Source organism: Somniosus microcephalus, unplaced genomic scaffold, assembly GCF_052327205.1.
Source record: "Somniosus microcephalus isolate GS21.2 unplaced genomic scaffold, FLI_Smic_1.0 unresolved_chr1, whole genome shotgun sequence".
Taxonomy (NCBI): Eukaryota; Metazoa; Chordata; class Chondrichthyes; order Squaliformes; family Somniosidae; genus Somniosus; species Somniosus microcephalus.
In genome coordinates this window covers 135,582,201-135,652,586 of record NW_028225179.1, presented here as the reverse complement: position 1 = coordinate 135,652,586, position 70,386 = coordinate 135,582,201, and the positions used below count along the sequence as shown (strand labels likewise).

Genomic DNA, 70,386 nt, shown 5'->3' with positions numbered 1-70,386 from the left:
TTCCATCACACAACTTGCTTGTGCCTTGTAGATGGTAGAAAGGCTTTGGGGAGTCAGGAGGTGAGACACTTACCGCAGAATACCTAGCCTCTGACCTGCACTTGTTGCCACAGTATTTATGTGGCTGGTTCAGTTAAGTTTCCGGTCAATGGTGACCCCGAGGATGTTGATAGTGGGGGATTCAGCGATGGTAATGCCATTGAATGTCAAGGGGCTGTGGTTAGACTCTCGCTTGTTGCAGATAATCATTGCCTGGCACTTCTGTGGTGCAAATCTTTCCTGTCACTTATCAGCCCAAGTCTGAACATCGTCCAGGTCTTGTTGCATGCGGGCTTTGGACTGCTTCATTATCTGAGGAGTTGTGAATGGCACTGAACACTGTGCAGTCATTAGCGAACATCCCCACTTCTGACCTTATGTTTGAGGGTAGGTCATTGATGAAGCAGCTGAAGATGGTTGGGTCTAGGACACTGCATGAGGAACTCCTGCAGTGATGTCCTGGGGCTGTGATGATTGACCTTCAACCACCACAACTATCATCCTTTATGTTAGGTATGACTCCAGCCAGTGGAGAGTTTTCCCACCGATTCCCATTGACTTCAGTTTTACTCGGGTTCCTTCATGTCACACTTTGTCAAATGCTGCCTTGATGTCAAGGGCAGTCACTCTCACTTCTCCTCTGGAAATCAGTTCCTTTTTCCATGTTTGGACCAAGGCTGTAATGAGGTCGGGAGCCAAGTGGTCTTGGCGGAACCCAAACTGGGCATCAGTGAGCAGGTTATTGCTGAGTAAATGCCGCTTGATAGCATTGTCGATGACACCTTCCATCACTTTGCTGATGATTGAGAGTAGACTGATGGGGCGGTAATTGGCCAGATTGGATTTGTCCTGCTTTTTGTGGACAGGACATACCTGGGCAGCTTTCCACATTGTCGGATAGATGCCAGTGTTGTAGCTGTACTTGAACAGCTAGGCTAGAGGAGAAGCTAGTTCTCGAGCACAAGTCTTCAGCACTATAGCCAGGATGTTGTCGGGTCCCATAGCCTTTGCTATAACCAGTGCGCTCAGCCATTTCTTGATATCATGTGGAGTGAATCGAATTGGCTGTAGACTGGCTTCTGTGATGGCGGGGACCTCAGGAGGAGGCCGATATGGATCATCCACTCAGTACTTCAGGCTGAAGATGATTGCAAATGCTTCAGCCTTGTCTTTTGCACTCACGTGCTGGGCTCCACCGTCATTGAGGATGGGGATATTCATGGAGCCTCCTCCTCCCATTAGTTGTTTAATGGTCCACCACCATTCACGACTGGATGTGGCAGGACTGCAGAGCTTTGATCTGATCTGTTGATTGTGGGATCGCTTAGCTCTGTCTATAGCATGCTGCTTCCACTTATTAGCATGCATGTAGTCCTATGTTGCAGCATCCCCAGGTTGGCACCTCATTTTTAGGTATGCCTGGTGCTGCTCCTGGCATGCTCTTCTACACTCCTTATTGAATCATGGTTGGTCCCCCAGCTTGATGGTAATGTTACAGTGAGTGATAAGCTGGGCCTTGAGGTTATAGATTGTGGTGGAATACAATTCTGCTGCTGCTGATGGCCCACAGCACCTCATGGATGCCCAGATTTGAGCTGCTAGATCTGTTTTTGAATCTATCCCATTTAGCACGATGGTTGTGCCACACAAAAGTGAAGACAGGACTTTGTCTCCAGAATGACTGTTTGTGTCATCAGCAATTTTAGAAATTCTACTCGGTATTCCAATATCCAGGTCATTTATATATATCAAAAAAAGCAGTGGCCCCAGCACTGACCCTTGGGAAACACCAATGTCTACCACCCTCCAGTCTGAAGAAACAGCCATTTACCACAACTCACTGTTTTCTGTCCTTAAGCCAATTCCTTATACAAGCTGCCACTGATCCACCTATTCCATGAGCCTCAATTTTGTTAACCAGCCTTCTACATGGTACTTTGTCAAATGCCTTCCAAAAATCCATGTCGACAACATCCAAGATGATTGGAGACCAGGCTCTGCTACAACGGCCTAGCACACACACACACACACACACACACACACACAAACATACTCCTACTGTCCTCCCCCCTCCTTCACTCAGGTCCTCTCTGCCTGGGTTTCGTAGGATGCATTGTGGTCCTCCCGACCTCGCTGTTGGCCTGTGCCGCACCTTCCCTGGGCCCCGACCCTGCTGCTGCTCCACACTGCGCCACTCCTGGGCCTTGACCTCACTGCTGCGCTCGACCTCGCTCCTGGGTCCTGGCCTTGGACATGAATGATGTTGTCTCTCACAGGATCAAATTAGCACTGATATTCTCGCGATCCCTGGCCCCGAACTCCACTCGCGATCCACTAGTAACTAGATCAATAGTCTAGTGGAGAAGCGTAGTCTTGACGGCAGAGAGATCTGGGAATTTGGGAGCTAAGCTTAAATGAAGGGCCAGTGCTCACTGAGAACAAAGAACAGGCATGGTCTGGAGATGGGCAGTGGGCTCAGGTAACTTTAACCTTGCAGCTTGAACCTGCAGTTAGAGATAAAATGCACCCACTCTTAGAGCCAGGGGAACTTAAACAGCAGAAGAGAGGAGACAGGGGGAGAGAGAGCAAAGGATGGCAACGGATGGCCAAGGATGGCAAAGGAGCTCCCTAGGGAGCTGCCAGAGTGATCCTGACCAACAGTTCCACCACAGACCCAATTCATAGGAACCAGCGTCAAACAAGGCTGTATCACCGCACCAACGCGCTTCTCGACCTTCCTTGCTGCAATGCTCCATCTCACCCTCAGTAAGCTCCCCACTGGAGTGGAGCTAATTTACAGAACAAACGGGAAACTGTTCAACCTCCATCGCCGCCAGTCCAGATCCAAGGTCGTCCCATCCTCTGTCTTCGAATTACAGTATGCAGAGGTTGAACTCCAAACCATCGTCAACACCTTTACCGAAGCGTACGAGAGCATGGGCCTTACTCTCAACATCCGTAAGACAAAGGTCCTCTACCAACCTGGCCCCGCCACACAGTACTGTATCCCCAATTATCAAAATCCACAACAAGGCCTTGGACAATGTGGACCACTTTCCATACCTCGGCAGCCTATGGTCAACAAGGGCAGACATCGACGATGAAGTCCAACACCGCCTTCAGTGTGCCAGTGCAGCCTTCGGTTGCCTGAGGAAGAGAGTGTTTGAAGACCAGGACCTCAAACCCGGCACTAAGGTCATGGTCTACAGAGCAGCAGTGATACCCGCCCTGCTTTATGCCTCAGAGACATGCACCAATGTCAGTGTTCTTGCTCAGGCCAACATCCCCAGCATCAAAGCTTTGACCACGCTCGATCAACTCCGATGGACGGGTCATATTGTTCGCATGCCCGATACGAGACTCCCAAAACAAGCGCTCTACTTGGAGCTCCGGCACGTCAAGAGAACCCCAGGTGGGCAGAGGAAACGCTTCAAGGACACCCTCAAAGCCTCCTTGACAAAGTGTAACATCCCCACCGACACCTGTGAATCCCTGGCCCAAGACCGCACAAAGTGGAGGAGAAGCATCCGGGAAGGCGCTGAACACCTCGAGTCTCTTCGCCGGGAGCAAGCAGAAGCCAAGCGCAGACAGCGCAAGGAGCGCACGTCAACCCAAGCACCCCACCCACCCGCCCCTTCAAACACCGTCTGCCCCACCTGTGACAGAGACTGTAGCTCCCGCATTGGACTCATCAGTCACCTGCAAACTCAATTTGAATGTGGAAGCCAGTCATCCTCGGTTCCGAGGGACTGCCTAAGAAGAAGAAGACAACATCTATTGCATTCCCTTCATCAATCCTCCCTGTTACTTCATCAAAAAATTCAATTAAATTAATCAAACACGGTCTTCCTTTTAGAAATCCGTGTTGGCTCTTATTAATTAGCTTAAACCTCTCCAAGTGTCTATTAATATTTTCCATGAGTATTGTTTCTAAAACTTTACCAACCACTGATGTTAAACTGATTGGTCTGTAGTTACTAGAACTGTCCTTACACCCTTTCTTGAACAATGGTGTCACAGTTGCCACTTTCCAATCCTCAGGCATCTCCCCAGCATCTAGGGAAGATTGGGAAATTATGGCAAGCCCTTCCGCTATCTCCTCCCCTAATTCGCTTAGCAACCTGGGATGCAGGCCATCTGGACCAGGTGACTTATCCACTCTAAGCATACCCAGCCTTTCTAGTACATCCTGTCTAACAATTTTCGCCCCTTCCATTGCTTCTACCTTTTCCACTTCTACCAATATTTTGTCAGCATCCACCTCCTTAGTAAACACCGATACAAAGTACTCATTGAGTATTCGAGCCTTTCCCTGTACCTCTGAGCAAAAATCACCTTCTTTGTCCCTGATAGGCTCCACCCAACCTATTACTACCCGCTTACTGTTTACATGCCGGTAGAAGATTTTTGTGTTCCCTTTTATGTTAACCGTCATTCTACTCTCGTTCTCTCTTTGCCAATCTTATTTTCATCTTCACAGCCCCTCTCAATTTATTGTATTTGGTCTGGTTCTCCCTATAAGAATTCACCTGACATGCATCATACACCATCTTTTTCTGTTTCATCATCTTCTCTATCTCCCTCATCATCTCAGGAGCCTTGCTTTGGTTCCCTTACCCTTCCCTCTAGTTGGAAAGTACCTAGCCTGTACTTAGAACATCTCCTCCTTAAAGGTCACCCATTGTTCCGTTACAGTTTTTCCTGTCAGTTCCATTTTACCCTGGCTAGATCCTTTTGCATCTCATTGAAGTTAGCCCTATTCCAATTTAGAAGTTCCACTCTAGATTGTTCCTTGCTCCTCTCCATTGCTAATCTAAATCTTATGATACGATGATCACTCGTACCCAAGTGTTCTCCCTCAGACACTAGGTCGACCAGGTCCACCTCATTCCTCAACACCAGATCCAGCAATGCCTCCTTCCTAGTTGGGCCGAGAACATATTGGTCAAAGAAATTCTCCTGAACACATTTCAGAAATTCCTCCCCCTCCTTTCCCTTGACCCTAGCATTATCCCAATCGATATTTGGGTAATTAAAGACCCTCAATATAACCACACTAAAGCTCTTGCATATCTCTGCGATTTCCCTGCAGATTTGCTCCTCTACCTCCCTCTGACTATTTGGAGGCCTATAGAATACCCCCAATAGCGTGATCATACCCTTTTTGCTCCTGAACCCTAACCAAATGGATTCTGTCCTCTCTGGGTAAAGATAATCAAAGACGATTATTTTAGTCTTTGGTTAAAGAAAAATAGACATAATTATGAACTTTGTTTGCAAGTAAAACTAGAAACAAAACTTCCCACATAGAAGTGAGATTGGTACAGGTTCATCAAGTACTGTGTCCAACTCTGGGCATGAAAGGGTTAAAAAAGAGCTAAAATTAGGGGATTAAGGAACAGAGGCCTAGAATTTCAGTATAGCCAGTTTTGGGGCGCTAACGTTAGCGCCCGCCCGAAGTTAGCGCCCGCCCCAAAGTTGCGCCCCCTTGCCGGAAATTCAGTGGCTTCGCCCTAAGAGGTTGGTGGAGCGCTAAAAGAGGCGTTCCACTACTATCTTTAGGCGCTAAGCCAGCGGTGCAGAGGGATAGCGCCAAGGCGGGGCGCAGCGCGGGTGCGGTCATTTTTTGATTGACAGCAGACCCCGTGGCGCCGACCAGCTCTTAAAGGGGGAAGGGACGATTTGGTCTGCTGCCACGCCCTGCACACTGCAGCTTTGCAAATAGGCCTCAACACTGCTGCTCAGCCCCAGGGAGTCATGGCAATGCCAGAGAAGGCCCGTGAGCGTGCCCTGCGCTTCTCAGAGCGTGATCTGGAAATAATGGTGACAGCTCTGGAGAAGAGGCGCAGGATCTTGTTCCCAGAGACTGGGAGGAATCCGAACCACCAAGAATACACCAGAGCCTGGAAGCAGATCGCCAACAGGGTGACGTTCACCGGCGATGCCCCCAGGACCCACAAACAATGTCGGAAAAAATACAACGACCTGACCAGGATTGTCAGGGTGAGTACCCTTTCCAGTCTCCTCCTCATTCTTGCATGTACACCTGACATGATGGGCAAAGGGAGCTGAAAGTCCTAATGGCCAGCCCTCAGCCAGCAGCTTTGAGACAGTCATGAGCATCAATTGCCCATTCTGCACTCTACACTCTGACCAAGCTATTCCACCAGGGAGGCAGTGCACAGTACATCAGGGCTACACTCTGGCCAAGCTATTCCACCATGGGAGGCAGTGCACAGTACATCAGGGCTACACTCTGGCCAAGCTATTCCACCATGGGAGGCAGTGCACAGTACATCAGGGCTACACTCTGGCCAAGCTATTCCACCATGGGAGACAGTGCACAGTACATCAGGGCTACACTCTGGCCAAGCTATTCCACCATGGGAGGCAGTGCACACTACATCAGGGCTACACTCCGTACTTACAGCCCGTCCTTTCTCTTGCAGGCTAAAGTTGCCTATAATCGCCAGGCCCGTGCCAGGTCCAGGGGAGGCCGCGCCAAGCTGCAGAAGCTCACTCGCCTGGAGGAGCGCGTGTGTGGGCTCATGGGAGCCCGGCTGATCGTGCCCACAATGTGCGGGGTAGCCGACCCTCCACTGCCCGGCAATGGTAAGGACCTCGCCTTTTGGCCCTCTCGCATCGCACTTGCGCATCCGAGCTACCTCCTTTGCCACTGTCCCACCAATGCGCTGAATGCCACCAGTCCTAACTCCCTCGCTGACGCGGTCTCCTCACTCTGAAGCTACTCTTGTGCATTCCTGCTTTCAGCTGGTGACGACCAGGACCCTGAAGCTGCCAGTGACAGCCCCTCTGAGCAGGAGGAGGAGGAGGAGGAGGAGGAGGAGCAAGAGCAAGCCGGACCATCAGGGGAACACTCAGGTCCCGCAGGAGAGGACGAAATGATTGACACCTCCTCACTGGACGAGTGCCTGGACCAACTGTCGCAGGGGATTGCAGCTTCTGGGACCAGTGGCGTCCAGCCACCCAGGAGCCCTGCGCATGGGCCGCGGCCTTCCCCCCAAAGAGGGGAAGGATCAGAGGGGAGTGCAGTTGATCGGGACACTCACCGCCACCAACGTGGCAAGGTTCCCCTAGTTCGGTCCCCTGCTCCCCAGCGGGAGAGTCCCGACTCCAGTCTGGACACCTTCACCTCGGAGGAGGCGCGGAAGCTGGACAAGATGGCCGAGGATTCGGACCGGCGCCACATGGAGCTCATGCGCGTGGTGGGGCATCGCTGGCGACCAGTGTGCGCGAGTTCGGGGCATCAACTGCCGCGAGTGGCCGCATGCTCACTGATGCTGTCAAGTCCCTGGCGGGTGTGATGCGGGCGCGCACCAGGACAACAGGGGCACTCACTGCTGCCACACGCGCTGTCTCAGGCAGGCATCGCCAGGGCAGCCGCCGCGCTGGATCATCCCAGCGAGCCGCCCCTCGGCTGATTGTTGCGGATCCTGCAGTGCGGGCCCGGCCGAGTGCCAGCGCGCCACAGCACCAGCCAGCGCATCCCAGACGCCAGCTTGCCCACATTGCGCCATCCGTCGCCGCCACTCCCCCACTGGGGCGTCAAGGGCAAGCGGCTGGAGCTGATGTTGGCCAGGCTCAGGTGCGCCACTCAGCAGCCGGCCCCTCGAGGCCCAAAGGCCGTGTAGGCCGCCCCCCAGCGGCATCTGGCGGAAGGACATCTGAGCCTCAGGCGCCTTCCCCCAGCCTCGCAGCAGCCACTGGGCAGAGCTTGCGAAGGAGCAGCAGGCCAGGCAGGGGAGGCAAAAGGCTGGACAAGGTCTCGCCCTCGCGGGCCACTCAGTAGAGGGTGTGGCCTGCTTTCGTTTTATATGGCGGTGGCCATCTTTCTTTTGCCCATGGTTGTTTGGTTCGTGGGCTTATTTTTTGCGTTAAGGCTGAGGTTGAGGCCAGGTTTGTACAAATGTGGAGTTACTCCTCCCCAGTTTGTGGGAGTGAGTCATTTGTAGGGCTTTTTGTGGGGCCCGTTGATTGTTTCTGGGGATTCATGTGGGAAAGGGTTTTCATTTTTGTGTAATAAATAATTATCTTTATTCATACCGTCTCCATGGTTGTTCTTGTTAGTGTTTGTTGGCTTTGCCGGCTGAGGGCTTGCGGAGCGGCTGCATTCATCTTCCCTCATGGCCACAAGGCATTCCCTGACAGGGGGCTTAGAAGTAACGTGTAATAAGGTGGCGTCGCGCGGCCCTTGGCCCTGGTCGCTCCCTCCTGGGAACGTACACCTGCTCCTCCTCCTCCTCCTCCTCCTCCTCCTGCTCCTCCTCCTGAGGTGCTGCTCCAACGTCAGGTGGCAGTGCCTGAGTCCTGCGGATAGCCAGGTTGTGTAGCATGCAGCAAACTACCACAAATTGGGAGACCCGGTCCGGCGAATACTGCAGAGCTCCTCCGGAGCGATCAAGGCAGCGGAACCGCTGCTTGAGGACCCCAATAGTTTGCTCGATGATGTTGCGGGTGGTTTGATGGCTCTCATTGTATGCCTCTTCAGCAGCGGTCCTGGGCGCGTGGAGCGGGGTCATGAGCCAGGTACACAAAGGATAGCCTTTGTCCCCGAGTAGCCATCCTCTTGGGGGAGGCTGTGCCTCGAACATGTCATGCACAGTACTCTGCCGCAGGATAAACGCATCGTGGCTGCTGCCTGGGAAGCTGGCATTGACAGCCATGATGCGCTGCTTGTGGTCACACACCAGCTGCACATTCAGAGAATGGTAGCCCTTCCTGTTGTGAAACTGCTCGCCATGCTCCAGAGGGGCCCGCAAAGCCACATGCGTACAGTCAATGGCGCCCTGCACCAAGGGGAAGTCCTCCAGTCTTGAAAATCCCAATGCGCGCTGATGCTGGCTCTCCAGGGCCATGGGGAAGGAGATGAATTGGCTTCTCCTTCTGAACAGTGCTTTGGTCACCTGGCAGATGCAGCGATGCGCGCCGTACTGGGAGATGTTCGCTATGTCCCCAGCAGCGGATTGGAAGGAGCCAGTGGCATAGAAGTTCAATGCCACCGTCACCTTCACTTCCACCGACAGAGACATCCTGCACCTGAGCTTTGGACGCAGATCTCTGCGAAGCAGGTGGCAGATCTCTGCAACCAACTCCTTTCGGAATCGGAGCCTTCTAACACATCGCGCGTCAGTCATGCTGAGGTAGGAGCGCTGCTGGCGGTATAGCCTGACTGGGTAAGGCCTACGTGGCCGACGCCTGTAGTCCCCTCTGCCTCTAGCCAGGGCTGCCCCTCTCACAATGCGTCTGCGAGCCCTACGGACATGGCGCTGCAACTCCGCGTTGGCACCCCATGCAACCCCCATCAAATCCTGGCAAACAGTCAAATTTCCAAAAGGCCACTTGCAGCGCTCTGGCCTGAGTCCAAAAATACCTGAGCTGTTGCTGCTTGAAACCAGTTAGCTATCCTCCTTGTGTGTCCAGAAATGCGTTGCACAAGAGTGTTTGCTGCAAAATGGCTGGGCTTTATACTGGAGGGTACGTCCCCTTTAATTTGCGCCCCCCGGGGCCCGCGCTGGTTGTGTTGCGTTCCTTTTTACAGACGCTCCGGCTGCCAGCCGCACAATGGGGCGGTCCGACTGAAGTTTGGAATCGGGGCGGCCAAAGGGCGTTGCACGAGGATGTGACGTCATTTTCTGCGCGCGCATCCGGGCGGGCGCTAAACTTTGCGCCGGCGCTAAGGGTCAACTTAATTTGGGGCGAGGCGCAAACTGCGCTGCACCCGGGCGCTACACGCATAGCGCCCGAAATTCACTTCTCTTAAGGCGCTAACTGCTGGCGCAAGCAACTGAAATTCTAGGCCAGAGTATTTATCCAACCATATAAGGAATTGGTATGAACAATGTCCAGAAGGAAAGTCTGGTGAAGTCGTGGCCAAAGTGCACAAACCGTGAATCACTAACTGAGGAATGTATTGAGAGATAATGTATGGGGGTCACAAGACCAATGCACATAGGTCACAAGAATTTGCACCTGAAGCCAACTGTATGATGAAAGAAATGTATACATGTAATGCACCTAATTGCAAACAGTAGCCACGACTCAGAACAAAACCTGTATATAAGGCAGGAGATTTTCAATGATCGTGGAGCATTCATCCCAGCATGATTGTCTCCCCTGTCGGCTTGTAAATAAAGTTGCTTTACTGAACGAACCTCCGGACTCTGAGTGATTGATTGGGAATAAGGCAGACATTGACCCTTTATATCAGAGGGTCCATCTCAGGGAGAAGAAGCTCTCCCGGTTACCCTTACAACTTGGCATAGTCGGCAGGATCTACCGGACGGGCTGAGTAGAGACATTGTCTCCTTGTATCGAAGCACAGGGCTGGAGATCCAATGAATCTAGTTGGAGTCCGGATACGTAAGTAAAGCAACTTGGCTGCATGCTAGGACATTGTAGAAATGAAAATGTCTGAATAAGTTGAGGAGCTCGGGTTATATAGGATTGGATATAGGGAGAATCCAATCTAGGTGGAGTTAAAACCGCATAAGCAGGGAAAGGTCCCTGAAGGTCCAGGGGAGTCCCGGAGGTAACAGGTCCGGTGGAGTGCCGGAGGTAACAGGTCTGGGGGAGTCCCGGAGGTAACATGTCCAGGGGAGTCCCAGAGGTAACAAATGAGGGGGAAACTAGCAAATCCACCCTAAAAGGATGGTGAACAAAAAGGACGCCAAAAGATTTAAACACCCGTACTAGTTTGTACGTGATAGTATCGGATAACGGAAATTCCGATAGGGACGGGGTAAAAAGACCCCGGGGAAGTGAGAAAACCTCATGGAAATTCCTGAGCAGCTAGAAAATGGCTGGGAAAGAAATCACCGGACAAACAGGACGGCGTAATGTAATTTGCCATATGAAATTGTGCGTGATAAGTATGAGAAAGTTACGGAACAGATGGTTAAAAAAAGGGATATGATGACAAGGTAATAAAAAGAATGGGAAAGGAAGGTGGGATCCTGAATGGGTTCCCGACCGATAGAAAGAATGGTGGAGTAAGGAGAGAAAGAATAAGGAGGAGATAAACTGTAGTGGTTCTTTGTCAGGGCCACCTGAAAAATGTATAAGATTGGGGCCACATGGGAGAGGGAAAAAGAGGAGTTAGTGGAACACTTAAAAAAGGTAGGCGGCAAGTGTGCCGCTGTAATGAAGACAAGGTCAGTGCATAGTGAAAGGAATGATAGTGAGGAGATTGATTGGGATGATTCAGAAAGAGAAACCTAAAGTTTTACTGAAACGGAAGTTATTAACATCTGTGCTGAAACAAATAAAACACGATTGCTGAGTGAAAGGAACCTTAAAAAATGCTGGGATCTCAGTTTGTGTGAAAGTGTGTGATTAAAGTGTGAAAGTTTTCCTGACTATGGATTTTTAAAAGTTACAGTATTCTGTTTGTCTGAAAGTCTGTCCGTTAAATAAACTGTGTCTGCAGTGTGTTTTAACTCCAACCACTCTTTTGTACAGAGAGCTAAAAGCTGTTTAACCCTTTGAAGACTTGTCTTGAAGGATGGACAAGCGTGTGTTGTTTTAAGTTTGTTAATTGTTAATTTTACAAAAGACAAGCTTCAGCCTTGAAGTCACAGTTGCCAATGTGCCTGGAAGAAAATGAATTTGAATGTTTACAAGGAACCGACGGGTATGCGATGGAAGCACTCCACCCAGGTGAAACCATTTAACACGAAGGGGGAGATATTCAGTTGTTTGCGCCACCCGTTAGTGCCTTAAGAGGGTGATAAGTGGGGCATGAGGCGGCTAGCGCCTGGGTGCGGCGAGACCTGCGCCTCTCGTGAAATTGAGCGGACATTTAGCGGCGGCGCAAAACTGCAACGCCCGCTCAGCTGCGCGCACATCTCCTGACGTCATTTCATGGTGCAACGCTCCTGGGGCGCCCCGAACTGGAAATTCAGTGGCGCCCCCCTCCTTTCCGCCTGGTGCTCCCAGCGACCGGTTGGCCGGAACGGTTCCAAGTTGCTGTGGGGCTGGGCGGGCGCTATTTAAAGGGGGCTCTTCCTGGCTTCTTTGTGGTAGCCATTTTTGGACCACTCCTGTGTGAGAGAGAGAGAGATTTGCAGGGAGACAAGGGGAGAGAGCTTTCTGCATTGAGTCAGCGCTCGCAGAGGTACTTCTGGCTTCGGCCCAGAACTTTGTAGTTGGTTTGCTTTTTCACTGGCATAACCTTGAGTGGCCACATACTATGGGGGCTGCAATGGGTGGAAACGTTGGGCTTCTCCATTACATTGAGAGGGCTCAGAGACGCTGAGAGAGAGTGCCAATCATGGCCAGATGGAGGAGGGCCAACAGGCATCAGCACACGAGACCTTACCGTCCGAGTGTTTTCCGCCAACAGTTCTCATACCTCAACATGTCTGAGGAGCAGTGTTTTCGGAGGCTGCGATTCAGCAGGGAGGTTGTCACTGAGCTCTGCCACCTGCTTCAGCCAGATCTGCAGCATCAACTGAGGAGCAGGACGTCTCTGTTGGTGGCAGTGAAGGTGACAGTGGCTCTCAACTTCTATGCCACTGGCTCCTTCCAATCTGCTACTCGGGAAATTGCCAATATCTCCCAGTGTGCGGTGCATTGCTGCATCCATCAAGTCACGAATGCCCTCTTTAAAAGGAGACGTCAGTACACCTCCTTCCCCATGACCCTGGACAAGCAGCAAGAGTGCGCAATGGGATTTGCAAGAATAGCGGGCTTCCCCATGGTCCAGGGCGCCATTGACTGCATGCATGTGGCTTTGCGGGCGCCGCAAGAGAATGCCGAGGATTACCGCAACCGGAAGGGGTTCCATTCGTTGAACGTCCAGTTGGTGTGTGACCACAGACAGCTGATACTCGCTGTCAATGCCCGCTTTCCAGGCAGCAGCCACGACGCCTTCATCCTGCGCCAGACTTCTGTGGCAGACCTTTTCGAAGCCCCGGTTAAAATCACTAAGGAGATGGGACTCGGTAAGATAATGGGACATAAGGCGAATAAATCCCCTGGACCTGATGGCTTACATCCTAGGGTCTTGAGCGAAGTAGTGGTTGGGATTGCGGATGCATTGGTGGTAATTTACCAAAACTCCCTGGATTCAGGAAAGGTCCCAGCAGATTGGAAAACTGCTAATGTAAAGCCCTTATTTAAAAAGGGAGGTAGACAAGAGCTGGAAACTATAGACCAGTTAGTCTAACATCTGTGGTTGGTAAAATGTTGGAGTCCATTATAAAGGAAGCAGTAACAGGACATTTGGATAAGCATAATTTAATCGGACAGTGTCAGCATGGTTTTATGAAGGGGAAGTCATGTTTGACAAATTTGCTCGAATTCTTTGAGGACGTAACAAACAGGATGGATAATGGGGAACCAGTGGATGTGGTGTATTTGGACTTCCAAAAGGCATTTGACAAGGTGCCACACAAAAGATTACTGCACAAGATAAAAAAATCACAGGATTGGGGGTAATCACAGAATCACAGAAACCCCACAGTGCAGATAGAGGCCATTTCAGCCCATCGAGCCTGCACCGACACATATCCCACCCGATCCCCGTAACCCCTACACCAACACATATCCCACCCTATCCCCGTAACCCCACGTATTTAATCCCCCTGACACTAAGGGTCAATTTATCATAGCCAATCAACCTAACCCGCACATCTTTGGACTGGTAATATACTGGCATGGGTGGAAGATTGGCTATCTAACAGAAAACAGAGAGTTGGGATAAATGGTTAATTCTCGGGTTGGCAATCAGTAACTAGTGGTGTTCCGCAGGGGTCGGTGCTGGGACCCCAACTCTTTACAATCTATATTAACGATTTGGAGGAGGGGACCAAGTGCAACATATCCAAGTTTGCTGATGATACAAAGATGGGAGGGAAAGCAGTGAGTGAGGAGGACATAAAAAACCTGCAAAAAGACATAGACAGTCTAAGTGAGTGGGCAGAAATTTGGCAGATGGAATATAATGTTGGAATGTGTGAGGTTATGCACTTTTGCAGAAAAAATCAAAGAGCAAGTTATTAACTAAATGGAGAGAAACTGCAAAGTGCTATAGTACAAAGGGATCTGGGGGTCCTGGTGCATGAAACATAGAAGGTTAGTATGCAGGTACAGCAGGTGATCAGGAAGGCCAACGGAATCTTGGCTTTTATTGCAAGGGGGTTGGAGTATAAAAGCAGGGAAGTCTTGCTTCAGTTATACAGGGTGCTGGTGAGGCCACACCTCGAATATTGCGTCCAGTTTTGGTTTCCATATTTAAGAAAAGATAGACTTGCTCTCGAGGCAGTTCAGAGAAGGTTCACTTGGTTGATTCCAGAGATGAGAGGGTTGACTTATGAGGAAAGGTTGTGTAGGTTGGGCCTCTACTCATTGGAATTTAGAAGAATGAGAGGCGATCTTATCGAAACATATAAGATTGTGAGGGGGCTTGATCGGGTGGGTGCAGGGAGGATGTTTCCACTGATAGGTGAGACTAGAACTGGGGGCATAATCTTAGAATAAGGGGCTGCCGTTTCAAAACTGAGATGAGGAGAAACTTCTTCACTCAGAGGGTAGTAAATCTATGGAATTTGCTACCTCAGAGAGCTGTGGAAGCTGCGACATTAAATAAATTTAAAACAGAGATAGACAGTTTCCTAGCTGATAAGTGAATTAGGGGTTATGGGGAGCAGGCAGGGAAGTGGACGTGAGTCTAGGTTCGGATCAGCCATGATACTATTGAATGGCGGCGCAGGCCCGAGGGGCCGTACGGCCTACTCCTGCTCCTACTTCTTATGTTCTTATGTTCACCCAGGAGGCTGGCTTCTCGGGGACAAGGGCTATCCTCTGTGCACCTGGCTGATGACCCCGCTCCGAGCGCCCAGCACCCCTGCTGAAGAACGATACAATGAGAGCCATCAAGCGACCAGGAACATCATTGAGCACACAATCGGTGTGCTCAAACAATGGTTCCGCTCTCTGGACCATTCCGGGTCGCTCTTCAGTACTCACCTGAGCGAGTCTCCCATTTCGTTGTAATGTGTTGCATGCTGCATAACCTGGCAATCCTCAGGACTCAGCCACTGCCACCAGACATTGGAGCACCAGCAGAGGAGGAGGAGGAGGAGGAGGAGGAGGAGGGAGGCACAAAACGCAAGGGCCATCCGTCAGTGTTTTATTGCAAGTCGGTTCTAGGCCCCCTCTGAGGGAATGGCTTGTGCCATTGAAAGAACATGAATGGAACCATTCTGCAACCCCTAAGCCGGTCAAGGCAACAAATAGTTCAAAGAGCAAACATGCACATTATGAATAAAGATACTTCTGTATTTAACAAACTGTGTGCCCTTCCCGCATGACAAAGTAATAGAGAGAAGCCCCCCAAAAAACAGTCAGACACATAACTGGCTCTCACAACCTGGAGAAAATGAACAAAAGAGTAACCAAAAAATGACCACGATCCTCGGCCTTCAATAAAAAAATTAACATCATTTTGCCACACCTCCTACTTTTTGCCCTTCAAGGGTGATCTGCTTCGCTTGCGAGATTGGCCCCTTCCCACCCTGCAGCTCTTCCACAATGGGACCCCAGTGGCTGCAGCAGGGCTGGGGGAAGGCTGCTGAGTGTCAGAAACTGAGTCGGCAGAGGCCCTTGAGGTATGGTCTGGACGAGCTCTGGGCCTGGAGGGCCCGGCTGCTGACTGCTCCAACTCTGCATGGGTGGCAGCAGTCTGTCCTACAGGTGGTGGCAGCTGCAGTGGAGAACTGACAGTGTTGGCCGCAGGAATGCTGCCATCCTGACAGAGGACAGCTACTCCCTGGTCGGACGACACACTTGCACTCCTACGGGGCAGCACTGCAGCATGCGGAGCAATCTGCTGAAGCACAGACTGCTGGCCTGCTGCGGTGTGGCGAGGGCCCCGGCGATTCATGCCCGATCCAGCGAGGGTGGCAGCAGTCAGTGCTCGTGTGGCCTCAATCTGCGTCTGCATCAGACCAGCCATTGATTGCATTGCACCACTAAGCACTTGCGTGGAAGCCGCCTGTGCTGCCTGTGCTGCGGCAAAGTCCTGCAGACTCCTTGCCTGTGCTGCACCGAAGTCCTGCAGACTCCTTGCCAGTGCTGCGCCAAAGTCCTGGACACTCCTTGCAAGTGACTCAATGGATTTGGGCATCCTTGCCACTGCAGCCATGAGCTCAGTGTGCCTGTGCTCCGCCTGGGCGCTCATTTCAGTGAGGAGCTGCACCTCTTCTGCGCTCACTGTAGCAGGACTCGAGGCCAGACTCTCCCTCCGGGGAGAAGGCCGCCGAGTTTCCCGACCGCCCCCCATGTAGCCGCAGCCCACTGGGCCCCGGGGCTTTACCCTCCTCAGACCATTCCCCCCTGCTCCCCTCCAGAGAAGAAGAGTCCCCATTATGGCCATGGGCTGCCTCGGCTGAGGGTGGCACTGATGGTCAGGCTTCCTCTTCCTCCTCGCCTTCAGAGTCCCTCACAGTGGCAGCTTGAGGGCCCGCCTCCTCACCTGGTGAATCAGCATCTGAAAGCAGGGATGTACAAGAGTTGCTTTAACGTGAGGACAGGGTGGCAGCGAGGGAGGCATGAGTGCTGCAATGCACTGTATTGGTTCGATAGTGGCAAAGGATGCTGGTGTGAGGCACAAGTGGAATGAGAGAGGTCAAAAAGGTGATGACCTTACCATTGCTGTCCAGAATGTGGTCGGCATCTCCAGTGGCAACGGGGCCAATCATCCGGCCTGCCATAATCCGCTGGACTCGCTGCTCCAGATCGCTCAGGTCTTGAAGGTGAGGCCGGCCTCCCCCGGTCCGTTGCTGCTGCCTCCTGTTATGGGCCAGCTTGCCATGCAAGAGAAAGGACGGGCTTTGAGTACAGTGTGAAGCCCTGATCTTGGCTGCACGACCTCCCATGGTCAAATAGCCCTTACAGTGTGAAGCCCTGTTCTTGGCTGCACTGCCTCCCATGGTCGAATAGCCCTTACAGTGTGTAAAGTGCTGAATGTGCGTGTGAGTTTCATGAAAGGCCCATAGGTGTTGGATGAGGGCTGGGCATTGGGGCTGTCAGGCCCCTTTGGCCATAAAGTGAGGTGGACATGCAGGGATGAAGAGGATACTGAAAAGGGTATTCACCCTGGCGACCCGAGTGAGGTCGTTGAACTTCTTCCTGCATTGCACAGGGGTCCTAGGCACCATGCTGCTGGAGGTCACTCTGTGAGCCAACTCCCTCCAAGCTTTGCGATAGTCGTTGGGCAGCGGCCTCCTGTCACTGTCCAGAAACAGGATAGATTGCCTGCGCTCCACCGCACCAACCAGAACCTGCAAGGCCCCCTCACTGAACCGCTGCGCTCGCTCCCTGGCCCTCTCCATGGTCCTAGGCGTTAGAATGTGGCAGCAGGTCTGTCCAGGCCGAGAATCAGGGCTCCGATGCGCAGGGTGTGGCTGCAATCCAAGATCGAACCTCCCCTTTAAGAGCTGACCGGCGCCAGCATGTCTGCGTGCAATCGCTAACTGGCCGCACCTGCGCTGCGCCCGCCTTCGGTGGTAGCGCCTCGTTTCTCCGGCTTAGCGCCTTAAGACAGTCATGCAGCACCTGTTTTAGCGCTCCAAGCACCTCGTGGGGCGAAGCAGGTCAATTTAGCAGTAGCTGGCGATAATTTGCGCCGGGCGCTAAATTTCACTCCCGCTTGAGTATTACGCCCCAAACGTGGCGATACTGGATTTCTCCCCCTAAAGATGTCAATTCCACCCTCTCATCTAGGGGAAAGAGCTCGGAAGATGTCCAGACCTCTGTTTAAATTACAGATAAACATGGATCCAGTGAGATGGATTATTATAACTATTCTGATGACAACACTTATAAGTCCAAATAATGGGCTGGAAGAAATAGACTGCAAGTTAAGATCCCCTAGTGGAGACTCCACGAGGAAATTCATTATATCACACAGTTACAAGTGTGAAAAACAAGGAAAAGAATGTTACAGATGTAACGGTATCTGGGTGAACTTGGATCAACAACCATACGACCCTGTAGAATGACAGATACCAGCGATATGGTAAGATGCAATAGACACTGGCAGGTGTTGGGTCAAGTAGGGGGAGGATATATCCTGAGCTGCACGGACGATATCATAAGATGAACTATTGGACACAGCGTTACAATGCCGCAACCAACAACAACAAGCATCACACCACAAACAGTAACCCTAGAACCAACAACACCCCCAATCACAACAACACCTGAAGAACGAAGGTGTCTGAAATTGATGCCTGGGCCCGAAAATGGACTGGTGTTATTTACCAAGGGAGAACAATTGTATGATAATGAGACACAAAATTGTACCGGTACTAATGAACTTAACCATGCTGCAATGGCCAGGATATTGTGAAAGATTTACTAAAACTAGAGAGTTGTCTGCATCTATGATAAGGAATGTAATTAACCAAGCTGCTGATGCAACAGGGGCCACTAGTTTCAGGGGACATGCTGCATTCCACCAAAGAATTAAGAGGGGCTTAGGAAACGATGTACTCACGGGAATAAATATGGGGACGTCATTCATTAATGCCCTAGATATACAAGGAGTCCAGAGTAGTGTGAAACAATTACAAAGGGTAATACAACAGATTATAGAGAAAGAAGCTGGTTTGGTTCAACAAGGATCGGAGTTGGGAGAACATACGATAAGGAAATTACTCGAGGGAATCAAAGTTATAGAAGACCATGCTAGCATTATCAACAAACTAAACCATAGAGATGAGGAACAGGCAAAAGATGGGGTAGGGAGAGGCTTGTGCCATGCCTATGGCCAATGGACCACCGAACAGTTACAACACAATCTGGCACAGATACAAGGAGGTAAGGTACCAGACTGGATTAACAGCACACAGCTCTATGGCCTGAGCCAGAATCCAGGCCCTCTGAGTGCTTGTACCCTCAAGGGGATGACCAGAGTATATCCAGTGATACAAAAATGCAAAGCAGAAGTGACAGCAAAGATAGGCATGGTACTCATGATACCAGTGGTGAGACTGGACACAACTCCATACCCACAGTACCAGGTAACAAACATAGGCATAGTAAGGGGTGAGACATATCTCCGATACTATCCAATTGATACCTATGCCATCAGGAAGAATGGTACTATAAGAGGAGTCTCCCTAAATGGATGCCATGGGAAAGGTACACTTACAATATGCCCACATCCGGTAGGAGAAGGCCCTAAGGATGAGTGTGGCTATAATAAGACAGAGGGGTGCATGTTGGAATTATCACATGTCGATCACCATTACACCCGCTCAGGATATAGAGGCAGAGGGGAGTATTGTATAGCCAGCACAGAGACTGAGTACCAAAAAATAAACTTGTATGTGTGATCACAATGCCTAACTTTTGCTTCACACCAAAGGTCCCTGTGACAATTGGACACGCCAGATTGGTGTATGTACACTTAAGGGAGGAAATGAAACTAAATGTGCCAGATAGTTTAAGGGACGAATTGGTCAATTATGAAGATCCGGTGGGGGCTCCGATACCCCGCCTGCAAGAGGATCTGCAAGAGATAAAAGAGGGTTTAAGTAAAATGGTGAAACAATACGTAATGTTGCAAAGGAACCTTGGGGAACTAGAAAGGGACATAGACGTAGAACTACAGGAAGTCCCATGGTATGAGAAGCTGTGGGATTGGGGGATGAATGTCAACATCCACCCATGGATCTACATTACTTCTCACATACCAGTTATAATATAATTGGTTTTGGCAATAGGAATGGGAATAGCAGCATGTGCCGCCTGTAAAAATCATAGAAAACAAAAAAGAAAGAAAGAAATGGAAGAAATGCACATGACCTTGATAAAGTAGTGCTGTAGGCTGTTCGGTGGTAATTGTTACAGAAACCTCCTGGGCAGATTCCCATCGAGCAGACAGACTATTATTACGAACGAGCGAAGGCTTGGGAGAAAGAACTGCTTAATGGATGTATAGTACTAATAACATTAATGCTTATAACCTATGTATTTGGGTGGATAATATGTCGATGGAAAGGATGTAGGGGGCTTAGAAATCAGGACAATATGATTACATAAACAAGGTTACCCAATGGGTTGGATTTGATCACCACCCCGGCAAGACACCATAATAGGAGAAATAATCGGGTTGGTCAATTATTAAAAGGAATTAATCAAGACCAAAAGAGGGGACTGAAAGTGTTAAACAAGAGCTAAGATGAGGGGACTAAGGAACAGAGTATTTATCCAACCATATAAGGAATTGGTATGAACAATGTCCAGAAGGAAAGTCTGGTGTAGTCATGGCCAAAGTGCACAAACTGTGAATCACTAACTGAGGAATGTATTGAGAGATAACGTATGGGGTCACAAGACCAATGCACACAGGTCACAAGAATTTGCACCCGAAGCCAACTGTATGATGAAAGAAATGTATACGTGTAATGTACCTAATTGCAAACAGTAGCCATGACTCAGAACAAAACCTGTATATAAGGCAGGAGATTTTCAACGATCGGAGAGCATTCATCCCAGGATGAGTGTGCTGCCTTCCTTCAGGAATTTATGTTAGTTTTCCAGTTAATTCAGGGGTTTGAGTAATTTGGGTCGATTTCCATTGTGTGCCGCCACCTAGTGGATATTTGGTACCTAGCAAGTGCCGTAAAGCGCTGTAAAGTGCAGTAAAGTGCTGTAAAGTAAACTACTGTATATAACAGACCTGCAGCTCGGCACATGGTCTGGGAAGTTATTTTCTTGTTACGCTCCGGCCTTGGACACTATTTGTCTGTAAGTACTTGAGAATGTTATAGAAGATTAGTGTACACTATATTTTGCAGAAAATGTTTAGTTTGTAACTTTTCTCTGTAAGCAAACCTGCACAGCTAGCCGTGAAGTGCTCGCTCTGTGTCTAGCTGGTTAACTTGTAGCTGTATTTTCATGCACTATGTACAGGGCTAATTTAAAGTGAATGTAAGAGAATGCCTTTTAGTTTGCTAAATGCATATTCACAGTAAGCTGTGTTTCCACATGTTTTGGTAAGTTACATGCCAAATGTACTGTGTTGCCCAAGCTTACCTAAATTTGTGTATGCATATCAGTTATATGCTTGTGTACTAATGTGTGCTTCCATTTCTGTATTGTATTTCAGTTTCACAATAAGAATCTTTCAGTAAAGTTTACAAGAAAAGTCAAGCCTTGTGATTTTTATGGGAAGGTATCAAGTTGTTAGCTACCTGTCTAGCTCTGCATAGGAACGCGCTGCAAGGGCAGAATAATGAGTGTCTTCCCTGCCGGCTTGTAAATAAAGTTGCTTTACTGAACGAACCTCCGGACTCCGAGTGATTGATTGGGAATAAGGCGCACGTCGACCCTTTATATCAGAGGGTCCGGCTCGGGGAGAAGAAGCTCTCCCGTTTTACCCTTACAACGATGATCACTCGTACCCGAGTGTTCTCCCACAGACACTTGGTTGACTTGGCACACCTCATTCCCCAGCACCAGATCCAGCAGTGCCTCCTTCCTAGTTGGGCCAAGAACATATTGGTCAAGGAAATTCTCCTGAACACATTTCAGAAATTCCTCCCCCTCCTTTCCCTTTACCCTAGCATTATCCCAATCGATATTTGGGTAATTAAATTCCCCCAATATCACCACACTAAAGCTCTTGCATATCTCTGCAATTTCCCTGCAGATTTGCTCCTCTGCCTCCCTCTGACTATTTGGAGGCTGATAGAATACCCCCAATAGCGTGATCATACCCTTTTTGCTCCTGAACTCTAACCAAATGGATTCTGTCCTCTCTGAGTAAAGATAATCAAAGACCATTATTTTAGTCTTTGGTTAAAGAAAAATAGACATAATTATGAACTTTGTTTGCAAGTAAAACTAGAAACAAAACTTCCCGCATAGAAGTGAGATTGGTACAGGTTTATCAAGTACTGCGTCCAACTCTGGGCACCACACTAGGAAAGATGTCAAGACCTTGGAGAGTGTGCAGAAGAGACGAGAATGATACCAGGGATGAGTGACTGGAGAAGCTGGGATTGTTCTCAGAGCAGGTTAAGGAGAAATTTAAGAGGTGTTCAAAATCATGATGGGTTTTGATAAAATAAGGAGAAACAGTTTCCACTGGCAGGTAACCAGAGGACACAGATTTAAGGTAATTGGCAAAAGAACCAGAGGGGGAGATTTCTTTTTTTTACACTGAAGTTATGACGATCTGGAATGCGTTGCCTGAAATAATGGTTGAAGCAGAATCAGTAATTTTCAAAAGGGAATTGGATAAATGCTTGACGGAGGAAAGGGACTAATTGGACAGCTCATTCAAAGAGCCGGCACAGGCACGATGGCCTGCATAGCCTCTTCATTCTTAGTTCTGTATCATTCTGAATAACTAGACCCAGTGATTCCGTGCAGGTGAGAATGGAGATGGGGGGAAATGGAGATCAGTCAATGTATTTAGCTCATTTTGTGAATCTGTGAGTGGCGGCCACTGCCTCCAGGATCTGCTCAGCCACCGCGGCGACGGCGCCTCCTTTCTGTGGCCGGTAGGCGGCCTTCTTCTTGGCGGCAGCATCAGGAGGAGCGGGTGCGGTGACATGCGCTTTGACAGGGATGGTGTCGGCCATCGGGCAAGTCCTCACTGACGGACGTCGCACAAACTTGTGGCGGAGCCGCGGCAGCGACTTTGTTTATAAGGGCGGAAGGCGGACGAGATCGAGTCAACCTACCGCTCGGCCACGCCCCCGTCCAGGAAGCCCCGCCCCCCGTCCTGGGAGCCCCGCCCCCTCTCTCCTCTCTGTTATAAAGAAAGCCTCGCATTTATATAGAACAAATCAACATCATGAAAATAGATGATCTGGTCATTATCACATTGTTGTTTGTGGGAGCTTGCTGTGTGAAGATTGGCTGCCGCGTTTCCTGCATTACAACAGTGACTGCACTCCAAAAAGTACTTCATTGACTTTGTAAAGTGCTTTGAGTCGTGCGGTGGCCGTAAAAGGCACTATAGAAATGCAAGTCTTTCTTTCTTATTTATATAGAAACAGAAAATGCTGGACATACTCAGGCAGCATCTATGGAGAGAGAGAGAGACGGAGTTAACATTTCAGGTCGATGTCCTTAACTGCCTGCTGCACCTGCATGCTTACCTTCAGCAACTGGTGCACAAGGACACCCAGGTCTCGTTGCACGCCCCCTTCTCCCAATCTATTGCCATTCAGATAATTATCTGCCTTCCCGTTTTTGCCAAAAAAGTGGATAACCTCGCATTTATCCACATTATCCACAAATGCAAGTCTTTCTTTCTTATTTATAGAAACAGAAAATGCTGGACATACTCAGGCAGCATCTATGGAGAGAGAGAGAGAAACAGAGTTAACATTTCAGGTCGATGTCCTTTTGTCGGAACTCACGAGAGAACTCACTTCTGACAAAAGGTCACCGACCTGAAAAGTTAATTCTGTTTCTCTCTCTCTCTCTTTCTCCACAGATGTTGCTGAGTGTTTCCAGCATTTTCTGTTTCTATTTCAGATTTCCAGCATCCACAGTATTTTGATTTTGTATTTGCATTTATATAGATTGTTGAAGCTGCTTCCACCACCCTTTCAGGCAGTGTATTCCAGATCACAACTCTCTGTGTAAAAAAAATATCAGCTCACCTTGGTTCTTTTGCCAATTACCTTAAATCTGTGTCCTCTGGCTGCCTGCCACTGGAAACAGTTTCTCCTTATTTACTTTTAGCAAAACCCATCATGATTCTGAACACCTCTATTAAACCTCCCCTTGCATTTCTGTAGCGTTTTTCATGACCTCATGACGTCCCAAAGTGCTTCACAGCCAATAAAGTACTTTTGAAGTGTATTCGCTGTTGTAATGTAGCAAATAAATCTGATTGTATTTTCTGCAGAAAGTTATTCTGAAATTAGACGAATGCTCAGTTTTATTTGGCACAATTCCTGCCTTAGTATCGAAGTAATTTGACCCCAGTTAATCTAAATGCAAGTTTGGTAAATCACTAAGCCATTGGGGCCGATCTGTTTGTTTATAATCGTATTGCAGAATGCAGAGAATCAGAGAAAGAAAGACTTGCATTTATATAGCACCTTTCATGACCTCAGCACTCCCCAAAGCGTAGTACAGCCAATGAAGTGTAGTCAATGTTGTATTGTAGCAAAGCAGCCTCCCTCCTTCATTAAATCTCCCTTTGTTTATTCTGGAGGTTGAATTCAGCAATCCTTATATTATCGAAAATAACGGAAGAATAAGGGGGCTGGGGAATAGACGGGGAGCGAAAGAAAGAGATATTAGGAGGGATGAAGAGCTGGGTTTTAAAGAGGGTCTTAAATGAGGAGCGAGTGGTGGAGGAGTTGGGGAGGGAATTCCAGATTGTTGGGCTGATGTGCTTTAAGGCACGACCATCAATGGTGGGGCGAGGGGAGGGGAGGCATGCAGAAGTGGACAGGTTTAGAGGAACAGTGAGTCTGGAGGGTTGTTGTAGTGTTGGGGGAGAGAAGAGGCCAAGGAGAGATTTAAACACAAGAATGGTCGGAGACAGTCTGAGAGAATCTTTCACGACTTTGTTAATGGCTGTTTTGGTGATGTGGGGAGGGCAGAATCCTGATTGAAGAGATTCAAAGCAGAGTGTGTAGTTTTTACTCCAGGATGTTGTGAGTTATATATGAGCCCTTCGTGTAACATGGGTTTCAGAGACTCCTTCTTACTGATCGGTCTAGAAAACCTTCAGTAATCTAGTCATAGAGGACAGAACCCTGGGAAACCTGACTTCCTGGGAAAAGAGAATGAAATGCCAACAACGGCACAGGTAAAGTGATTTGATTGGAAACCTGATAGCGATGAAAATAGCTCTGGCGGAAGATTATGTATAACGAAAACATGTTTAGAAGCATTGATGTCCATTAAAGCCCTTCCAACAGTTCCTGTAGTTGTTATGAAAGGGCAGATTCATCAACTGTAATCGTAGTCCCTGAGGAAAACCTAAAATACACAAACCAAGCCAATCGGTGGAATGAGAGCCAGCTGAATGCTCGCCTACATTGAATGTGTAAATATCAATCTGCTGCTACATCTATTGGATGTCCTCACACAACGATAAGGGTGATCAAAACCTCAAACCGGTTGATTGCAGACGAGAAAAGCCACCAGAATGGATTTGGTGGCAAGCTGTACTGAAAGGAGCAACTGGCAAGGTTCCCCCACCCCGAGGAGCGATTATGTTAGCGGAAGATTTCACTGAATTTCAATTGTAAGACATTGACAATGTGCAGGAGCTATAAAGGACTATTACGCTCATTCTGCCGCTGTCCCAAAGTTGCTCAAATCTTGTACAACACCCGATTTTGTTCTACCCAATAGACATCTGGTTCCCTCTTGAGCACTACCTGGCTCCACTGGTAATGTTTCATAGAAACATAGAAAAATAGGAGCAGGAGTCGGTCAATCGGCCCTTCGAGCCTGCTCCGCCATTCAATATGATCATGGTGGATCCTCTATCTCAATACCGTATTCCCGCTCTCTCCCCATACCCCTTGGTGCCTTTTGTGTCCAGAAGTCTATCTATGTCCTCCTTAAATATATTCACCATTTAAGCTTTTCTTTTTCTAATTGCGAAATGAATGGATTAAAATTGTTACTTCAGTCCGTTGCAGAGATATTGTGGCTCTGAAAAGAGCCTTTATGTTTACAGTTTTAAGATGCCTTTCTTTTTCCCATCAATTTATTTAGGTTTTTTTTACAATTTATTTTTCTGCAAGTTGTCTTCCTCTCAGTCCACTTCTTGGTGGGTTTCTTGCCGACATTCCTGGTTGTCCCTTTGGTCGTATTGGTTTCCTTCTTGGCCTTGATCCCGGCCAGTTTCCGCCCGCTCCTGTTTCTGCCTCTTGCTGTGGACGAAGGAGCCGGTGGCCTTGGGTCTGCACCAGCGAGCCGTTGCCCACCAGGAACTTGACAGCCAGCTGGACGCGGGCCTGGTTCTTCTCCACCTCGTGGCTGTTGGCCAGCAGCGCCTTCCGGAGGAAAGGCCGCCGCGCTGCTTGCGGGCCGACGGCGCCTGCAGGATCAGCTGGGAGATCCGCAACTCTTTCCTCCTGCGGCGCAGGTAGGGTCGAAGCTGGCGCTTCTTCTTCTGGGTCGTCTTCTGCTGCTCCTGCTGGTGGTCGGTGTTAGCGCCAGGAGAGAGTCTGGGCAACCTGGGCGTGGGTGGGAAGGGCTAAAGCGCACCCACCAGTGTCAGCCAGTGGCTCAGTGGGCAGCACTCGGCTCTGAGTCAGAAGATTGTGTGTTCAAGTCCCCCTCCAGAGACTTGAGCACAAAAATCCAGGCCGACGCTCCAGTGCAGTAGTCTAGGAGGTGCCGTCTTTCGGATGAGACCGAGGTCCCATCTGCTCTCTCAATGTGGATGTAAAAGACCCTGTTGTGTATGTAACCGTTTACCTTTAAGGGAACTATAGAATGTAACCGTTCACCTTTAAGAGCACTACTTTCGGTGTGGCACTATTTGTTGGCTCATGTATACTGTAATACCGATAGTGACCACACCAGTATATAAGGGTTGTGATACGTTAACTAGGGCAGAATCGCCCGAACCTCTGAATAGTAAAGACCTGTTTTATTTTGTTAATCGTGGAGTCTGTGTATTATTTACAATACAACCCACAGACTTAACACTGGCGACGAGTCGGGTTCGAACCCTGCGGCAGTTATTCCACGGCGGCTTCGTCCAAAGACAGGACGTTGAAGAGAGGTTTCAATCCTCACCACCCTACTGGATGCGACAGGCATTAGGACCCTGCAGCCTCCATCAGCGACTGAAAACTGGAGTGCAGAAGAAACAGGGCTGGGAAGACAGAGGTACAGGCGCTCGCGATCGGCAGATAAGGGCCGGGCCGCTTTGAAGTGAGGGGCGCAGCCGGGCCATCGATCGCAACCACCGATAAGGGCCGCACTCGGGCTGAAAGGACAGCGGCTGCAGAAATTGAAGGCGCGAGAGCCGCGGTGCACAGCGCGGGCCATCGATCGCGATCGGGAGATAAGGGCTTTGGAGTGCGAGGCGCAGCCGGGCCATCGATCGCAAGCACTGATAAGGGCCGGGCCGCTTTCAAGTGCGAGGCGCAGCCGGGCCATCGATCGCATCCGCTGATAAGGGCCGCACTCGGTCTGAAAGACAGCGTCGGGGGACGGGTGAAGACCGTCAAGCGCGGGAAAACCGCCATTGAAGTGGGCGGGGAGAGCGAGAAGCGCGGGAAAGCCGCCATTTTTCGCGGGAAAACCGCTGGGGAAGAAGACAGAAGCGGGAAACCGCCATCTTAGAAAATTAATTAGAATTTTCAGAAAGGCTGTTGTGTTCTCAAGAAGAGAGGAAAAATAAGAATAAGTAAAGCAATACTTGTGGTGTTCTCAAGAAGAGAAGAAAATTAATAATAAGTAAAGAAATACTTGTGCTGTACTCGGAAAGAGAAGAAGATGCCTAAGCGAGGAAATATTAATGATTTTAATGCTGAAATAGAAGACTGGGCCACGTATGTGGAATGCATAGGAATATATTGCGTAGCTATATACGACAAGGCAATAACTTTGTTAAATTCGATGGGAGCAATAACATATGGGCTCTTGAAACATCTAATAGCACCAGTTAAACCAGTGGACCAGACCTTCGAAGAGATCGTAGCAGTGCTGAAGGATCAAATTACTGCAAGCACTTCCAAATGCTACCGTTGTGGAAAGACAACGCACGACCAGAATCAGTGCTGGTTTAAGAACCAAGAATGTAGGAAATGTGGCAGGATCGGGCACATAGCAAAAGTATGCCGGTCAAGAATGACGGACAACAAGAGGGAGTCCGCAAAAAAAGGGTACAAGAAGAGTCCAAGGGAACAAAAGTCCGACTCACACTCCAAATACAAGGGACTGCACAGTCTAAAAATTCACAACGTGAACAACGAAGCTGACAGACAAACCATTTGGATGACGCTGCGGATTGAAAAGGCCAAAGTCAAAATGGAAGTAGACACGGGATCGGCATTGACGGTCATGAATAAGCATGACTATAAAAAGGTTTTCAAACATATTCCACTACGGAATACAGAATTAGTACTACAGACATACACGGGACACAAAGTATTCCCTATTGGGAAGGCAGGAGTTAATGTGCGATACAAAGACAAAAATTACCGCCGTCTGGATCTGTATGTACTGCCTGAGGGAGGTCCACCACTTCTAGGACGGGAGTGGATCCGAAAAATAAAGATGGATTGGCATGAGCTAAACACCATGTCGGTGGAGCCCGAGAAAGAGGACGTCAAATCTGAACGGTTGTCCCGTATATTAGATGAAGCGAAAGAAGTATTCCAACAAGGGCTGGGTAAGCTGCGAGGTATTAAAGCAAGGGTTAAGATTGCAGAACATGCAAGCCCAAAGTTTTGTAAGGCCAGGTCGGTACCGTATGCAATACGACCAGCAGTGGAGGCAGAACTAGAAGAACTTGAACGATCAGGGGTTCTGTCAAAAGTAGACTACAGTGAGTGGGCCACGCCCATTGTACCCGTCATGAAATCCTCACCAAGTAGTAAGCCAGGGGGACCGGGGAAGGTCTGTATCTGCGGGGATTTCAAGATCACAGTGAACCCAGTGCTTCATTCGGTACAATACCCACTGCCAAGGATTGAAGATATTTTCTCTTCGTTGGCTGGAGGAAAACACTTCACGAAGATAGACCTAGCTCAGGCATATTTGCAGATGGAGGTTGAGGAAGAGTCACGCCAATACCTAACTATCAATACCCACAGAGGTTTGTACCGTTATAACAGACTGGTCTTTGGAGTGGCTTCGGCACCAGCAATTTGGCAGAGGGCCATGGAACAGGTGTTACAAGGAATTCCAAGCACGCAGTGCTATTTGGATGATATCCTAATCACGGGAATGGATGAAGAGGAACACCTCACGAATTTGAAACTGGTACTCACCAGGTTAAAGGAGTATGGCCTTAGGGTTAACCGCAATAAGTGTGAGTTTTTCCAAAAACGAATCTCATACTGCGGTCATATCATTGACCGCGAGGGACTACATAAATCACCGGAGAAGATAGAAGCGGTCGTGAAGGCTCCCGCTCCAGGGAACGTGTCACAGTTAAGATCATTCTTGGGGTTGATCAATTACTACCACAAGTTCCGACCAAATTTGTCCACGGTGCTGCATCCACTGAATGAGCTGTTGCGAAAGGAGACACCATGGAAGTGGAGTGAGGAGTGCAAAAAGACTTTTCGCAGAAGCAAGGAGTTGATTACCTCTGAAGAAGTGTTGGCTCATTTCAACCCAGCATTACCCCTTCGGCTGGCGTGTGATGCTTCACCGTACGGAATTGGAGCAGTACTTTCGCACAGGCTACCAAATGGCTCGGAAAGGCCAGTGGCTTTCGCGTCCCGATCTTTGACAACCGCGGAGCGAAATTACGCCCAGATAGACAGGGAGGCCCTCAGTCTTGTGTGGGGCATGAAGAAATTCAACCATTACTTGCAATGTAAGAGGTTCACATTGCTGACAGACCACCAGCCGTTGGTGTCCATATTTAACCCGAACAAGGCCGTGTCCAACATGACAGCACAAAGGCTACAAAGATGGTCAGTCTTACTTGGGGCACACCAGTATGACATTGAGTACAAAAGGTCAACAAAACACGGAAATGCCGATGGGTTATCACGCTTGCCATTGCCGACAGTAGAAGAAGCGAGTACAGGGGACCCAGTGGAGTTGTTCCACTCGTCCATTGTGGAATGTCTGCCGATAACAAACTCAATGATTGAGAAGGAGACAAGGAATGACCCGACTCTTTCACGAGTCTATGACTTAACGGTGAAGGGATGGCCAGCACAGAGCGAACCAACACTGCAGGCATTCTCACAGAGGAAAGAACAACTGTCGGTGTGCCGAGGAACCCTAATGTGTGGGTCGAGAGTGGTGATTCCACCCAAACTCCAAAAGAAAGTACTCAAGGAGCTGCACGAAGGACATCTGGGTGGAGTAAAGATGAAGAATTTAGCGAGAGCATTTGTGTGGTGGCCAGGCATCGACGGGAACATAGAGGAGATCACCAAGAATTGCCTAGGATGTCAGAGGGTTCAGAACGCACCACCACCAGCTCCTCTGCACCCATGGGAGTGGCCCTCATCTCCTTGGCAAAGAGTGCACATCGACTTTGCTGGTCCATTTATGGACTCGATGTTCCTGATAGCGGTAGATGCCCACTCCAAGTGGCCGGAAGTAATTAAAATGACCACCACCACAACGGAGAAAACCATCACGGTGTTAAGAACCATGTTTGCTCGGAATGGCCTGCCGGAACAGATCTGTTCCGATAACGGACCACAATTTGTGTCCGAGGAATTCAAGAAATTCCTAAAGAGCAATGGGGTTAAACATTACACATCAGCCCCATACCATCCCGCCTCCAATGGGTTGGCTGAAAGGTTCGTCCAGACCTTCAAGAAGGCCGTAAAGGCCATGAGTAATGAAGACATAAGTCTACAACATAAGGTAGACAGTTTTTTGTTGGCATACCGAAATGCAACACATGCGGTCACAAATCAAACTCCCGCAATGATGTTTTTTAACAGACGCTTAAGATGCCGGCTGGATTTACTTAAACCCAATGTCAGAAGGGACGTGGAGAACCAGCAATTCCAGAACATCAATGACAGGGCAACTAGGTCTTTCAAGATGGGGCAACAAGTTTTGGCCCGGGACTATCGTACAGAAAAATGGCAGCCTGGAACTATTAAAAAAGGCTAGGCCCGTTGATGTACACGGTGAACATTGGGGACAATGTAATAAGGCGCCATGTTGACCAGCTCATAGAGTCCGCCACAAATGAGCACTTGACTTCACCACCTGACCCGAGTAATGTTGAAACTGAAATACCTAGAACACCTACTGCTGATCTAGTAACATTGGAATCAGATGAACCTGACACTGTTGTTCCAGCTGAATCGATTTTGCCAGGCACCCCTACTGGGCCGCTAGGAATGACGACACCACTTCGGCGTTATCCAGAGAGGATCCGGAAACCTCCACAGAGACTGAACTTGTAAACTGTTATATGACGTTGACTCCATCGAGAGTATATCTGTAAACTGTTATATGAAGTTGAAGATTGTATGTTTAAAGGGGATTCTGTAAGTAATAAGCTAAAAAGGGAGGAGTGTTGTGTATGTAACCGTTTACCTTTAAGGGAACTATAGAATGTAACCGTTCGCCTTTAAGAGCACTACTTTCGGTGTGGCACTATTTGTTGGCTCATGTATACTGTAATACCGATAGTGACCACACCAGTATATAAGGGTTGTGATACGTTAACTAGGGCAGAATCGCCCGAACCTCTGAATAGTAAAGACCTGTTTTATTTTGTTAATCGTGGAGTCTGTGTATTATTTACAATACAACCCACAGACTTAACAGATCCCACGGCACTATTTCGAAGAGGAGCAGGGGGGAGTACTCCCCGGTGTCCTGGTCAATATTTATCCCTCAATCAACATAACAAAAAGGTTATCTGGTCGTCGCGAGAGGGTTCGAGTACAGGAACAAGGATGTCTTGCTGCAGTTGTGCAGGACCTTGGTGAGACCACACCTTGAGTATTGTGTGCAGTTTTGGTCGCCTTATCTGAGGAAGGATGTTCTTGCAATGGAGGGAGTGCAGAGAAGATTCACCAGACTGATACCTGGGATGGCAGGAATGACGTATGAGGAGAGATTTGGTCAATTGGCCTTATACTCGCTGGAGTTTAGCAGAATGAGAGGGGATCTCATTGAAGCTTATAACATTCTAACAGGACTAGACAGACTAGATGCAGGAAGGATGTTCCCGATGGCCGGGGAGTCCAGACCCAGGAGTCACAGTCTAAGGATAAGGGGTAAGCCATTAAGGACAGACATGAAGAGGAATTTCTTCACCCAGAGAGTGGTGAACCTGTGGAATTCTCTACCACAGAAGGCAGTGGAGGCCAATTCATTATATTCAAGGAGTTAGATATATTTCTTAAGGCTAAAGGGATCAAGGGATATGGGGAGAAGGTAGGGACAGGGTACTGAATTTGGATGATCAGCCATGATCTCATTAAATGGTGGAGCAGGCTCGAGGGGCCGGATGGCCTACTCCTGCTCCTATCTTCTATGTTTCTATGTCATCATCACATTGCTGTTTGTGGGAGCTTGCAACAGTGACTACACACCAAAAATTACATTGGCTGTAAAGCGCATTGGAAGGTCCGGTGATCATGAAAAACGCGATATAGATGCAAGTCTTTCTTTCTTTCGCCGAATTTAATAATAGGGTGTCGTCTGCTATTTCAGCAACTTGCCATGAAAAAAGCAGCATCAGCCGCCGCAGCTATTAAAGGCACAAGGCGGACCCGATAGAAGCAGCCCCGGGGTCATCACCTCCCGCGCCGGCCAATCAGGTGCCTCGCCTGGTTGCAACAAGACAATGTATCAAGTCCCAGATCTCCCCCCAAAACGGGCAAATTCCCCCAGGCTCGTCTTACATCAACTTCCACGATGATTCTTCGTGCAAAACGGGCTCCAGGTTCTGAATGACCTATTCCTATCTTCTAAAACAAATAAAATTGCTGACAATGCACAGCACATTTGAAGACTATTCCTAAGGAATGACCTCGCCACAAACATGTTACGCATCGTTCTCCCGTTCAGACTGATTGACGTGTTGTATATTTATTACCAAGCACTTCTACCAGCCCCTCCCCCGCATTTATTTCAATTACATAATTACACAAAAAAATAGTCTAATTCGGCTCTTTGATGAATTATTTTCTGGCTCTGAATAGAGCCGTTGCCTTTTTTATATACCCAGTCTGTAATAAATCAATCATTCGGGGTGATTCGCTTGCACTCAGCTGTCCTGTTGCTCCGAGCAAACTTGGCTTTCTTTCTCCGAGGGAGGTCTCCTCCTGAGCGGGGGTTTGGTCCGCTTCCTGCTCCGGTTGTTTGGCCAGCTTTCTCGGCTTTGCACGCTGGCGTTTCCCTTTCCCTTCGGCCCTGGCCGCCTTCCTCCCCTTGGGTTTGCGGGCGGTGGCCCTCCTCGCCCCCTTCCTGGCGGCGCCGTGTTTCTTGGTCTTCCTGCGCGACCCTCTGCTCCTGGGCGCCGCCTTCCTGACCGCACATTGCTTCATCCTCCTCCTCCTCCTCTCCCTGGCGGCGGCGGCGGGCTCCCCCTTGGGCTTCTCCTCCCGGTCGCCCTGAGCCTGAAGGAGCCCGAGGCGCCGGTGCCGGTGGGCTGCAGCAGTGAGCCTTTGGTCACCAGGCTCCGGACCGCCTGGTTGACCCGCCAGTTGTTTCTGGCCACGTCGTAGCCGCGGCCCTAGAGGACCTTCTTGAGAGCCGACAGCGAGAGTCCCCGGCGCTCCTTGGTGGCCGCCACCGCCTCCAGGATCTGCTGGGACACGGTGGCGCCGGGTCTCCTGGCCGGGGGCGCAGCCCTGGTCTTCCTCCTGGTGCTCCTGGCAGGGAGAGTGTCGGCCATGGCTTGGGCTGGGACCTTTTCTCTCTCTCTCTATCTCTCTCTATCTGAATGTGTGTTGGATAATGAAGAGTTTCCAGCAGCCGGCGCTATTTAACCAGGCGAGCCGGACGCTGCAGAGCCAAAGGTCTCACCTCCTGGGCTCATCTCAGCTCCTTAAATGTTTAAGAAGAAACACATTACACGAGGGGATTCGTTTTATTTCCAAACCGTGGGCCAGGCTGGAGTGATAATGCCTTCCCGGATATGTAATTTGGGTCAGTTCATGAGGCCAAGTATCTCAATACAACACAGTTCCCAGACCTTCAAGTTCTTCTCTTCCTTTTACCATAATACAGGCTTTTAATGTCAAATATTGGCATCAGCTCATCGATTATTTATTCATTTTCATCCTTTTCTATCCTGCCTTTTAGTGACTGTTTTCTACACTCGCCAGCACGGTGCAGAAGACGCAATGTCTCTGCTCTGATTGCTCTCCGCATCTCAGTTTGGAGTTGAGTTAAAATCGGTTCCCCAGTGAGGTGATTTTGGAAGCAGCAGGTGATGACTTTATTTTTCTCCAGCCGCCTTTCTCGGCAGCTCGGCAGATAGATTACTGCTGGGCTCGGGAGGACCGTCTTTGGTTTATGAATTGTTTTGGGGAGGGGGGTTTGGGGATTTCAGTAGATTACTAACATCTCTGGAATAGCCCCCGGAGCAAATAATTTGGCCCTCCACTCCGGGATCGTTCTCTCGCATCTTTCTGAGCTTCAATTTGTAGTTCGGAGCGGGTGCCAGAGAGGAAGTGACAGGAGGCGAAACCGTTTGGAGGAAACGCCTCAGAAAGATAGATTTAGAAACCATTGCTGCCCCCCTAGGAGTGCCGTGACTACAAGACGGGAGTGAAGAACCCTCGCCAAGACCAGCCGAGCGCCATGGGCTCAGTCGCAAACCCGCCATTGCCACGAATTCGGTCATCTTCAAACTGCTTGTGGAGATCGCTCAGGATTTCAAGACCGGTCTTTGCTTGAGGTGGGGCTCCCAGGACAGTGCGCCATCCGTGCTCTGCGGGTCACCGTCATTCCCAAGGAAATCGAGCTGGGCTGCTGCATCCGCAAGAAGGAATGGACCCAGTTCAGTAATTGTACAACTCTGTTAGGATCCACTGCATGTGGAAACTGAGGAAAAAACACACCAGCACAATGACCCGAGTAAACACTAGTGTAATGTATTTACTAGTGAAATGCAGACACCGTCCTATTAAATTGTGTAACCGATGCATTTATGTGTTAAACAATCGTATTAGTGTTATCCTCCGTTAACATTAATCTAGGATGCAGAGAAAAGTTTACGATCAGTCTAGGGGACAAGGAGCCAGCCATGTCGAGTACTCGTCCACAAAACCGAATGAAATCACTTTATAGGATGTCTATCGTTGGGACATATATGAACATAAAAAAAAGTCTAAGAATGTCCCAGAGATTTCCCCATCTCCAGTATTTACATTAGTTGTCTCAGACTCCTGTCAAGTAATTTAAAGTATTTTTCTGTCATTTGTTTTAACAATGAGCGGTGCATTGTACAGGTACAAAAAATGGAAAACCTGGAACTAAAAAGAAAAATATTACGGAAACTACTGGAAACGCTCAGCAGTTCGTCCAGCATTTGAGAGAAAGGTGTGTTCAATTTTTTTTGTAATTGCCTTGCATTTATATCGCGCCTTCCACGACCTCAAGACGTCCCGAAGCGCTTTACTGAGAATGAAATAATTTTGAGCGGGTGGAAAATTAGTTATTTTAACTATTGTTAAGAACAACTTACATTACCGACCATCAACAGCCTGTGAAATTGGGCTGTGAAATTCGATTGGTGGGGGGTTCATCAATTAGTATTTCAAAAAGAAACACTTTAATTGGATCGGGAAAGGTGGCAACGGACCAAAGTCCAGTAAATACACCGCCTTTAAGAGGGCACCACTGAAAAATAATCCAACCGCGGATCCAATCACACTAAAAGCTTAATAACTAACGTCCTGTGTGGTGCCCACCCTTCTGACGTGTGTGTGTGTGTGATCTTTCGTGTGGCCATCGTATGAGCTTGGAGTGATCCCGACTCAAGCAGGGGAAAATCTTCACACCGGCTCTTAATTTTCCCCAATAATCAGAGCGCTTTTCGCCTTTTAATTTCATAGAAACATAGAAGATAGGAGCAGGAGTAGGCCATTCGGCCCCTCGAGCCTGCTCCACCATTCAATGCGATCATGGCTGATCATCCAAATTCAGTACCCCGTCCCTGCCTTCTCCCCATATCCCTTGATCCCTTTAGCCTTAAGAAATATATCTAACTCCTTCTTGAATATATTTAATGAATTGGCCTCCACTGCCTTCTGTGGTAGAGAATTCTAGGTTCACCACTCTCTGGGTGAAGAAATTCCTCATCTGTCCTAAATGGCTTACCCCTTATCCCTCAACTCCCCGTAATCAAATGATCATTTTATAAAACTTCCGAAAGAGATATTTGCTATCGAGTTTATTTCGCTATCCTGTTTTACATTGCGAAAATATTTATCCTTTATCATTTTCCAACTAGTGATCCGTGTTCAGATAAAAAAAATTGGCAGTGTCCGCTCGTTTAAAGCTCAATTTGGTAAAAATCGGTGGCTCTGAAAAGAGCCGTTGTGTTGAGGTATAAGTTTCACGGTCGTTTCTCCTGTTTAACGGCAGGCGTCGTTCCCCCGGTGGCCGCGGACGTCGGAGTTTTTCCGCAGCCGCCCCACCAATCTTTTGGGTTTGGCGGCCGGCGATCGCCCCCGGCGGGGGTTGACCGCCGCTTTCCTGCCGCGGGCGGGCTTGAACTTGCGGTACAGCCGCGCCTTGCGGCCCTTGGCGGTTTTGGGCTTGAGGTGGACGCGGACGGCGGCCCGGCCCTTTGCCCGCCCCGCCGCCAACTTGGGCCTGCGGTGAGTTGGCGCCGCTTTGCGGGGCCGGGCCGCCGCCGGACGCTTGGCGGCCGAACTCTTGGCCGCCGTCGACTTCTTGGAGGCGGCCGGGGTCAGGCGGGTGGCCGAGGTTTTCTTCTTGGCCGCTTCTTCCTTCAGCGGCGCGGGGGCCGCCGATGTGGCCGCTGGTGTCGGGGAGGGGGCAGCTGCCGTCGCCGGGCTGTCGGTGCGTGTCCTGGAGCGGTTGAACCTGAAGGAGCCCAAGGCGCCGGTGCCGGCGGTCTGCACCAGCGAGCCCTCCTTCACCAGGTACTTGACCGTGTGGTTGACGCGGGTGTTGTTGTGGCTCACGTCGCAGCCCCGAGCCGACAGCGCCTGCTTGAGGGCGACCAGCGAGATGCCGCGCCGCTTCTTGGTGGCCGCCGCCACCTGCAGGATCTGCTCGGTCACCGTAGGGCCCGTCTTCCTGTGGCGCGGCGGGACCGGCCGCTGATGCTGGTGGCGATGTTGCTGCTGCCGCCGCTTCTTGACCATCGGTTTCTCCACCACGACCGAATCTCTCACCTTCTCCCCCTCGTTGTTGTCAGCCATGCTCAGAGGCTGGTGTGACGCCGGGACTGGGATTGGGTTCAGAGCCGCTCTTTCCTCTCTCTCCATCTTCTTGTCACAACCTCGCACCAAAAGCGGCTAAAACTGAAGGCGCTGCCAATCGGAGCCGGCGCTTTTATAGAGGGAAGGCGGACGGAGTGGGGTAAACCCGCCGCCTGGCCCCGCCCCCTTGTCCTCTCCCCGCCCCCTCACCACCCCTTGACCTCTTGACTTTAGCCTTTTTGTGTTTCTCCCTGACACTAAAACCCCGATTCCTGCAAAACCCGCCCGCCCCGGCCTCCGGCAACAGGCCCGCCCCAAGGCACCGGCTGCACCGTGTCGGCCGGCGGCGGCGTGGCGGCCCCGGCCTCCCGAAAACCACGCCGAAAGTGGGGCCAGGTGCGAAAATCGGCGGCGCCTTTCGGCATTTTGGCCATTCCGCCCGGGAAAGGTCGCCCTAAACGCCGGCTTTGGCCGGAATTGAGAATTCTGCCTGAAAGCGGGGCTGCTCGGCTCCAACTTTCAGCTGGAACCCCCGGCCCTGGGCTTTCGGCTGCGCTGCCACGATCCCGTGAAAGTGGCCGCAGTAGCACAGATCATTCAGGGACCGGGACGGCGCACCGGCCAGTTGGGTTAAGCCAATGGGATCGCTTGACTTCACAAATTCCTGCTCTGGGGAATTCAGGCTCCAAGAATGTGATACAATAGCAAAATACTGCGGATGCTGGAAATCTGAAATAACAACAGAAAATGCTGGAAGCTGGCCAGGCAGCATCTGTGGCGAGGGAGACAGAGTTAACGTCCCAGACCTGAAACGTTAACTCTGTCTCTCTCCACGGGTGCTGCCTGAGTGTTTCCAGCATTTTCTTTTGTTATCCAAGAATGTGATGTAGTCTTTTGAAACGTGCTTGTGTTAAAACTTTTCTTTTCCTGATTTGTTGGAGGGGGGTGAGTGGAAACACTGGGTATTTCCAAAAAAAAATCGTTTAAAATGCTGTTCAGTAACAGCTCATTTATTTTTGAAAGGAAGGAAACTTGAAAATTTATTTTCAGAATATGATGTGAGTTTCCCCCGCCCACGTTTAAACACAAAACGTCAGCTATTGTTTACACAAACCACCCATTCAGACGTCCTTAGTCAATTAAAGGCTGTGCCAAATGTGATTTTTATTGCGGGGGCGGGGTGATGGGACTAATGAGCAATAAGAGAGTTAGGAGCCTACTCGCCCCCATACTCAGAACTGATCGGGGCGTAATTTCAGTTCCAATGGACAGCCAACCAGTCTGGTTTGAAACTCAGCCCAGTTCACAAGACAACTTTATAATGCAGCACATTTCCATGTCATTGTACCACTAATTATTACCAGGTTTACTCCGTCCGCCTGCTCATTAGCGAGCTTACATAGCCAGATATTTGATATTTTTTCAGGATGGGTTGGGAGTCTTAAAGAGCATTTCTAATCTTAACTGATACCATTTGAATGATGGTGATGGTGGCGTGGAGTTGTTGGGGGAGATTCTCTCCCCGAATTAATGCTTGCAAATTCAATTCTTACGGTGCAGATGTAAAAATAAATATGTCAATTGCTCCTCGTATTTTTTAAATACTAAAAGGTGTTCGACAATACATTCCAAGGCTTGAGGTCCCAGCTAATCCATTACATCAGGAATAAATGGATCCCGGGGAAAATAACACACGAGCATCGGAATGAAAATACATGTGTTCTCTTTTGAACTTTTCAACGTTACTATTAAATCGAGGGTTACAACCGCTCAGTCGCAGTTGTGGGTGTTCCGTTATGTAATCACCGCCCAATCTAATTGGTGGCCAGGGACGCAACAGGCCAGATCCTTATAGGTTATTTGATGTGAACTGGGTCGCTGTGTTCCTTATTTATTTCAACACACACATGGGGCACATTATGGACCTGATCAATCGCTTCGCTTTTCTTCAGCCGATTTGTCACTGAAACATAGGCAGAACCTCAGAGTCCACGGACAATTCAATAGCGGCTGTAGGAAACATAATGATCACATGTGACCCATTCTGTGCTTAAAGTTAGTCATCTACGGAGATTTTATATTAAAATACATTTCCTTTTTTTAATTAAAAGCGGCAATTAAACATTCTGTTCTGATCTGATCTGGCACTGAAAGTAATTCGGCAGAAATTTCCCAATGACGTAAAGATATGTGCTTCCCTGGAGTTTAACCGGGATTTTCCAGTTCTGCGCTCGCTGGCCCGACATTTTTCTAGCATAGGCGAGAAGTGGAGGAAAATCGCAGGCCGGCAAATGCATAAACGGAAAACCTCCGCCTTCTTGCGGGCACGCACGCAAATTATTTTTAAAGTTGTTGAACCTATGCTAATACATCTCTTTCCCCAAAGCTGTTGTTGCAGGAAAGACTGTGTCAACCATAAGGGGGTATAACAGACGGCCGAGGCGATACCGACCGTTTTGCGATTTCCAAATGTATGTGTTTTGCGCCCATTTCCGAATTAATTTCTGAATTCTAAGAAGCACTTGTATGAATCCAAGATTCAGAAGCACTTTTCCGGATACTCAGCGCTCGCCGCACGAATGGATATACCTGCAGCTCTTGATGTCCCTCTGGGAATGGTCTATCTGTGTAGAGTGCAGTGCACAAGCCTGCTGCCCCGTCGACCACTATGTCAAATGGTTCAAACCTCATCAAAGGATGCAGTCGGGCTCAATAGTAACATTGCAGATTGAACTTTCCAACCTGTTTGCTGAAGAGTCTGCAGACCAAATTCATTATTCAGCAGCCAGGGAGCAGGGAGCAGAAGATCATAGAGGTTCCAATTGGTACGATCTGGAATACAGAGCCTCAAAGAGTGGTGGAAATAGCTTCAATAGGGAACTGGATCTCTACTTAAAAAGGAAAAACATTGCAGGGCTATGGGGAAAGAGCAGGGAAGTGGGATTAATTGGAAATTCTTTCAGAGAGACACAATGGGAGGAATGTTTTGGTCTATATGTGACTCCAGCCCCACAGAATGTGGTTGACTCTTAATTGCCCTCTGAAATGGCCTAACAAGCAAAGTGGCTCACCACCACCTCAAGGGCAATAAGGAATGGGCAATAAATGCTGGCTTTGACTGGAATGCCCATGTCCTGTGAGCGAAGAATAAAAACAATTGCTGTAACTGTTTACTGTAACTACTCGTCTGGAAAGGATTGATCAGGGATCTGAGGATATTACAGATTAGGGTTTTTGAGCAATCCTAAAAAAAAAAGGTCCTAGTCAGCTTGCTTGATTTAACGTTCACTGGTGTCTGTTTTCAGCCATCACTGAGCATCCAGGCCATTCTCGAATGCTCCATTATTGGGAAAGCATGAGCTTGTGTCGGAGACTGTGGGATGGGTTTGGATTTCCATTAGGAGGGAGGAAGGAGTAAGAATAACGAGCCATCAATGAGGAACAAGACAAGAGAAAGGATCGTACACCAACCTGAAGAAAATGGAGAATATAAAAGGAGCGACGGCACTCCGAGTACGCTCAATACTTCAATCTTGAAGCCAATGAGTAGACCATATAAAAGCACAACTGGGCAGCTCTACGGGGTTGGTGGTGGTTGTCAAAAGATGACAAAAATCGAGCAAACTGCATGCAAATCAATTGAAGAGAAAGCTCCCGGTAAACAGACGGCCATCAAGGGTGCTCCAACATTCGACGGAGCAAAACCAATTTCTGACACGAAGTTAACCTAACCCGCCCAAATGAGAACAAGGCGAGGTCAGCTCGACGCCCGAATTTGCACTCCAATAGCGCGGTGAATTTATGCTTTAACCCACCCCCACCCCCCCAACCCGCGACTTCAATGGAAACAATATAAACTGTGCCTGATCCGCTACCACCCGGGTGCACCTTCGCCGCAAGAAGTCAAGAAGACAAAAATCGGATGAGGTGTAAAACGGGAACCGGTTCCCGCTGGGCGGGTTAAGTTAAAATGACCCCTCCTCCCTCAATAGAACTGAATATTGGGCGGGACGTTTAACTGGCGGCCCAGTCTATTCCGCCAGTTTTGGACTACCGCCCCAGATGAATTTCTACCCCCCCCCCCGTTCTGTTTTGAGTGAAGCAACCATCGCCTCGAACCAAAGGGGCGTTCGTTTCAGGCAACATATAGGAGCACCACAGGGCACATTTTCCAAATGGAGCCTCGCTCTCCAGCAGCACCATTAGAACCCGGCTTTTCCTCCTGAGCAAAGAGCTTCGCCCACCTCAGACACCTTTCCTGATTTCGGGCGCCCGTTGTTCACGATCTTTGGTCCATTAAGATTTGTGCCCTACTCATTATACGAGGTCAAGGCGGGTTTTTAATAACACATTCAAGGAGCTCAATTGGGAATGAAAGTTAGGAGGTAGCTCTTCAGAAAGAGGTGGGTGGCTCTGAAAAGAGCATTTGTGGTCCGTTGAATCGATTTATTGATGTTGGGTGTCCTTTAGGTGTAAACCTTGCTGGGGTGTCCGGTTTTCTTGGGCAGCAGCACGGCCTGGATGTTGGGCAGGACCCCGCCCTGGGCTATGGTGACCCCGCCCAGCACCTTGTTCAGATCCTCGTCGTTGCGGATGGCGAGCTGCAGGTGGCGGGGGTGATGCAGGTCTTCTTGTTGTCGCGGGCCGCGTTGCCGGCCAGCTTCAGGATCTCGGCGGTCAGGTACTCGAGGACGGCGGCCAGGTAGATCGGCGGCCCCCACCCGTTCCGAATAATGGCCCTTGCGCAGCTGTTGGACGCGGCCGACCGGGAACTGGAGACCGGCTCGGGAGGAGCGGGTCTTGGACTTGGCGCGTCCTTTGCCTCCGGTTTTACCGCGGCCCGACATTTTGTTACAAACTCTCACCGACTCCAATAAGCCGGTTGGTGCCGGGCAATTCTCCTTTTATACCTTTCAGCCAGATCGGGATGCGGTCGTTTCTCATTAGTTGAATAACTATCACTTGTTTCTGATTGGTCTATAACACAAATAGACACATTACAAATATTTAGCAAATAGGAAGCGGCGTCTTACCCACCCCTAATTAGCATACTTTGTCTCATGGGTCATGGGGCATAGCGCAGCAACTCAAGGTCAGCGGCCAGGTAGGAACATACACACGAACAATGGCGGACAGGTAAAAGCCCTCTGGTCCATCTAGCCTGTCTCACGCAACTGCGACAACCTGTGAATCACAATATATACGCTCGCCACCACCAACCCGAAGCCATGTGACATCCTGGGAGCGGCGGGAAAAAAAATATTTTAAAAACAGGCCAATTTGGGGGGAATTTCCTCTCTGACTCATCTAGGCGATGAAAACGAGTCCACGAGATCACTGCAGTACTCATCTTCTGTAATGGGTGACCTCCGCCCCAGTCAGAAACAGGTCCAGCTCTCGCTTGAAGGTAGATGGGAACTCCGGCCCCGACATGGTCGGCGTAGTAGTAGCCAGTGCATGCGGCCAACCGGGAACTGGAGAGCAGCCCTGATGAAAGACAGAAAGACTTGCATTGATACAGCACCTTACACAATCTCAGGATGTCCCAAAGCGCTTTACAGCCAATTAAGTACTAGTTGAAGTGCAGTCACTTAATGTGGGAAACGCGGCAACCAATTTGTGCACAGCAAGGTCCCCACACACAGCAATGAGATCATGACCAGGTAATCTGTTTTTAACTGTTGTTGGAGAAACATAGAAGATAGGAGCAGGAGTAGGCCATTTGGCCCCTCGAGCCTGCTCCGCCATTCAATGAGATCATGGCTGATCATCCAAATTCAGTATCCTGTCCCTGCTTTCTCCCCATATCCCTTGATCCCTTTAGCCTTAAGAAATATATCTAACTCCTTGAATATATTAAATGAATTGGCCTCAACTGTCTTCTGTGGTAGAGAATTCCACAGGTTCATCACTCTCTGGGTGAAGAAATTCCACCTCATCTCTGTCCTAATTGGCTTACCCGTTTTATCTTTAGACTGTGACCCCTGGTTCTGGACTCCCCCGCCATCGGGACCAGCCTTCCTGCACCTAGTCTGTCTAGTCCTGTCAGAATTTTATAAGTTTCAATGAGATCCCCTCTCATTCTTCTAAACTCTAGCGAATATAAGCCTAATCGGCCCAATCTCTCTTCATACGTCATTCCTACCATCCCAGGTATCAGTCTGGTGAATCTTCGTTGCACTCCCTCCATGGCAAGAACACCCTTCCACAGATAAGGTGACCAAAACTGCACACAATACATCAAGACGATGGCTTCTGTCTTCCCAACATTCAGCTGGATCAATGTCGGACAAGCAGGCTGCAATTTAACAGGGCAACTTATGGTACCAAAAATATATTTTTCAACAAAAAATGCTGGAAATACTCAGCAGGCGAGGCAGCATCTGTGGAGAGAGAAACAGAGTTAACGTTTCAGGTCTGGGACCCTTCATCGAGTATTTCCAGCATTTTCTGTTGTTATTTCAGATTTCCAGCATCCGCAGTATTTTGCTATTGTAATATATTTTTCAAGCTGCAGCCATGTGGAGACTCTCCCCCACGTGCCTGAAACAAGTTGCAACACCATGAGCGTTTCTGATTGGCCAGTTGGCACCCCTTGTTCCAAACTCACAATAGATACTTATACGCTGGTTCACCAATAGGAATCCTTCACTTTCTGATTCCTGATTTGCATACGGCTGGCTATTAAATAGCGCGTCCAGGAGACTTTCAGCATCACAAACTCTCGCGTCAATTCACCATGCCTGAAGCGGCGTCCAAGGGCATCGCCCCGAAAAAGGGCCCGAAGAAAGCGGCCACCAAGAAGCGGACCAAAGGCGAGAAGAAGCGCAAGAAGACCAGGAAGCAGAGTTACAGCATCTACATCTACAAGGTGCTGAAGCAGGTCCACCCCGGCATCTCCTCCAAGGCCATGAGTGTCATCAACTCGTTCGTCAACATCTTCGAGCGCATCGCCTGTGAGGCTTCCCGCCTGATCCGCTACAGCAAACGCCAGACCATCTCCTCCCGGGAGATCCAGACCGCCGTCCGCCTCCTGCTGCCCGGGGAACTGGCCAAGCACGCCGTCTCGGATGGGACGAAAGCTGTCACCAAATACACCAGCTGCAAATAAAGCCTGCCGTTCCTCCCACCTTAAAAACTCAACCCAAAGGCTCTTTTTAGAGCCACTCACAAGATCCAGAAGGGACTATTTTCATTTAACTAATGACATTTGAAATATGGACAGCACAAAGAATGAAACTCTTTATTTAACCCGCACCGTTTCATTTTTTTGTCGTATGTTCAGATTTTGCTGGTGTTTTTGTAATACAGTATATCGTTAATTTAAAATAGATTGAAATTTAACAAATATATAACAAAATGATGTATTGTCACTGCCCTGTTTTTGTACAAAGCACTCATTTATAAGCGGGTCGCTGAAAAGCTAAAATGAAATTAAATCTGTCAATTCAGGATCCAGTAATTTTAAAGGATCAATTTGCCATAGTTCACATTTTTGATAATGAATTATTCAGTGTCACAGATGCCATTTTAATCATGATTAATCAGTCCCACAGACGCTGTAATTTTAATTAAAATTATTCAGTCTCACAGATGACAATTTTTAGCAATAATGATTATTATTTAGCCTCACAGATGCCAGTTTTAATTATTATTCAGTCCCAGATACCATAATTTTTAATGATTATTCAATCCCACAGAAGCAATAATGTTAACAATAATGATTATTATTCAATCCGACAGATGCAATAATTTTAACAATACTGATTATTATTCAATGCCACAGATGCCATGATTTTAGTAACTGGTTATTCAGTCCCACAGACGGCCATCATTTTAACAATAACGAGTATGATTCACAGGCGTGCTCTTATTCTATAAGCCGCCTTTTTCGTTGGTGTCCATTTTCCCTCCTTTTTCTTTGGTGTCCGAGGTTGGAGCGAATTGAAAAACGGCCCGCAAAAGCGCTCCGGCCACGGGCGGGGTGAAGAAGCGCCACCGGTACCGGCCCGGCACCGTGGCGCTGCGGGAGATCCGCCGCTACCATAAGTCCACCAAGCTGCTGATCCGCAAAATGCCCTTCCAGTGTCTGGTCCACGAGATCGCGCAGGACTTCAAGACCGACCTGCGTTTCCAGAGCTCGGCCGTCATGACCTTGCAGGAGGACAGCGAGACCTACCTGGTGGGGCTCTTCGAGGACACCAACCTGTGCGCCATCCACGCCAAGCGGGTCACCATCATGCCCAAGGACATCCACCAGTCCCGGTGCATCCGCGGTGAGCGCACCTGAGCCTCCCGCCACCAGCAGCCTTGGCCCGTTTGAGGAACGGGAACTTGAAACCAAACTGCTCTTTTAAGAGCCACTTTAATCTTTGTGGGGAAAAGCTGTAATGTAGAGAAACCTGCATAACCCAATATTTACATTGCAAAAGCGAAACACTGCTGGGAACCTGGAATGAATGCTAGAAATACTCAGCAGGTCACCGACCTGAAACGTTAACTATGAATGTTGCAGGGACCAAATTGAAAAAGTAGAGCACGTTGCAATGCAATATAAAACCTTGCAGCACAGGAGGGAGGTCATTCTGCCCATCGTGCCTGCGCCGGCTCCTATCCAATTTGTCCCACTGCTCTTTACCTATAGCCCTGCAAAAGATGTTTCTTTTTCAGTATTAAAACATAGAAACATAGAAGATAGGAGCAGGAGTAGGCCGTTTGGCCCCTCGAGCCTGCTCCGCCATTCAATGAGATCATGGCTGATCATCCAAATTCAGTACCCTGTCCCTGCTTTCTCCCCATATCCCTTGATCCCTTTAGCCTTAAGAAATATATCTAACTCCTTGAATATATTAAATGAATTGGCCTCAACTGCCTTCTGTGGTAGAGAATTCCACAGGTTCACCACTCTCTGGGTGAAGAAATTCCTCCTCATCTCTGTCCTAATTGGCTTACCCCTTATCCTTAGACTGTGACCCCTGGTTCTGGACTCCCCGACCATCGGGAACATCCTTCCTGCATCTAGTCTGTCTAGTCCTGTTAGAATTTTATAAGTTTCAATGAGATCCCCTCTCATTCTTCTAAACTCCAGCGAGTACAAGCCCAAACGACCCAATCTCTCCTCATACGTCATTCCTGCCATCCCAGGTATCAGTCTGGTGAATCTTCGCTGCACTCCTTCCATGGCAAGAACATCCTTCCTCAGATAAGGCGACCAAAACGGCACACAATACTCAAGATGTGGTCTCACCAAGGCCCTGTACAACTGCAGCAAGACATCGTTGTTCCTGTACTCAAACCCTCTTGCTATGAAGGCCAACATACCATTTCCGTTCTTAACCGCCTGCTGCAACTGCATGCTTACCTTCAGCGACTGGTGCACAAGGACACCAAGGTCTCGTTGCACTTCCCCTTCTCCCAATCTATTGCCATTCAGATAATAATCTGCCTTCCTGTTTTTGCAACCAAAGTGGATAACCTCACATTTATCCACGTTATATTGCATCTGCCATGCTTCTGCCCAATCACCCAACCTGTCCAAATCATACTGGAGTCATCTGTCGAAAGTTTTTTTTCTCCCATTTGCAAGATAAGTCTGGCCGGTCGTTTTGTGCGCGAGAGAAACACAAAAAAAGGCAAGCGGGCAGGCGGTTCTACCGCGTCCGCTTTGCGCCGATATAAAGCGGCCGCCGCTCCCGCATCTTTGTTGCGTCGTGGCGGCACCAATGGCTGACATTGTGGGACCTGCCAAGGCGGAGTCGCCCGCCGCTGCCGCTGAGGCCGCCGCCCTCGCACTTTCCCTTCCCGCGGCCACCGGCCCGGCGGCCGCCCTCCTGCCCGTGGTCAAGAAGAAGAGCGCCTACCGGCCGCAGAAGACGGGTGCCGCGGTGGCCGAGCAGATCCTGGAGGCGGTGGCCGCCACCAAGGAGCGCCAGGCGGCGGCTCCCGCCAGGCTGGCCGCCCTGAAGATCATCTCGACCTCCGGCTACGAGCCGGAGAAGGGCCCCGTCGCCGCCGCCGTTTCCAGCAACCAGTCCCTGCTCGGCAAGGTGCCGGGCGGGGGCGTGGCCCACCTCCACCCCGGCAGCCCTGCTGCTGCCCTTCTTCAGCTCAACAGCAAGGCGGAGGCCGAAGGCGGGGAGCAGGAGGTGGAGGAAGAGGCCGCGGGTCAAGAAGCCGCCTCCCAAGAGGGCGGGGGCCAAAAAGTCCCACAAGAGCGCCAAGGAGCCGAAAAGCGCGAAGAAGTCGCCGGCCAAGCCCAGAAAGGCCCCCAAGCGGCCCGCAGCCTCCCGGACCGCGGGGCGTAAGCGACGGGCCCCGAGGAGGAGGTAGACGGAGCCGGCGCGGCGAACCGGCTCAACACAAAAGGCTCTTTTCAGAGCCACTCTCAGATTTCCACACAAAAAGAAGTCAAAAGATTTCTCAACCTCTTCCTCGATTCTCAACCTGAACCGGATCGCATTGTATCGGCTGCCTCCAGTTATTTATGAACTTGTCGCTCTCTCATGTGACGGAATGTATTCATTTACTTAGGAACATGTTTGTAATATTGAAGGTTTACTTTAAAATCAATCACTATAATAAATGTACTCTGCTGCAGATTTTATGCTCATTCTTCGCGGGGGGGAGGGGGGAATCTGGTGCCTCATTACACCCAAAGCGTGTCGGCTACAAGGGGGCAGTAGAAATAATGTGAGGTTAGAAACACAAGTTAGTCGAAAATTGGCAGCATTTTTTCTTACACTGAAACCTTGATTAAAAAGTGCAACGAATTAGAATAGTAAAGTAATAGTTGCGTTTAAAATATATATAAAATTAACGGACCTGGTAGCACCCGTAAGAGAAAAACGGAGTTAACTTTCTCCATAGAAACATAGAAGATAGGAGCAGGAGTAGGCCATTTGGCCCCTCGAGCCTGCTCCGCCATTCAATGAGATCATGGCTGATCATCCCAACTCAGTACCCTGTCCCTGCCTGCTCCCCATACCCCTTGATCCCTTTATCCTTATGAAATAGATCTAACTCCTTCTTGAATATATTTAATGAATTGGCCTCCACTGCCTTCTGTGGTAGAGAATTCCACAGGTTCACCACTCTCTGGGCGAAGAAATTCCTCATCTCAGTCCTAAATGGCTTACCCCTTATCCTTAGACTGTGACCCCTGGTTCTGGACTCCCCGACCATCGGGAACATCCTTCCTGCATCTAGTCTGTCTAGTCCTGTTAGAATTTTATAAGTTTCAATGAGATCCCTTCTCATTCTTCTAAACTCCAGCGAGTATAAGCCCAATCGACCCAATCTCTCCTCATACGTCATTCCTGCCATCCCAGGTATCAGTCTGGTGAATCTTCACTGAACTCCCTCCATGGCAAGAACATCCTTCCTCAGATAAGGCGACCAAAACTGCACACAATACTCAAGATGTGGTCTCACCAAGGCCCTGTACAACTGCAGCAAGACATCCTTGTTCCTGTACTCGAACCCTCTCGCTATGAAGGCCAACATACCATTTGCCTTCTTAACCGCCTGCTGCACCTGCATGCTTACCTTCAGCCACTGGTGCACAAGGACACCCAGGTCTCGTTGCACTACCCCCTCCCCCCTTCTCCCAATCTATTGCCGTTCAGATCCACGGATACTGCCTGGCCTGTTGAATGTTTCCAGCATTTTCTGTTGTTGATCAGATTTGCAGCATGACAGTATTTTGAGAGTTTAAGAAGCATTCACTATCACAGATAAAATTAAAACATAACGCTAGAAAATCACAGCTGGTAAGAGAACTGACCAGGTTAACCTATTCTGATCCGCCATCTGGGTCTAACGCCTCCCTGAAGAGATTGCCGGGGTCTCTGTGAATGTTTGAGGAGATCCTCCACCGGCATTGCTTATAAAGATGAAAAGCCCAAGCGCTTGGCTGCATTGGGTGCGGCCTTTGGTGTCAAAGGTCACCTCGCGCTGCTCGGGATCGCCGACACAGACCAAACTGTCTGGCGCTTCTGATTGGCCCGCTCCTCCGAGCGAGGGAATGCAATCTGAAACCTAATTGGTTTAAAGCTGGAGTTTGTCCAATAGGAAATCCTTCTTTCTAATTCCTTATTAGCATAACGAGTCTATATATTCGAGAGGCGGAGCAACTTCATTTGATTGAGCAGCAGGTTGTTTGAACTGACGGGAATGCCGGAGGCGGCCGGTAAGGGCGGTGTGTCTCGCAAGGCGTCGAAGCAGTCGCTTACTAAAATGAAGAAGAAAGTACCCAAGAAGCGGAGGAAAATTCGCAAGCAGAGCTATTCTAGGTACGTGTACAGTGTGTTGACCCAGGTTCACCCCGCCACCAGGATCTCATCCAAGGCCATGAGTGTCATGAACTCCTTCGTTGTCGACATGTTCGAGGGCATCGCTTCCGAGGCCAAGCACCTCATTCACTACAACAAGCGGCAGACCATCTCGGCCAGGGAGATCCAGAGTGCCGTCCGCCTCATGCTGCCGGGGGAACTGGCCAAACACGCCGTCTCTGAAGGAATGAAAGCTGTTACCAAATACACCAACTCCATTTAGGCCGACCATGTAAAATAATTTAAAAAAACCACAAAGGCTCTTTTAAGAGCCACACACAATAATCAAAGAAGGGCTCTAAATTCAAGCAAAGGTGTTATGACATGGTAGAAGGCGGGGGCGGGGGGGAGTTATTTTATCAACTAAAGCCTTAAAAATGGACACTAAAGATATTCCAATCTTACTGATATGAGATGTTAACAGCTGCATAAATTAATTTGGCGGACAAGGCAATTCTGCCATTAATTTGCTGTATCCGGCATTGCACATTCAGCACATTGGTCATGTCAGCCACGGGCTAAAGATATTTACATTGAGTTACAGATTCTACAGCACAGGAACAAACCATTTGCCCCAACTGGTCTATGCCGCTGTTTATGCTGCACACGAGTCTCCTCCCACCCCTCTTCATCTCACCCCATCAGTATATCCTTCTATTCCCTTCTCCCTCATGTACTTATCTAGCTTTCCCTTAAATGCACCTATGCTACTCGTCTCAACTACTCCTAAGTCGTACTTCAAGATTAAAACGAATAATCGTTTTCCCGAGGGTGATGTCACAAATGATGATATTTCTGCTGTTTATATAATAATAAGGCGCTTAAAATATTAGCCATGTTTTTTTCAATTTTTTTTAAAGCTATTTCCTTACATGTTTAATCATACACCACAGAAGGAGGCTATTCGACCCATCGTGCCTGTGCCGACTCTTTGAAAGAGCTATGTAATTAGTCCCACTCCTCTGCTCTGTTCTCCATAGCCCTGCAATTTTTTGTTTGACTTTTCAAGTATTTATCCAATTCCCCATTGAATCTGCTTCCACCCTGCTTTCAAGAAGTGCGTTCCAGAGCACAACACGTTGCCTAAAGAAAAAAATCTCCTCTCTGGTTCTTTTGCCAATTATTTAAAGATTCATCTAGTGAAGGCTACTTGGTTTCGTTCCTCATGTGAAATTAAATCAAAAAGCTAATTTTTAAAACGTTGAACAGAATGCCCATTTTGCAACTGTGCGTTCAATTCAGCTGTCTGGCAACAGTGTGCACTTTGAAATTGTGGTTCTCGTAGTTCGTAGCCAACACATGTGCCCGGGAAGTTGTTTGTAGGCAGGTTGTTATGGGTCGATATCAACAGAAACGTGTGTCAAATGATGAAATGTCTAGCTGCTGTGCATGGAGCCGCATCTGGTGGATTCTAACTCCACTTAAAACACTTCCCCGTCATTATAGGATGTCGACTAGGCCGCTTCTGTGGGTATCCTTTGTGACCAAACGTTTGCCGGGAGCGTTCGCATCAGTTAACCTGCGGATAGTTTGCTAATTTCTCGACACTGCCGTTTAAGTCGGTGCGTGTTAGCAGCTAGCTGCTGTGGAATATTGAATGTGATTGGCGTGTGCTTAGCTCAACTCAAGACTCCAGCAGAAAAAAAGAGCAGGAAAAGTTTTGTTATCAGCCTGAATTTTGCAATTGTTATCTGTAAACGCCCAAGCTTCTCATGTCCTTCCACAACGCTTTATTAAGGCTCTATTAATTACATAAGAAAATCTGCAATCAGATTAAAGCCGTTTTTGGCAAGCTAACAATTTTAATTGACGATTCTACATAGCAACAAAACTACTCTAGTGGTATGTTAGTGTGACACCGACAAACGCACCGACCCTATTACCTGCTCTTCGGCCTTTTGGGAATCTGTAACTAAAAAGTCGAATTATCATAGAGAGCCCGTGTGAGTGCATTGATCGTCACTGATTCAGTGACACACAGTTGTAGAACGATTTAGTTGCATGTTTTGGTGATTGGGCTAATGCAATATTAGGCACAACAAACACAGTAGTTGGTCAGTATCATTCAGGTGAATATCCGGATTTAATAATATGGCACTGTCTCAATCGCAGGACTAAATGGTAAATTAGAGGTTATATTGATGAAGTAAATGGTTTCGTCTACTTTTATAGGCGAGCCCTGTAGCTGCTGTTCGCCGCTCAAAGAAAGGGGAATTGCGAGAATTTGCTGAAGGCCTGGATTTGCATCAAAATAAAATCGGGTGAATATTAAGAATCCAAGTGGATTGCGAGTTCAGACAGGAGCGTTCTGTATGGGATATCGGTGAGGCACTTCATGCTATTTTCTTTGCTATTGAAAGGGTTAAAAAAGCAAATCCTCTCAGTGTTCAAAATGCAGAGAAAGAGAAAGGGGTTATGTGCGAATTCACTAAGAGCTGAGGAGAAGCCAGGTGGCTAGATAAAAAGTCTGCCCAGCTCAAGGACTTTGTACAATGTAGCCTTACAAGGATAAGATAAGGCATAGCCACCAGGCTACATGCTAAAGTGTGAGAAAGATTTAAGAAAGTGTCAGCTAAACTTAGAAGTAGTAACATAAAGAAATAAAATGGCTTTACAGAATTGGCAATCGGCTTGCATACATATATATACTAGTTGGGGGAGCCCGGCTTTGCCAGGGCTGTTTTGGGCCGGGCGGTTTAAATCGAGTCCCAGGCTTTGGGGCCTCTCTGTCTGTCCCTGTGTGAATCTGCTGCCGGGCAACATTGTAAATTGAGTCCCAAGCTTTGGGCCCTGTCTCTGTGTCCCTGTGTCAATCTGCTGCCGGGCAACATTTCTACCTTTTAATACCTTCAAAGATGAAAGTGAAAGTACTTATAAAACGTTTTTGGTAAATCTTATGTTATTTTTAAAAGAGATACTAACTTTTTCAAAGCTCGATTAGCAGATTTTGAGCTGGAAGCAAATGGGGTTTTTAGCTTGAGGCAATGGCTGCCAGATCCCTGAGATGAAAACGATTAGTCCCGCCCACACACGCACCGATTGGCCAACCATCAGGCGACTGAACTGTAGGATTGGTCAATCGTGATGGCACAGGATTGGTCGAACCTTGACGTCAGTCAATCAATGCTAATTAGCAGATAATGAGCGTAATTTTGAAGGTTTTTTGGATAAGGCGCGAACAATTTTCGTCCAACCGAAAAGTAAATACGCTTACGACCGTCCCGGAAGCGTAAGCATTCTTCGGAGGTAACGCACGCGCAGGTACGCCCTATAACTTTCGAGTGTATAGCCGGACAGATGAAACGTAAGGAACCGCTTTATATATATAGACTAGCTGGAGTGCCCGGCGGTGCCGAGGCTTTTTTGAGGGCATGTTGTTGTTGGAAGAGAGAGAGAGAGAGCGACTGGGGGGAAGAGAGAGAGCGACTGGGGGGAAGAGAGAGAGCAACTGGGGGGAAGAGAGAGAGCGACTGGGGGGTAGAGAGGGAGGGGAGGGGAGGGGGAGGGGAGGGGGGGAGGGGGAGGGGGAGGGGAGGGGGGAGGGGAGGGGGAGAGGGGAGGGGAGGGGGAGGAGGGGAGGGGGAGGAGGGGAGGGGGAGGGGGAGGAGGGGAGGGGGAGGGGGGGAGGGGAGGGGGGAGGGGGAGGAGGGGAGTGGGAGGAGGGGAGGGGAGGGGAGGGGGGGAGGGCGGGGAAGGGAGAGCGGGGGGGAGGGGAGGGGGGAGGGGAGGGGGGGAGAGCGGGGGGGGAGGGAGGGGGGAGGACGAGAGAGGAGGGGGGAAGAAGGGGCGGGGGGAGGGGGGAGGAGGGAGGAGGAGAGAGGGGGGGAGGGGAAGGGGGAGAGTCCACGAGCCCCCTGATCCCCGTCCCCCCCCGTCCCCCCAAACTCCCGAGCCCCCTGATCCCCACCCCCCGAGCTCCAGAGATTGGCCCCCCCCGAGACTCGCACCCCCACCCCCACCCCCGAGGCTCGCCCACCACCCACCCCACCCCCGAGGCTCGCCCACCACCCACCCACCCCCGAGGCTCGCCCCCCCCACCAACCAAGCACCGAACTCCGGAGGCGCGATCTTCCGAGCACCGGCCTCCAGAGCTGGCTTCAACATTGTGGCTGTGCGAGATGGCCGGAGGGCCCGGTTGCCAGGGTAACTGTGACGCTGACCAAGCCCCGCCCCCCGGCCGAGCCAGAGAGAGAGACGCCGTGTCTCAGCTGCTCCTGCTGCGCGCGCGGCCCCCTCCCGAGGGTTGCGCCCCCCCTCCCCCGAGGTGAAGACCGCCGATTGCGGCTGCCACCCGGTTGCCAGGGTAACGCTTGACGCTCAGCAAGCCCCGCCCCCCGGCCGAGCCAGAGAGAGACGCCGCATCTCAGCTCCTGCTGCGCGCGCACCCTAGCGGCGCTGGGCTGAGGCTCGGCCCTCCAGCCTTCGAGTGGGGCTGGGAGATGCCTAGCTCGGGCGTCGGTGCGGAGGAGACGCCGAGGCTTCTCGGCCTACCTGGAAAAACGGGGAAAGGTAGGAAAATTAATGAGATTAGATAAGTTAATTACTTTCTAAATCATTTTTTTTTAAAACAATATGTGTTATAAAAGCAACGTTTTTTTTTAAGACGCAGAAAGCGGGAAAAGGAAAGGAAAAGTTTGGAATCAAGATGGCGGCGACTCACCTCGGTTCAGAACGATAAGGCCCGGCCACACACGCACCGATTGGCCCGGCGGCACACGCCAGCAACCCGGCGTACGATTGGTCGAGCTCGAGGTCACTCTGTCGCTAATGAGCGGATAATGAGATGCTAATGAGCGGAATGTTGAAGGTTTTTGGGATACCACGGGCGCGATTTTAGCCCGGCCGAAACGTAAGTACGCTTAAAACCGTCTCGGAAGCGTAAGCTTTCGTTGGAGGTAACGCGTGCGTAGGTATGCCCTGTAACTTTTGAGCGCATAGCCCAACAGACGCACAGGCGATGACAGACAGAATGACAGACAGAATGACAGAATGACAGACAGACAGACAGATGTGCCGATTTATATATATAGACTAGCTGAAGTGCCCGGCGGTGCCGAGGCTTTTTCGAGGGCATGTTGTTGTTGGAAGAGAGAGAGAGAGAGCGACTGGGGGGGGAGGGAGGGGGGGAGGGAGGGGTGGGGGGGAGGGGGGGAGGGGGTGGGAGGGAGGGGGGAGGGAGGGCAGGTGGGAGGGCGGGGGGGCGGGGGGGAAGGGGGGGCGGGGGGGATGGGAGGGCTGGGGGGCGCGGGGGGGAAGGCAGGGCGGGGGGGAAGGGAAGGGGGGAGGGGGTAGGGAAGGGGGGGAGAGGGGATGGGGAAGGGGAGGGGGGGCGGGGGCAGAGAGGGGAGGGGGGCGCAGGGGGGGGGAGGGAGGGCGGGCCGCCACCCGGAGGATCGCGGCCCCCCCCGGGGGGTCACGGCCCCCCCCCCGAGGGTCGCGCCACCCCCCCGAGGGTCGCGGACACCCCCCGAGGGTCGCGCCCCCCCGGAGGGTCGCGCCCCCCCCCCAAGGGTCGCGGCCCTCATGGGTCGCGCCCCCGAGGGTCGCGCCCCCCCCCTCCCCCCCCCCGAGGTGACGACCGCCGATTGCGGCTGTGCGAGACGGCCGGGGGGGGGGGGGGCGCGCGGTTGCCAGGGTGACGCTTGACGCTCAGCAAGCCCCGCCCCCCGGCCGAGCCAGAGAGAGACGCAGCGTCTCAGCTCCTGCTGCGCGCGCACCCTAGCGGCGCTGGGCTGAGGCTCGGCCCTCCAGCCTTCGAGTGGGGCCGGGAGGTGCCTAGCTCGGGCGTGGGTGCGAAGGAGAAGCCGAGGCTTCGAGGCCTACCTGGAAAAACGGGGAAAGGTAGGAAAATTAATGAGATTAGATCAGTTAATTCGTTTCTAAATCATTTTTTTTTTAAACAATATGTATTTTAAAAGCAACGTTTTTTTTAAAGACGCAGAAAGCGGGAAAAAGAGAGGAAAAGTTTGGAATCAAGATGGAGGCGACTCACCTCGGTTCAGAACGATAAGGCCCGGCCACACACGCACCGATTGGCCCGGCGGCACACGCCAGCAACCCGGCGTACGATTGGTCGAGCTGGAGGTCACTCTGTCGCTAATGAGCGGATAATGAGATGCTATTGAGCGGAACGTTGAAGGTTTTTGGGATACCGCGGGCGCGATTTTAGCCCGGCCGAAACGTAAATACGCTTAAAACCGTCTCGGAAGCGTAAGCTTTCTTTGGTGGTAACGCGCGCGTAGGTAGGCCCTGTAACTTTCGAGCACCTAGCCCGACAGACGCACAGGCGATGACAGACAGAAAGACAGAATGACAGACAGAATGACAAAATGACAGAAGTACCGATTTATATATATAGATAGATAGATAGATAGATAGATAGATAGATAGATAGATAGATAGATAGATAGATAGATAGAAGAAGAAGATATACTACTAGTTGTTCTGAGTTTCGGAAAGGTAGAGAAAAAGAAACATCAGCCGGTCTGGCAGTTTGTAAAACCGCACTCATGGTCCAAATGACAGAGATAAGAAGCAAAACAGAAAGAAGGGGCTCAGTTACAAACAGACTGTTTGTAAGTAACCTATGACCTGCAGCCCAGTATTATAGACCAAATAAGGGTCACGAGGGCTTAGATGCCAGAATCATTACAAGATATGGTTAATTAACTATTATACAATGTCAAATCAATTGAAAGACTAGATTTTGTTATCAATCAACTCTTTTTAAAGATTTTAACTGGAGAACAATTGCTGCTTAAGCAGTGATGTAATAACCACGTGAATTTATGTATCTTCTGTATTTTTTTTCCAGCTCCTTGAGGTGTATAAAAGGAGCCTAACAGCTATGTAAAGTTGAGAAGGTGCTCACACAGACCGCGGGGTCTAAGGCGCTTCTCCCAGAGCTCTGATAATAAACTGCATCTTTTTACTTTTACATGGTTTAGATGTGAATTTATTTTCACCACAACACTGCTTTAGACAACGAGGAGAGACAGAGCTACACACAATGGCTCACAAGACTGCAATCTGCTGAATTCACCCAGGATTTAGGGGCAATGTGTGACGGCCTTTATATTGCCTTTCCTTTGAGAGTTATGGCAGAAACAAAATTAATGCAGACAACCACATGAGACGTGCAAAACGAATCTTAGAGGTTACGAAGGAAGCGACAAGAAAGTCATCTGAAACGTGCCTCTCGTCTCGAATAGAAAGCGTGTTAACTTCAACCAATAGCATTTCTTTCCAGTTGGATAAATCACACGAGATCTTCATGTCTTACCTTGGCTGCAGTAGAAAACGGCAGGGGACAGTGTGCACTATTCGATCCCAATTGCCCAATCGTCTTCCTTCTATTTGTAATAATATTGAGCGTTAAAATGATTAATGGCCTTGCAATAGATAAAATAAAAACTGGAACAAGACGAAAAGTTAAGCGGCGTTTTTCTGCACCATCTCCAGGAACTGAATATCTCCTTTGTGTATGTTCTTACAGCTATTGAAAATCTATGTAGGGGAATGCTGCATTTATTACGCTTTTCTTGAAATGCTTTCATTTTTGTTTCACAATCCCTCATACAAAAGCCTACAGTAAACGCAATCTGCTTACAGAAACAAAGCACTGCGGATGCTGGAAATCTGAAATGAAAACAGAAAATGCTGGAAACACTCAGCAGGTCAGGCAGCATCTGTGGAGAGAGAAAAAAACAGAGTTAACGTTTCAGATCATCGACCTGAAACGTTAATTGTGTTTCTCTCTCCACAAATGCTGTCTGACCTGCTGAGTTATTCCAGCATTTTCTGTTTTTATTAACGCAAACTGCTTGTCAGTTTGGTGTATTTTCATTTTACAAGCTGGCATGGAGAAACTGGATTGGTAGCATTATTTTTGTTACTGATATTGAGGGAACCAATTTCGGCCGCGCTGTGCCCCAAAAGTTTGCCCCTGGTCCATGAGACAAAGTATGCTAATTAGGGATGGGTAAGACGCCGCTTCCTATTCGCGAAATATTTGTAATGTGTCTATTGTTCTGCTGAGTTAGAGACCAATCAGAAACAAATGAAGGTTATTCAACCAATGAGAAACGACCGCAGCTCGATCTGGCTGAAAGGTATAAAAGGAGAATTGCTCGGCAAAAATAGCGCTTTATTAGAGTCGGTGAGAGTTTGTTGAAAGATGTCCGGCCGTGGTAAAACTGGAGGCAAAGGATCCGCCAAGTCCAAGACCCGCTCCTCCCGAGCCGGTCTGCAGTTCCTGGTTGGCCGCATCCACCGCCTACTGCGCAAGGGTCACTACTCTGAGCGGGTGGGGGCCGGAGCCCCGTCTACCTGCCCTCCGTCCTCGAGTACTTGACCGCCGAGATCTTGGAGCTGGCCGGCAACGCGGCCCGCGACAACAAGACCCGCATCATCCCCCGCCACCTGCAGCTCGCCATCCGGAACGACAAGGAGCTCAACAAGCTGCTGGGCGGGGTCACCATAGCCCACGGCGGGGTCCTGCCCAACATCCAGGCCGTGCTGCTGCCCAAGAAAACCGGCCACCCCAACAAGGTTTACATCTAAAGGACAAACATCAATAAATCGATTCAACGGACCACAAAGGCTCTTTTCAGAGCCACCCACCTCCTCTTTCTAATGTACTTCAGCCAGATTCTCCACTTTAATTTGAATAACTTCAGAGATCTACCAGCGGACTTCCAGACGAAATGTTTCATCCCAGACTTTTTAGTTCTAATACTTTGTTAAAATGCTGTGAAAATGAATTACTGGCTGGAGGCACCCCTTTGTTTTCAATGTAAAATCTGCTCTAAATTGAAAATGTAAATTCGTGGCCAACATTAAAAAAGAAAAACGATCGAACGATTGTTACAGTATTCAAAATTATTTGTTCCTTCAATGAGTAGCTGTCTCAATTCTTTGGAAGCAACGTGGGCTTTTTGATGAAATTCTTTTAGACCACGATAATTTTTTTTAAACAGCTTAGAATTTGGAACAAAATGCTGCATTCTCTAAATCTCCTCTACCCCCTCCTCAGGGCCTTAACATCCTTCCTAAAGTGGGGTGCCCAGAATTGAACAATACTCCAGCTGGGGCCTAATCAGTGATTTGTAATTGTTTAGTATAACCTTCATTCAGCGCGATTCAATCCCTTTTCTCCGCCACCATCTGTTTTGCTCTTTCCGCAGATGCTGCCTGACCTGCCGAGTGTTTTCCAGTACTTGTTTTTTTTTTAATTTGCCTGCGACACTTTTCAGGCAAATGATGGTTTACATGTACCACAATGCTTCAAACTTAATATGCCAGGCGGAAAGCAATTGGGATAAATGGATATAAATAAAACACCAAATTAAATGCAAAGGATGTCTGCAAACTTGGTATACTTAACTGGAAACAATTGGAATAAATGCAGGATATAAATATTGTAATGTAAATATTGGGTTATTCCGGTTTCTCTGCATTATAGCTTTTCCCCACAAGAATTGAAGTGGCTCTTAAAAGAGCCGTTTGGTTTCCAAGTTCCCGTTCTTCAAATGGGCCAAGGATGCCGGAGGAAAGCTCAAGCGCGCTCGCCACGGATTCGCCGGGCCAGGTGGATGTCCTTGGGCATGATGGTGACCCGCTTGGCGTGGATGGCGCACAGGTTGGTATCCTCGAAGAGCCCCACCAGGTAGGCCTCGCTGGCCTCCTGCAGGGCCATGACGGACGAGGTCTGGAAGCGCAGGTCGGTCTTGAAGTTCTGCGCGATCTCGCGGATCAAGCGCTGGAAGGGCAGTTTGCGTATCAGCAGCTCCGTGGACTTCTGGTAGCGGCGGATCTCCCGCAAGGCCACGGTGCCGGGCCGGTAACGGTGGGACTTCTTCACCCCGCCCGTGGCCGGGGCGCTCTTGTGGGTAGTCTTGGTGGCCAGCTGCTTGCGGGGAGCTTTACCCCCAGTGGACTTGCGCGCTGTCTGCTTGGTCCTCGCCATTCTCCTCGAACTACTGCACGTCCTTCGGGCTACCGGTCTGCGGCTTTTATAGCAGCCGCCGGCCGAGCCGCGCCTTCTGATTGGCTGCAAACCCGGCAAATCCCTGCCTCTGATTGGCGCGTTTTTCAATCCGCTCCAACCTCGGACACAAAAGAAAAAGGAGGGAAAATGGACACCTGCATAAAAAAAGGCGGCTTATGTAATATGAGCACGTCTGTGAATCATATTCGTTATTGTTAAAATGAAGGCCCTCTGTGGGACTAAGTATTAACCAATTATTAAAATCATGGCATCTGTGGGATTGAATAATAATCATTATTCTTAAAATTATTGCATCTGTGGGATTGAATAATAATCGTTATAAATTATGATATCTGGGACTGAATAATAATTAAAACTATGGCATTTGTGAGACTAAATAATAATCATTATTGTTAAAATTATTGCATCTGTGGATTTGAATAATAATCATTATTGTTTAAATTATTGCATCTGTGGGATTGAATAATAATCGTTAAAATTATGGTATCTGGGACTGAATAATAATTAAAACTATGGCATTTGTGAGACTAAATAATCATTACTGCTAAAGATTGTCATCTGTGGGACTGAATAATTTTAATTAAAATTATAGCGCCTGTGGGACTGAATAATCATTAAAATGGCATGTGAGACTGAATAATTCATTATTAAATTTGAATTATGGCAAATTGATCCTTTAAAATTACTGGTTCCTGAATTGACAGATTTAATTTCATTTTAGCTTTTCAGCGACCCGCTTATAAATGAGTGCTTTGTACAAAAACAGGGCAGTGACAATGCATCATTTTGTTTATATTTGTTAAATTTCAATCTATTTTAAATTAACGATATACTGTATTACAAAAAACACCAGCAAACTCTGAACATACAAAAAAATGAAAGTGAGGGTTAAATAAAGGATGATAAAACATTTTTTTAAAGAGTTCCATTCTTTATGTTACATAGATACATAGATACATAGAAGATAGGAGCAGGAGTAGGCCATTCGGCCCTTCGTGCCTGCTCCGCCATTTAATGAGATCATGGCTGATCCTTTAATTCAGTATCCCGTCCCCGCCTTCTCTCCGTAACCCTTAACCCCTTTTGCCCGTAGAAATATATCTAATTCCCTCTTAAATATATTTAATGAGTTGGCGTACACTGCCCTCTGTGGCAATGAGTTCCACAGGTTCACCACTCTCTGAGTGAAGAAATTCCCCCTCATCTCTGTCCTAAATGGTTTAGCCCTTATCCTTAAATTATGTCCTCTAGTTCTGTTCTCACCCGCCAAGGGAAACATTCCTTCTGCATCCAGTCTGTCTAGACCTGTCAGAATTTTATACACTTCTATGAGGTCCCCTCTCAATCTTCTAAACTCCAGTGTGTACATCCCTAAACTACATAGTCTCTCCTCATAGGTCATTCCCGCCATTCCTGGTATCAGCCTGGTGAATCGCCGCTGCACCCCCTCCATGGCAAGAACATCCTTCCTCAGATGAGGCGACCAAAACTGTACACAGTACTCGAGGTGTGGTCTCACCAGTGCCCTGTACAGCTGCAGCAAGGTATCCCTGTTCCTGTATTCTAACCCTTTTGCTATGAAGGCCAGCATACCGTTTGCCTTCTTGACCGCCTGTTGCACCTGCATGCTCGCCTTCAGTGACTGGTGTACAAGAACACCCAGGTCTCTCTGTACTTCCCCCTCTCCCAATCTATTGCCATTTAAATAATAATTTGCCCTCCCGTTCCTGCACCCAAGGTGGATAACTTCGCACTTGTCCACATTATAGTGCATCTGCCATTTATCCGCCCAATCGCCCAGTCTGTCCAAATCGCTCTGGAGCTTCCTGGTCTCTTCCTCTGAGCCCACCCCACCTCCTAGTTTAGTGTCGTCTGCAAATTTGGAAATGCTGCATCCGACTCCCTGATCCAGGTCATTAATGTAAATTGTGAACAGCTGTCCATGTTACAAATGTCATTAGTCAAATGAAAATAAATTGTCCCTTCTGGATCTCGTGAGTGGCTCTGAAAAGAGCCTTTGGGTTGAGTTTTTAAGGTGGGAGGACCGAGAGGCTTTATTTGCAGCTGGTGTATTTGGTGACAGCTTTCGTCCCCTCCGAGACGGCGTGCTTGGCCAGTTCCCCGGGCAGCAGCAGGCGGACGGCAGTCTGGATCTCCCGGGAGGAGATGGTCTGGCATTTGGCGTAATGGATCAGGCTGGAGGCCTCGCAGGCGATGCGCTCGAAGATGTCGGTGAGGAACGAGTTGATGACACTCATGGCCTTGGAGGAGATGGCGGTTTCGGGGGGGACCTGCTTCAGCACCTTGTAGATGTAGATGCTGTAACTCTGTTTCCTGGTCTTCTTGCGCTTTTCGGCTTTGGCCCGCTTATTGGTGGCCGGTTTCTTCGGCCCCTTTCTCGGGGCGATGCCCTTGGACGCCACTTCAGGCATGGTGAATGGATGCGATGCGAGGATTTTTTTTGGAGAGTCTCCCGGACGCGCTATTTAATAGCTAGCCGTATGCAAATGAGGAATCAGAAAGTGAAGGATTCCTATTGGTGAACCAGCTTTTAAGTAGCTATTGTGAGTTAGGAACAATGGTTGCTAACTGGCCAATCAGAAACGCTCATGGTGTTGCAGCTTGTTTCAGGCACGTGGGGGAGAGTCTCCACATGGCTGCAGCTTGAACAATATATTACAATAGCAAAATACTGCGGATACTGGAAATCTGAAAAAACAACAGAAAATGCTGGAAATACTTGATGAAGGGTCCCAGACCTGAAACGTTAACTCTGTTTCTCTCTCCACGAATGCTGCCTGGTCTGCTGAGTATTTCCAGCATTTTCTGTTGAAAAATATATTTTTGGTACCATAAGTTGTCCTGTTAAATTGCAGCCTGCTTGCCCGACATTGATCCAGCTGAATGTTGGGAAGACCGAAGCCATCGTCTTCGGTCCCCGCCACTAACTGCGTCCCCACGCCACCGACTCCCTCCCTCCCCCTGGGCAGCTGGCTGAGCCAGACTGTTCGCAATCGTGGTGTCATATTTGAACCCCCACCCCCCTCAGATGAGCTTCCGACCACATATCTACGTCATCACTAGGACCGCCTATTACCGCCGCCAGTACATCACCTGACCCCGCCTCTGCCTCAGCTCATCTGCTGCTGAAACTCTCATCCATGCCTTTGTTACCTCTAGACTTGACTATTCCAACGCACTCCTGGCCGGCCTCCCACATGCCATCCTACGTAAACTTGAGGTCATCCAAAACTCTGCTGCCCGTGTCCACAATTGCACCAAGTCCCGTTCAATCATTACCCCATGTGCTCGCTGACCGCTACAAAGGATCCCGGTTAAGCAATGCCGTGATTTAAAAATTCTCAGCCTTGTTTTCAAATTACTCCATGGCCTCGCACCCCCCCTCCTCCACACACACACAAAGCTAGGGGGCGTGTGTGCTGTGAGGAGGATGCAGAGAAACTCCAGTACATTTTGGATAGGTTGGGCGATTGGGCAGATGCATGGCAGATGCAGTATAATATGGATAAATGCGAGGTTATCCTCTTTGGTGGCAAAAACAGAAAGGCAGATTATTATCTGAACGGCAATAGATTGGGAAAAGGGGAAGTGCAACGAGACCTGGGTGTCCTTGTGCAACAGTCGCTGAAGGTAAGCATGCAGGTGCAGCAGACAGTTAAGAAGGCAAATGGTATGCTGGCCTTCATAGCGAGAGGATTCGAGTACAGGAGCAACGATATCTTGCTACAGTTGTACAGGGCCTTGGTGAGACCACACCTTGAGTATTGTGTGCAGTTTTGGTCGCCTTATCTGAGGAAGGATGTTCTTGCCATGGAGGGAGTGCAGCGAAGATTCACCAGGCTGATACCTGGGATGGCATATGAGGAGAGATTGTGTCGATTGGGCTTATACTCACTGGAGGGGATCTCATTGAAAATTATAAAATTCTAACAGGACTAGACAGACTGGATGCAGGAAGGATGTTCCCGATGGTTGGGGAGTCCAGAACCAGGGGTCACAGTCTAAGGATAAGGGGTAAGCCATTTAGGACAGAGATGAGGAGGAATGTCTTCGCCCAGAGTGGTGAACCTGTGGAATTCTCTACCACAGAAGGCAGTAGAGGCCAATTCATTAAATATATTCAAGAAGGAGTTAGATATAGTTCTTAAGACTAAAGGGATCAAGGGATATGGGGAGAAGGTAGGGACAGGGTACTAAGTTTGGATGATCAGCCATGATCTCATTGAATGGCGGAGCAGGCTCGATGGGTCAAATGGCCTACTCCTGCTCCTATCTACCGTTATTTAATGGAATTAAATGCTCTCTACCTCTCTCTCTCCACCTTTAAAATGCTCCTTAAAACCTACGTCTTTCTCTCCTAATATCTCCCTATGTGGCTTGGTGTCAATTTTTGTCTGATTACTCTCCTGTGAAATGCCTTAGGATGTTTTACTACATTAAAAGCACTATATGAATGCACGTTGTTGTTGGAATACCTAGACTAGGCAGATGGATCATGGAGACCTGGGATTATCGTTCGCAGCATGACTCGATATTTCATCCATAAGCCACGCCTGAAATCAAATATAAAGAGGCACATTCCTTGACAAAGATACACATAAAACATACCATAGTCACGCTGAAGCAAAGATTCTGCTGCTTGAACAGTTCTGGGGGGCTGGAGGGTGGGAGTGTCCTATTGCACAGCCCTAGAAATGTATCCATTATAGTGGTATGCTGCACAGTTCATATTTATGCTGTCAGAAGACACGTCACCATGCAATACTTAAGACAGGAAGGATAGTCAGGATCGACAGAGGCTGAGCTCGAGGCTGGCTGCTCCACCAGACTGGCGGCAAGGAAGAGAAGCCCAGCAACTTCTAATGGACAACCATTTCAATTAGACATTCAACGGGCACTTCAGCACAAGCATTGCTGAACTCATGTTCCCAACGAAACCCATCCACACCATTATGCTCTACCCAACCCCGGCCATCAAACATGTCAATCCCATTCATTTCCTGCTACAGAAATTTGCCCCAGTAAGGGTGAAAACGTGATTCCAATAAACAGTGCAGGATTCATTATGAATGAATGCCTCCTTATCCCACTGCTTCTCTGTGTCCAGTGCGTCTCCAACTACCTAATGTAAGCGACCTGATGGACGTGACTGAATGTTTACTTGGATACAGATGACTCTTTACCTCCTTCTGCAGGGCCATAAGAATGTCCTGTTAATGACACATCTAACACTGCAGTGGCTGTCTGAGATTGTACTCTCTGGCTCAGTAGGATGGCAAGGATACAGCAGGACCCCGAGCAACAACTCCCTTCTCCAATATATCCAAGTTTGCTGATGATACAAAGCTGGGTGGGAATGTAAGTTGTGAGGAGGATGCAAAGAGGTGTCAAGGGGATATAGACAGGCTAAGTGAGTGGGCAAGACCATGGCAATTGGAATATAGTGCGGAGAAATGTGAAGTTATCCACTTTGGTAGGAAAAATAGAAAAGCAGAGTATTTTTTAATTGGTGAGAGATTGGGAAATGTTGGTGTTCAGAGGGACCTGGGTGTCCTTGTACACAAATCACTGAAAGTTAACATGCAGGTACAATTAGGAAAGCAACTGGTATGTTGGCCTTTATTACAAGAGGATTTGAGTATAAGAGTAAAGACGTCTTACTGCAATTATATAGGGCCCTGGTGAGACCACACCTGGAGCACTGTGTACAGTTTTGGTCTCCTTACATAAGGAAGGATATACTTGCCATAGAGGGAGTGCAACAAAGGATCACCAGACTGGTTCCTGGGATGGGGGGATTGTCCTTTGAGGAGAGATTAAGTAGACTAGGCCTATATTCTCTAGAGTTTAGAAGATTGAGAGGTGATCTCATTGAAACATACACAATTCTTACAGGGCTTGACAGGGTAGATGCAGGGAGGATGTTTCTCCTGGCTGGGGAGTCTAGAACCAGGGGTCACAGTCTCAGAATAAGGGGTCGACCATTTAGGACTGAGATGAGGAGAAATTTCTTCACTCAGAGGCTGGTGAATCTTTGGAATTCTCTACCCCAGAGGGCTGTGGAGGCTCAGTCGTTGGGTATATGCAAGACAGATGGATAGATTTTAGAATATTAAGGGAATCAAGGGATATGGGAATAGTACAGGAAAGTGGAGATGAGGTGGCGGAGCAGACTCGAAGAGCAAAATGGCCGACTCCTGTTCCTATTTCTTATTCTTATCTGTGCCTACTCCTGCCACGCCCCTCATTGTCAAATATCGCAGAGGTTTACAAGAATTTTTACACTTCACAGCCCTCTTGTCGATTGAATGGGTGGCTCTTAAAAGAGCCTTTTTTTCTTTGGTTCAGATCCATAATTTTATTTTAATCCTTTCAACCGCCGAATCCATAGAGTGTCCGCCCCTGGCGTTTCAGCGCGTACACCACGTCCAGGGCAGTGACCGTCCTGCGCTTCGCGTGTTCCGTGTAGGTGACCGAGTCTCTGATGATGTTCTCCAGGAAGACCTTCAGCACACCCCGGATCTCTTCGTAGATGAGACCGGAGATGCGCTTGACACCGCCTCGCCGAGCCAGGCGGCGGATGGCAGGCTTGGTGATGCCCTGGATGTTGTCACGAAGGACTTTGCGGTGCCGCTTGGCTCCGCCTTTCCCCAAACCCTTACCCCCTTTCCCTCTGCCGGTCATAACTGAAACTTAATCTGTTTGCAAAAGAAGTGACCCCAGTAACTTAATTGGAAATAAGATTTTTACGCGCCGCACACTCCTTTTATACAATGCTGGCGGACCTGGTTGGAAATCCATAAATGGGCGGAGTCAGGATGAAAATGAGGACTCCCGGTTCCTTCTCAAGTAGCCGATATTGAACTGCACCCGTGGGGGAGATTACACTGAAACATAAGCAAAATACTGCGAATGCTGTCAAACCTGAAATAAAAACAGAAAATACACGGAATATACTCAGCAGGTTGGGCAGCACCTGTGGAGAGAGAGAGGGAGAGAGAAATAGAATCGATCTTCCTTGTGTCAGACCTTGTTTTGGACACAGTTTTGTCTCCTTCAGCTGTGCTTTATTGAAGTCCTTCCCAGTTTTTATCTCTCATTACATGTTTCGGTCCTTCCAGCAAACGACTTTTCCATTGTACCACTGCTTCCCCCTCCCCCCCCCCCCCTCACCTTTGTGGGGTGTTTCCAGTTCACCCGGGTTTTCACAAGTTAACAGGGATGGAGGGTGGGAGTGGGGAGATGCCTTCAGTTAGATGCAACCTGGATGAAGGCAGCCTAGACACCTCTTTCACAGAGTGTTGTAATCGCTGATAAGCACAAAGCTTTAATACAATAATGACTAGGAGATGGCTACTCACCGTGTCCTCCTGACCCTCAGACATGACCACCTACCAGCAATCAGTGAAATCCCAATTGTGATCTGAGGTGAAACCTTTGCAGGGTTTCAGAATGCAAGGGCCACTCTATGTGCATTGTCCATCAGCAGCTTTACCAGCACAAAAATTAATCAGAAGAGCAAATGACAGAATAAACAGCCACTTGCCAATATACAGACAAGACTACTGGGAATCATTCCTAATAGAAATGTTACTCCATCTCCTTCCCATATTTCCAGTTGCATGTGATTACTATGGTTTACAATACTAATCAATCTTTGTTAGATGGGAAGGTTTATGGGTGCAACATTAATATTTTCTGATCTATTTCTCAGTAATTGTTTTCCATTGTTTCCCTAAACCTCTCCGTCTCTCTACCTCTCTTTCCTCCTTTAAGACACTCCCAAAAACCTACCTCTTTGACCAAGCTTTTGGTCATCAACCCTAATCTCTCATTACGTGGCTCGGTGTCAAATTTTGCTTGATAATCGCTCCTGTGACGTGCCTTGGGACGTTTTACTACATTGTTGTTGTTTTGTGCAGCTCTTAAGTTAATATGCAGCATATTCCTTTCTTTCCTGTGAAATTGGAAGTGGTAGAGAACCAGGAGCCAATGTAGGCCGACAAGAGCAGGGGTGATTTGTGAGTGGGACCTGGTGCGGGATAGGATACGCGCAGCAGAGTCTTGGATAAGCTGAAGTTTGCCGAGGATGAAGGAAGGGAGGCTGCCCAGGAAAGCATTGGAATAGCCGTGCCTGGGGGCGACAAAGGCATGGATGAGACTTTCAGCAGCAAATGGTCTGAGGCAGGGGCGGAGACAGGCGATTCCACAGGGTTGGAAGTAGGCGATATTCGTGATGGAGAGTAAGGGGAGAAACCCAGGGGGTAGATTTTCACCTTAGCGCTCAGGCGTAAAGCGGGTGTTGCAGATCAGCCGCCTGTTAAAGAAACCGCACGATTTTCGTTCCGTTGAATTTAATGTAGTGAAAATTGGATGACTTCTATAACAGGAAGCCTCGCCAGTTTCAACCCCCAGACTGAGCCTTATGACATTTATGAACTAACATAGAAACATAGAAACATAGAAGAGTAGGCCATTCGGCCCTTCGAGCCTTCTCCGCCATTCAATGTGATCATGGCTGATCATCCAAATTCAGTACCCTGTCCCTGCTTTTTCCCCATATCCCTTGATCCCTTCAGCCTCAAGAAACATATCCAACTCTTTCTTGAATATATTTAATGAACTGGCCTCCACCGCCTTCTGTGGTAGAGAATTCCACAGGTTCACCACTCTCTGGGTGAAGAAATTCCTCCTCATTTCAGTCCTAAATTTTGGCCTACTCTTCTATGTTTCTATGTTTCTATGTTAGTTCATAAATGTCATAAGGCTCAGTCTGGGGGTTGAAACTGGCGAGGCTTCCTGTTATAGAAGTCATCCAATTTTCACTACATTAAATTCAACGGAACGAAAATCCTTAGACTATGACCCCTGGTTCTGGACTCCCCGCCCATCAGAAACATCCTTCCTGCATCTAGTCTGTCCAGACCTGACAGAATTTTATAGGTTTCGATGAGATTAAACAAAGCAGGTTCTCTCCTACGTTAGAAATTTCTTCCAAATCCATGGGGAATCTTGAATCTTTTTTTTTTATTGTTTTGAAAGCCTCTTGCATTAATATACAACATTCTTTTTCTTTTAAATTGGAAGTGTTAGGGAGCCAGGAGCAAAAGTAGGTCAGCAAGGGCAGGGGTGATTTGTGAGAGGGACCTGCTTTCAGCTGAAGCATAGAGGGTTGGTAAAAGCCCCATCCTGGCACGGCACGGAGGTGTGTATCAGTCGATCATCAAATGACAAGGGTTTCACCGAGATTTTATAGTCAGGGCGCTCGCGAGGCGACGCGCATCGGGGTCAAATGCCAGAGCCCACCGTCCGACACACACCACAGCCAACAGAGGCAGAGTCTCTGCTGCCACCGTTGCTGGGAGGAAGAGAGAGTGACAGACAGACAGACAGTAGAACAAGGCCAGAAAAACGAACTGAGTGGGGTCCAAGTCAACCAAGGTTATGGGTTCAGAGTCCCACTCCAGAAGCATCAGCACAAAAAGTAGGCCGACACTCCAGTGCAGTGCTGAGGGAGTGCTGCACTGTCGGAGGTGACAGTCTTTCGGATGAGACATTAAACTGAGGGCCCGTCTCCTCTCTTGGGTGGATTTAAATAGATCCCAAGGGCCACGATTTCGAACAAGGGCAGGGAAGTTATCCCCGGTGTCCTGGCCAATATTTATCCCTCAATCAACATAGCAAAAACAGATTATCTGGTCTTTATCACATTGCCTGTTTGTGGGAGCTTGCTGTGCGCAAATTGGCTGCTGCATTTCCTACACTGCAACAGTGACTACACTTCAAAAATACTTCATTGGCTGCAAAGAGCTTTGGGACATCCTGAGGTCATGAAAGGCACTCTATAAATGCAAGTCTTTCTTTACTTAATCACATGATTTTTAAATTGCCGCAAACAAGGCTTTTCGTTAGGCTTGTTATACCGAGCGCTCAACCATTCCGTCCAGGGCGATCAAGACTGCCGTGCTTCTTCAGCCTGGGGAGAAGTGGACAAACAGGCCAGGTTGCTTTCTTCAGTGCCCAGGGTTAGTGCTTGGCAGGGCAAAAGCTCCAATGGCAGAAATTGGAACAAAAAGCATATCCTCCCATTGTACTGGTTTGTGACCAAATTTTAACCTGGTCTTATGTAGTCATGAAAATCTATAATGAATCTAAAAATGCAAAATTGGAGAATTTCCCCAGTCTCCTTTACTTTCTATACATTGGTGATTTTAGCAAAGATGACTGTAAAACAGAGGATAGGAGTTAAGGGACGTTTCATGGACTGGCAGAAAATGGGAAGTGGTGTCCTACAGGGACCACCGTTGTTCACCATATAGATATATATATAAATGATTTAGACTCAGAAATCGGAGATCTAGAGTCGAAATTTGCTGATTGGTACATAGGAACAGGAGGAGGCCATTCAGCCCCTCGCGCCTGTTCCACCATTCAATGAGATCGTGGCTGATCTGTATCTCAACCCCCTCTACCAACCTTGTTCCCGTGACCCTTAATACCTTTGCCTAACAAAAATCGATCAATTTGATACCAAATTGGCGGGGCGGGGGTAGAGCTAATAATGTGGGGAGCTACACCAAAACACTAGAAGATATCAACAGGCTTGCAGAATGGGCAGATAAATGGCAAATGAAATTCACTATAGCAAAGTGTGAGGTGGTTCATTTTGGTAGGAGGAATAAGGAGGCCACTTATTCCTGGGAATACAGATACAGTACGTAAATTGCTAACCAAAGTAACACACCTTGATAAGGTCATAAAGAGTACAAATAAATTACTGAGGTTCATTGCTGGAGAAATTGAATAAAAAAGCAGGGATGCCAATTTATATAGAACCTTGGTTAGACCACCCCTGGAGTACTGTGCACTATTCTTGTATCCATATTACAAAAAGGATACTGAAGCATTGGAAAAACTGCAGGAAAGACTTACAAGGATGTTTCCA

The 70,386-nt window shown here is 48.8% G+C and overlaps 6 protein-coding genes and 2 pseudogenes across 6 annotated transcripts; 3 read left to right on the top strand and 5 right to left on the bottom strand.

Annotated features, from left to right (window-relative positions):
* Positions 1-36,069: 36,069 nt before the first annotated feature.
* LOC147095923 (uncharacterized) lies at positions 36,070-37,175 on the bottom strand. Its single transcript, XM_085974037.1, has one exon. It carries the CDS (start codon positions 37,146-37,148, stop codon positions 36,267-36,269), a length of 882 nt encoding a protein of 293 aa, XP_085830163.1. The 5' UTR covers positions 37,149-37,175; the 3' UTR covers positions 36,070-36,266.
* A 4,273-nt stretch (positions 37,176-41,448) lies between these two features.
* Positions 41,449-41,960, bottom strand: LOC147095922 (histone H2AX-like; annotated as a pseudogene).
* Positions 41,961-43,815: 1,855 nt separating this feature from the next.
* On the top strand, positions 43,816-44,333 carry LOC147095921 (histone H2B 8-like). Its single transcript, XM_085974036.1, has one exon. The coding sequence runs from the start codon at positions 43,822-43,824 to the stop codon at positions 44,191-44,193; it is 372 nt and encodes a 123-aa protein (XP_085830162.1). The 5' UTR covers positions 43,816-43,821; the 3' UTR covers positions 44,194-44,333.
* A 4,910-nt stretch (positions 44,334-49,243) lies between these two features.
* LOC147095920 (histone H2B type 1-A-like) lies at positions 49,244-49,662 on the top strand. Its single transcript, XM_085974034.1, has one exon. The coding sequence runs from the start codon at positions 49,254-49,256 to the stop codon at positions 49,632-49,634; it is 381 nt and encodes a 126-aa protein (XP_085830160.1). The 5' UTR covers positions 49,244-49,253; the 3' UTR covers positions 49,635-49,662.
* Positions 49,663-57,569: 7,907 nt separating this feature from the next.
* On the top strand, positions 57,570-58,262 carry LOC147095919 (histone H2A-like; annotated as a pseudogene).
* Positions 58,263-58,951: 689 nt separating this feature from the next.
* LOC147095918 (histone H3-like) lies at positions 58,952-59,380 on the bottom strand. Its single transcript, XM_085974033.1, has one exon. It carries the CDS (start codon positions 59,376-59,378, stop codon positions 58,968-58,970), a length of 411 nt encoding a protein of 136 aa, XP_085830159.1. The 5' UTR covers positions 59,379-59,380; the 3' UTR covers positions 58,952-58,967.
* Positions 59,381-61,363: 1,983 nt separating this feature from the next.
* LOC147095917 (histone H2B type 1-A-like) lies at positions 61,364-61,932 on the bottom strand. The gene has a single exon (XM_085974032.1). The coding sequence runs from the start codon at positions 61,850-61,852 to the stop codon at positions 61,475-61,477; it is 378 nt and encodes a 125-aa protein (XP_085830158.1). The 5' UTR covers positions 61,853-61,932; the 3' UTR covers positions 61,364-61,474.
* Positions 61,933-65,779: 3,847 nt separating this feature from the next.
* Positions 65,780-66,127, bottom strand: LOC147095916 (histone H4-like). The gene has a single exon (XM_085974031.1). The coding sequence runs from the start codon at positions 66,123-66,125 to the stop codon at positions 65,814-65,816; it is 312 nt and encodes a 103-aa protein (XP_085830157.1). The 5' UTR covers positions 66,126-66,127; the 3' UTR covers positions 65,780-65,813.
* Between the last annotated feature and the right edge of the window lie 4,259 nt (positions 66,128-70,386).

What these genes read in the sequence shown, in the direction of transcription:
- LOC147095923 (XM_085974037.1), bottom strand. Translation starts at nt 37,148, where the DNA reads ATGGAGAGAGAGGAAAGAGCGGCTCTGAACCCAATCCCAGTCCCGGCG.
- LOC147095921 (XM_085974036.1), top strand. Translation starts at nt 43,822, where the DNA reads ATGCCTGAAGCGGCGTCCAAGGGCATCGCCCCGAAAAAGGGCCCGAAG.
- LOC147095920 (XM_085974034.1), top strand. Translation starts at nt 49,254, where the DNA reads ATGCCGGAGGCGGCCGGTAAGGGCGGTGTGTCTCGCAAGGCGTCGAAG.
- LOC147095918 (XM_085974033.1), bottom strand. Translation starts at nt 59,378, where the DNA reads ATGGCGAGGACCAAGCAGACAGCGCGCAAGTCCACTGGGGGTAAAGCT.
- LOC147095917 (XM_085974032.1), bottom strand. Translation starts at nt 61,852, where the DNA reads ATGCCTGAAGTGGCGTCCAAGGGCATCGCCCCGAGAAAGGGGCCGAAG.
- LOC147095916 (XM_085974031.1), bottom strand. Translation starts at nt 66,125, where the DNA reads ATGACCGGCAGAGGGAAAGGGGGTAAGGGTTTGGGGAAAGGCGGAGCC.